The 52,346-nt window shown below is 47.2% G+C and overlaps 2 protein-coding genes across 2 annotated transcripts; one reads left to right on the top strand and one right to left on the bottom strand.

Moving 5' to 3' along the window:
- Nucleotides 1-9,165: 9,165 nt before the first annotated feature.
- MME (membrane metalloendopeptidase) lies at nt 9,166-39,814 on the top strand. The gene is made up of 23 exons (XM_063408509.1): nt 9,166-9,690; nt 12,938-13,107; nt 14,192-14,227; nt 17,842-18,003; nt 18,884-18,964; nt 19,678-19,773; nt 19,875-19,993; nt 20,696-20,761; nt 23,406-23,540; nt 24,887-24,988; nt 26,517-26,653; nt 26,754-26,847; nt 27,471-27,599; nt 28,452-28,550; nt 28,997-29,077; nt 29,726-29,829; nt 30,004-30,062; nt 31,671-31,790; nt 32,025-32,158; nt 33,070-33,135; nt 35,191-35,286; nt 35,677-35,753; nt 38,186-39,814. Exons 2-23 carry the CDS (start codon nt 12,948-12,950, stop codon nt 38,283-38,285), a joined length of 2,253 nt encoding a protein of 750 aa, XP_063264579.1. The 5' UTR covers nt 9,166-9,690; nt 12,938-12,947; the 3' UTR covers nt 38,286-39,814.
- Nucleotides 39,815-41,180: 1,366 nt separating this feature from the next.
- STRIT1 (small transmembrane regulator of ion transport 1) lies at nt 41,181-48,682 on the bottom strand. The gene is made up of 3 exons (XM_063408168.1): nt 45,275-48,682; nt 43,620-43,751; nt 41,181-43,290 (listed from the first exon to the last, which is right to left on the bottom strand). The coding sequence occupies exons 1-2, from the start codon at nt 45,285-45,287 to the stop codon at nt 43,657-43,659; spliced, it is 108 nt and encodes a 35-aa protein (XP_063264238.1). The 5' UTR covers nt 45,288-48,682; the 3' UTR covers nt 41,181-43,290; nt 43,620-43,656.
- Between the last annotated feature and the right edge of the window lie 3,664 nt (nt 48,683-52,346).

The raw sequence follows: 52,346 nt of genomic DNA, 5'->3' as shown, positions 1-52,346 counted from the left end.
TTCAGTGCTTGTCTGACACTACAAGGGTTTTACAGGGAGTACAAGCTCATCAGAAAAAATCCCCAACAATCATATTTCACTCTTGTCTCACACACACTTCCAATTTTAATCTCATCCTACCCAGTCATCTTATGAACAATACACTGCATTTTAATTTATCAGCCCAGCAGTGTTAAAGGCTTCTTAAGAAACCAATATCTGCATCAGACACAATATAAAAAAGCAACATGTGAGATAAAAGGTAAAATACTTTTCCTTTATTGCTACCATATCAACCATGAAGATTATCCAGGATATCTGACATTAAGTTATCCAAGGTGCAGCAAGGTGTTCCAGGAGTGTTTCAGAGCATAGGGTACACAAGACCTGAGAAGATGCAGCAATAAATATTTATAAACACTCTTGTGAATTTTGTTTTAGCTCAGTCATCAGAGCAGAACATTATTTCCATACTAAAAGCAAGCTCCTGTCTGTGAACAAAAACTAATAATCAGGGTGATAATATATGCTGAGGGCAGGGAATTTTTGTCTCAGGTAAAACCAATAAAACTCGTAAACATGAGAGCAGCCAGTCAGTGAAAAAGGAGGAATAGTGTCACACATCACACCCTGAACTGTGCCCAAAACTAAAGAACACTGTAAATGATGCATAAGCAAAGACAGTATTTACCTAAAACTGTCAAGAAAAGATTGAATAAAATATAAGGTCAAAAAAACCTCTCTGTGAAGAAATTGTAAACTGTAAATGGAAAGAGCTGAAATCTCTCAATGTAAGCAGTCAGTTGATGCTACATTTGGAATGTAAAAGGGCACAGGACAGGCTCCCTCAGTGCAGGTACCCCAGGCAAACTCAGCTCCGGGAGCTCAGGTGAGCAGGGGGGGCCGGAGGCACAGATGTGGAAATTCCTCCTCTCACTCACACCAGGAGCTCAGGTGAGCACGGGGAGCTGAAGGCACAGATGTGGAAATTCCTCCTGTCTCACCAGGAGCTCAGGTGAGCACGGGGAGCTGGAGGCACAGATGTGGAAATTCCTCCTGTCTCACCAGGAGCTCAGGTGAGCAGGGGGGGCTGGAGGCACAGATGTGGAAACTCCTCCTCTCACTCACACCAGGAGCTCAGGTGAGCAGGGGGAGCTGGAGGCACAGATGTGGAAATTCCTCCTGTCTCACCAGGAGCTCAGGTGAGCACGGGGAGCTGGAGGCACAGATGTGGAAACTCCTCCTCACTCTCACACTGGGAGCTCAGGTGAGCAGGGGGAGCCGGAGGCACAGATGTGGAAATTCCTCCTGTCTCACCAGGAGCTCAGGTGAGCAGGGGGAGCTGGAGGCACAGATGTGGAAATTCCTCCTCTCACTCTCACACTGGGAGCTCAGGTGAGCACGGGGAGCTGGAGGCACAGATGTGGAAATTCCTCTCACTCACACCAGGAGCTCAGGTGAGCAGGGGGAGCCAGAGGCACAGATGTGGAAATTCCTCCTGTCTCACCAGGAGCTCAGGTGAGCACGGGGAGCTGGAGGCACAGATGTGGAAATTCCTCCTGTCTCACCAGGAGCTCAGGTGAGCAGGGGGAGCTGGATGTTTAAACTACAAATTTGTTTTCCAGAAGCTCTTCAGAGTGATAGTTTTGGTTGTATTTTAAGAGCTCACGGTGTGACACATTGAACTGTGGGCTCCTGCTGCTACTGTCAGTCACAGAAACCCAAACTGCTTTGAGTCAGAGAGCAGGGGTACAAATCCAGTGTAATGCCAAGGAATTCATGGAATTACTCTGCCCACAGGTGACAGAGCTGCTCTGAGGTTGTGTCAGAACAGCAGTAAAAGTTCACTGTAGCTCTTGATGTACATAAACCCAAACTACTAACCCAAGGAGGACTCCAGTACTTGTCTTTTATCCCACTCCTCCCAAGGACAGCATTTTTAGAAGCACATGTTCTTAGTGCTCGGGATACCATCAGTGAAGTTGTGCTGTAATAAGTACAAAACCAGCTGAATTTATAGTCTTGTATTTAAACAAGACTTAAACTCACTGTAATTTCAAAACCATTCACAGGAGCAAATCAATTTGACGTGAACAGTGTCCTTGGATTGCTACAGTCAGGATATGGGTATGGACCCAAACCGCTCTGAGAGATCCTGATATACATTACACTTACAAAAACATCTTAATTTTACTTTAGAGAACAATTTCACAAGTCAAACCCATTGCTGATCCAAAGCCAGACTTGGATAGGTCAAATTTCCAGGAAGTTCTACCCTCCCTTTGCTGCACAGGTAGGCAGAGTAGTTTTTATTGCTGTGGTCTTTTTTTCAGGGTAATTATTGAACAGAAAGAAGAAAGTTAATTACAGTTTGGGTTTCTTTAACCTGGAAGAAAAACAGCAATTTTGTGCTACTATAAGAAAACTGCCCAGTTGTTTTTTTGCCTTTTCTTATCATCCACCTTGGACAAGCTCAAAGCACCGAGACATGGGGTAGGGGGAGGAAGGTATTTTTAGGTTAGATGTAATTTTCCCTTCCTCTCTGGAAAGTAAACAACAGAAGTTTGTGCTTGTCTCAGTTATGAGTAAAAAATAAACCAGGACTTCATAATGAAATCACCTGGCATTTAACAGACACTGATCTCCCCAAAACACACAGAAAATGTGATGCCACAGAACCTTATAAATGGCAAACAGGTAGGATGGAGGAAAGCGACGACTTCATAATTTTTTAAACACAATTACATATTCCAAGATCAGAAAGCAGCAATAGTCACATATACCTACAGTACAATGCATACACAGAGCCTGGCTAATGTGTGTTTTAATATTCATGTCTTATCAAATATGTAAATATAAATTCTCAGAGAAAACACACATCATATGCTCTAAGCCAGGCATGTGTTACCAAGATAATGTTGAACATCATTTATGCCTTTCAAATTATAAAATCTTTGAAACTTGCCCTTGTTCTTTACAAAATAAGTTGTTTTCTTCTTCTCATCCCTCAGTTCTATGAGTATTTTGAGACATCCTAGTTCCTAGTTCCCTGCCAAGATCAGTGGTATCTTTAAAACCTCTTAAGGAATGTAATAGGTCTGGAAACTCTTAGTAGGCTACTAAATCCCCCTGTAAATCCTGGCAAATTCCCAGACTGCCCATTCTCACAGGGATACATGGCCTAATTACAAACCCATTAAACATTGTGAGTTCAAGGGTCTGCTTTAACCCTGCAATTATTTGATCCTCCTCAAGTAAAAGCTTCAGTGAAACAGAGACAGGCAAAATGAGACAGAGCCAAGAGGGGAGGCAGAGGCAGGATCAGAGAGTAGGCAAACTGGAATCATGAGGTGAGTGAATGGCAGAGGAGGACTGAACAGGGAGGGAAATAACCCTCTGGAAAGGGAAAGGCTTTCAGCTCCAGGGGAAGAGACCACTGCTGGCACCGTGTGAGGGCGAGGGGCACGGAGCTGGCAATGCCAGGGCACCTCTCTGGTACCTGGGGAACAGGAGCAGCTCTCTAGGGCTGGCAGGGATCCCTGTGGAGCTGCACCTGGCACAGGCGTGCTCGTGCCTTGGCAGCAGAATGCAGAGCAGGCGTTTGCTTTAATACATGAGCTGAACTGTGGGAATGCTCAGACGTGTGCAGCTGAACACACAGAGCACGAGCACCCACCCAAGGGGGCCCATCTCCCAGGGGACAGCCACGTCCTGCCTCTCGATGTCACTGTGGGGTTTCCAGGAGCTTTGACACAGGCCCACGGGAAGGCAGGACAAGTTCTCACTGAGACAAACAGCAGAGATTTCTTTTCCCAATTTCACATTCACACATACAGCACATTTACCCTTTCATATTCTAGGATAGAAAATCTAATGTGAACCATTAGGAAAACGTCTTAGTTTTCTCTCCCAGCTCTGCTGTCTCAGTGTGGCCTTAGAAGGATGGCTTGGATCAGGACAACTCTCCCAGTGTTCTGACACTCCAGAGTCAGCACTTTTCCCTCCCCATTTTCCATACTGTGCTTGTGCCATACATGCCTTGTGCTTTGTCATTTAAGATTTAAAAAGGCCAGAAACAGACATTTAAGTCATGGACTTGATTCAAATGATCTCATGGACAGGGCTGCGGAGCCAGCTAATCTGTGACATTGAAACACAACCTATTTTTTTTGCTGACTATTTGCTTATGTCATTGGGGTGGTGAAAAGAAACTCTCAACCAGGGTGCCAGCAGCAAGAAAAAACAGAAAAATGAGACTTATTTGTCACTAGGCCAGGCAAGGTGGCACTACCCACAGCTTTGTTTTCCAGTGACCTAGACATTACTAACGATTATTTTTAATCTGTTATCCTAAATTTAAACATTTCTTTCCTCTCTTTTGAATACCTCCTAGCTTTAGCAATCTTCTTGACTGTAACTGTACTGCAGCCTCCTGCAGACACGGCCTGTGGTGCTGAGTGTGTTTATCAGCCTTGCAGTCCATCAGGGGCTCGCTGTTGTACCAGACTATGACACTGAAAATAATCACAGCCCCTGGCAGGGATAACCTGATTAGTGGCTGTACCAGGCTGGACGCTCTTGCAGCCTGCTGAGAAAACACACGCTTGAGGAGCTGTCCTTCAGAGAGTTCCTCTCCCTGCTGTGATGGGATGAGCTGCAGCCCCTGCCCCTCAGCACCCCCTGCCCTGCCAGGGCTCACCCACACAGGCACTGCGGGGTGCAGCGTTCCCAAGGGCGCTGTGGGGGTGCAGCCCTGCAGCCCCTGACAGCCCCTCAGCAGCCCGGTGTTTGTGATCTCAAGCAGCCCGGTGTTCTGGGATCTCAGGCAGCCCGGTGTTTGGGATCTCAGGCAGCCCGGTGTTTGGGATCTCAGGCAGCCCGGTGTTTGGGATCTCAGGCAGCCCGGTGTTTGTGATCCCAGGCAGCCCCTCAGCCCCCCTCAGCAGCCCGGTGTTTGGGATCCCAGGCAGCCCGGTGTTTGGGATCCCAGGCAGCCCGGTGTTTGGGATCCCAGGCAGCCCGGTGTTTGGGATCTCAGGCAGCCCGGTGTTTGGGATCCCAGGCAGCCCGGTGTTTGTGATCCTCAGGCAGCCCGGTGTTTGTGATCCCAGGCAGCCCGGTGTTTGGGATCTCAGGCAGCCCAGTGTTTGGGATCCCAGGCAGCCCGGTGTTTGGGATCTCAGGCAGCCCAGTGTTTGGGATCCCAGGCAGCCCGGTGTTTGGGATCTCAGGCAGCCTGGTGTTTGGGATCCCAGGCAGCCCGGTGTTCTGGGATCTCAGGCAGCCCGGTGTTTGTGATCCCAGCAGCCCGGTGTTTTGGGATCCCAGGCAGCCCGGTGTTCTGAGATCTCAGGCAGCCCGGTGTTCTGAGATCTCAGGCAGCCCGGTGTTTGTGATCCCAGGCAGCCCGGTGTTTGGGATCCCAGCCGAGTTGCATTCCCAGTGCTTTGGAGCCTCTGCTGTGGCTGTGCAGGGTCACAGGGCCCCGGTGCTGTGAGCCCCAGAGCAGACAGTGCCTGGAAACACAGCGGGGTGTTGACTCCTTGGATCCTGCGTGTCCACAGCAGTTCCTGCTCCACTTTTTGCTGGAGAAAAGGCCTCTCTGTGCTTGTGCTCTTGAAAACCAGGAAAGTGTGACTAAGCCTTCCCAACCGTATTAGCACTGCACAGGAAACCTGTGGTTAATGGATCTCAATCCTCTCCTCTCTTTTTCTTCTGTGTTTACACCATTATCAGTTTTCACACCATCTGCATATGGCAATGCAGTTTTACATCCCCTGTATTTATCCACCTCTTCCACAGAATGGCCTGTTATTGTCCCAATAACATTTAACACTGGTTCCTGGTAGGCAGCAGAGATTCGGGACCCCTAAGAGCCTGTTAGCCAGAGCTAGCTGCAGCAGTGTGTGTGGCTCCTAGGCAAGCTCAACACCAGCCAAACCCAAACCAAAAAAAAAAAAAGAAAAAAAAAGAAAAAAGAAAGAAAAAAAACCCCACACACAAAAACAAAAGAAAATACAGCTTTTCAGCCAAATGTTTTATCAGGCTTTCGAACACCTGCAAATGAGTTGCACTGCAAAGCCTGTCGCCGAACAAAGACAAAGCTTTGTAATACAATACAATTAGACCTGAATAATTTACGCACTGACACAAATATTTTGAGACCTAGACTGTTTGCTTTCCTGAATGAGAAATTACCCAGGCTTGGATTCATTACAAACCGACTGAGAAACAAAACCAGAACCAAATGAGGAAACAGAGTGTGGTAAGACTTTACCACCTAAATTCTCACAGTCCAACTGCACTGAACACGCACGGGGCTAAGGAGGGAAGGCAGGAGGTTCCCCATTTTGCTCTCCTCTAGCAGAGGACATGATGGGGAAGGATCAGCAGGGTTGAGGGCGGTGGTCAGACTCACACAGGCAGCATCCACATTGTTTGTTCCTTGAACCCTGGCTTTGCTGCTTTGAAAAGCGAGCTTTTCCAAAAGGAAATAAATGCAAGTATCAATGCAATAATGTTGCATTATTGCAATGCAATGCAATAATGTTGTTTCACAGTAGTGTAAATGAGTCCTAATGTCACCCAGAGGTCATTTTAGGAATGAGGTCTTGCTGTGGCCGTTTAGACCAACAGAACACACTACTGAATGGGTCATTGGCTTTTCTTGACTCCATAGGAATTCCAGTTGAGCTATTGGGATGCAATTTGCTTTTCTGAAGGCTGGACAGTGAATCCATTTTTGTATGTTGTTCTGAACTGCTTATGGGCCCAGATTTTGGAGCAGCTTCCTTCCCTAGCCAGATTTTTAAGGGATACTACTGCTAAATATTGCTATCTCTTCTTAAATCAGCAGTGAGCAGAAATCTTTGTTTTTCAAGGACCTGGATTTAACAACAGTGTGCTCTTCCATATTAACTCCCTTTTTTCATTTGCCGACTCTAAATGGTATTTGAGTGTTATTTGGTTCTATAATTTTACCGTGATTTGTTTCAACCTGGTGGTTGTCCATCAGAAGTCCAGAGAAGTCTGTGAGCAGCAGTGCCAGGCTCCCCCAAACTCGTGGCTAAAGGATGAAGCTGCAGACCCTTCCTCCTGCTCCTTCTCACTGCAAGCAGTAAGATCAAAGCACACACCTCAGCAAGGTGCTAAGGAAAATCCATTTACTCTTATCTCGAGGCTTCCGTTGTTTCTTTCAATTGTAGGGTGAACTTTCTGTTGTTGGTTTGCCTTTTTGTTTCTTATCTTGGTGAAATCCCAGTCCCAGCAGGGGAAGGTGAGTAAAAGGGAAGCAAACACATGGTGTTTAACCGGAACACAAGGGTCACCTGCTCCTTGGCTCATCCTGGCACTGGGGATTTGCCCTCAGGAATCCGCAGGGCATGGCCATTAGCAGAATGAAGCTGTGGGTCTGTCATCCCTAAAATGACAGGGCTGGAAAAGCCCTCTGAGACCACCCATTCCCCCAGCACTGCCAAGGCCACTAACAACCATGTCCCCAAGTGCCACATACATCCAACTTCTAAATCCCGTCAGGTTTGGGGACTCCCCCACTGCCCTGGGCAGCTGTGCCAGGGCTGGGCAACCATTTCTGGGAAGAGATTCTCTCTGATATCCAAACTAAACCTCTCCTGGCAGAATTTGAGGCCATGTCCCCTTGTCCTATCACTCCTTATCTAGGAGAAGAAGAGACCCCACCTCACTATTGTGTCCCACTGCAGGCCTCTCTCCTCCAATTACCCCCAGCAGCACTGATAACATTATTCCTCAGAAGCAGATCACGCTGTTGACTTGCTGGGAGTTTTCCCTAGGAAAGGTCCAAACAGGAATCTCAGTGCTTGACTCACAGATCACACCTCTCCCAGCCTGTGTCACCAGCATCTGCTCTCTCTTTCCAAGCACGAGGCTCTACAGGAGTGGAAACTCTCTCACTGCCTGTCAGGTACGTTACTCCTCTTTGGGCTATTTACGGATTGCCAGACGAGTTTCTTCCTTTTCTCTCTCTTTGTGGTGAATTAGGCAGTTCTACTTTTTTTTGTTCACCTAAAATTTTTGAAACAAGTCCTTTTTTTTGCCATTTCAGTTCAGTCTGTTTGCACATCACCCGGTGCTTCCCAAGCTTTGTTCCAGTGAAGGCTGTGCAATAGGCACCTGCTTACAAAATCACATGTATTTTTAATGCCTCCTCCATTCTTACATTGCTTGGTGAAATTTGCTATTGTTTAAGGCATCAGGTAATGGCAGGAGTGACCCTCAGGAGCACATGGCTTGTCCCAGGAATCAATTGAAACTCTTCAAGAATTACTTCAGGAAAGGGTGAAAACGAGATATTTATAATAAATTGAACACTGATCCTGGGAAGGATATAATCAGCATTTCCCCCACTCGTCACTGTAAGAAAATGCAGTATTTTTGTTCTCTAGACCTTTTGAAATTTTTTCTTGCCCATTTTTACACTTCTATTGCTTTTTTGGTGACTAAAACCTCCTTCTGCAGAGGTTCATTTTGCAAAAGTGCTTCATTTATACAGCTAATGCTCATCTTGCCCTCTTCATTGCATCTGCCCTGCAGATCATTCACTGGGCAGTTCCATAAAGAAGTGGGGATTGAGTTTCCACCTTTCTTGGTAGTTTGAAGTTACCCCTCTCAAGCCGCAGACATTTTAGTGTGTGTAGCTGGTAATAAAAGATTTCAGAAATTCCTGCCATGTCTGCCTCAGAGGTAATAAACCTCTAAAGGAACGCAGCAGAAAGCAGTGTGGTGTCTGGTTTGAGTGAGAGGAATGACGGTAACTTACACTGCTGCTGTTGCTGTTTGTCAGTATCTTAGTAAAAATGAAATTTAAATAAAATGAAACTTTGTAAGAGTGAAACAAATACCTTTTGATACTCAGTTGCCTGAGAAATCTTTTGGCAGAGCTCAGAGCTGCCTCTCCGTGCAAGAAGTCACAGCTATCACCCTCCCGAGGAGAAATCACTCGGTGAATGAGGATGTAAGATCCTGCAGAGCGTATGTGATGCATTAATTTGACAAAGGCGATGAGTGTGCAGGGAAGCAGGCACCGAGCCGCAGACATGCGGCCGCTAACCTTCCCCGTGCTCCCTCCTTCTCCCGAGCCGCCCGGGGAGAAATGAGCGGGCGGGCAGGTGCAGGGGCCGCTCCATCGGACCGGCGCTCCCCGGCCCCGCCCGGCCCCGCCGCTGCCCCGGCGCCGGGGGAGGCTTGGCGAGGTGCAGGGCGCGCTTCGCCGGGGCGGGGGGGTTTGTTTGTTTGTTTCCTGCCCCATCGCATTTTTATGATCGCGAAGAGGAAGAAGCCTTCAGGTCAGCCGGAGAACTGCTGGTCCGGCGGCGGGCGGACAAGGGCTCCTTTGATCGGCGGCGAGCGGCGGGCGCGGGCGGCGGGGAGCGCCCCGGGCTCTGATGTCCCGGCGATGCGGGCGCCCCGCGGCCCCGCCGCTGCCCGCGGGCGCTGAGCCGCGCCGGCGGCTGCCCGGCACGGCCCCGCCAGCCTGAGCCGAGCCCGAGCCCGAGCCCGAGCCTAAGGCTGAGCTCCCGCCCGAGCGTGAGCCCAAGCGCCAGGCTGCGCCGCCTCCCCCCGGGCCCCGCGGGCGCGGACCCGCCGGCTCGGGGCGCCCCCGCCGCCTCCGCCCGGCGCCGCCCGGGGATGTGCGAGGCGGCCCCGCGGCCGGACCCCTGCGAGCGCCAGCGGGTGAGTGCGGGACGGGGCTGCGGGAACGGGCGGGACGGACGGACGGACGGACGGGGCCCCGCGTGGCTGCCCAAGCCGGGAGCTGCCAGCCGGGAGCGGTGCTCCCTGAGCCGGGACGCTGGATCTGGGGCCAGCTCACCCTGGGGGGCCGCAGGCAGGGCTCGGCCGGGGGTCGTACCCCGGGAGCAGGGCCGGCCGGGGCAGCGGCTGCGGCAGAGCCGAGCCCAGCGCCCTCCCCGCCCAGGGCGGCCCGGCCCAATGCGCCTCCCCGGGGGCCGGAGCCGCGTTCGGATGTGCCGGGGATGTGCCCGGGCTCCGAGGCTCTGCCGGGGCTCCGGGGATGTGCCCGGGCTCCGGGGCTGTGCAGGGGCTCCGGGGATATACCCGGGCTCCGGGGCTGTGCCCGGCTCCGGGGATGTACCCGGGCTCCGGGGCTGTGCAGGGGCTCCGGGGATGTACCCGGGCTCCGGGGCTGTGCCCGGCTCCGGGGATGTACCCGGGCTCCGGGGCTGTGCAGGGGCTCCGGGGCTGTGCCCGGGCTCCGGGGCTGTGCCCGGCTCCGGGGATGTACCCGGGCTCCGGGGCTGTGCAGGGGCTCCGGGGCTGTGCCCGGGCTCCGGGGCTCTGCCCGGCTCCGGGGCTGTGCCCGGCTCCGTGCGGCGGAGGAGGTGCAGTCCCCGCAGGCTGCCCCGCGATGCCCCGCGGCACTGCCCGGCCGGCCCGGGAGAGGCTGCACAAGTTAATGAAGAAATAGTAAAGTATTCCTGTGACGTGCTACATTTTCTGTGGTGGCGACGCTGGGAACCAAGTAAGCCACAAACCGATTTTAACAAACCCATCCCGAAACCAAAAGCCAATGCATAAGTTAACTCCCTGTGCCATCTAGATCACGACCAGCTGAAACATCTTCAGCTCTCTGTGGTGTCTTAAGCTTCAGTAGGTAGAGCAGAGGGGATCACATAAGCACCAGGAGAAGTGTAAGAAAACCACAATACCGAGGCTTGCATTTGCTTAAATTATTCCTACAGTTTCGCTGGGCTTGCAGTAGCACACCAAGCAGCTTCTACCTGCTGGTCGTAAATGCAGATGGGCTCAACTCTCTAAATAACTAGAAGTAAAAATTAGTCAGATGCCTTTAGACACGAAGAGCGCTTCTGCAGGAACAGAAAGATTAGCTCGCTTGGAAAAACTTAGATGACTGCAAAGAACATATTTGCACATGAAAGGTGCAGTGTTTCCTGCTGCTCTACGGAACTGTGTTTCAGTGCTCAAAGTCACCACCAGAGTCAGGAGATGAGCATCACTGCTTCAATGAGGCTCCAAGTACTCAGAGGATTCTGAAGACTCGGCAGTATTTAGTCCATATAAATAACATATTGTTTTGCTGCTTAATATGACTGGAAGTGAGAAGGGGATAATAGTTAATTTGCTTTTTTGTTACCTATGAACTTCTAGCTCGTAATTAATGCAGGACAGATTTCTCACTCCTTTGCACATTTCAGTGGGATTTCAGTCCTGTGCCTCAGAGACCACTGGCTCATTTGATCAGAAATCCTGTTTTTCAGAGAAAAGCTCGTGAGGCACTTGGATGTAGTTGTGCTGGTCCCTGTAGGGGCAGACAGAGCTGGGCAGCCCTCAGGATTCCAGCCTGCTGAGCCATGGAAGAGCCGCCGTTCTGGCACTGCCGGTCACCTCCTGCGGCTTGGTGTCCCAGGAGTAGTGACACAAGGGCGGATGAGACACGCAGAAAGAAAATGTCCTCTTGTTCATGTAGAGGAACAGTGTGAGAATGTTGAGTGAGCCACTGAGACAGGTGGTGGTAAACCCATGGAACACAAAATCTCTCTTTACGTCCATCTGTAGTACCAGGTTAGTGGACATCTTTAGTTTATTAATAAACATACACTTTAGGGACTTGTTTTTGCAGCAGAGGAGCCGCATTCTAGGGAAGGGAGACATCAGAGGAAGGAAGAGATTATTGGAAGCTAAGGAATGTGAATCAGGCAGAAAAGGGAGGTCCAGTGGAAAAGCAAAGACTGGAGATCTGAGAGATTGCAGCAGTTTGAGGAGAGTTTGAGTCGGGATGAACACAAGTCAGCAATACAGCTAAGCCAGTTTAAAATAATGAAGTTCTGAGTCTTAAACTTGACTGGATGCAGAGCCTGAGAAGGGTCCCTCACTGACCTATGGAGAGAGGGAGAGGTATAAGGAACGTTGACCTTTGTGTGAGGGTCTGGTGAATGCAATGTTCCCATTATTTATCCCAGTGAAATTCTCATGTTGTTTCCCATTGAATGGAAAAGGTGTGTACCACCTGTGGATGTAAAGAGCCCCAGGGAATGCTGGCAGGGAATTTCATTGTGAAGTACTGAGAAATACATTACTGTGTGTAGGGATTGGAATCTCAGTTGGTGGAGGGAAGTCTGGCCCTGGATAAGTAGGAGCAGGTGAAGGGAAAAGGTGAAGGGAGAGCGCAGAGCTGCCACGAGCAGCACTGCAAAGGTGCCCCAGTTACCTCTGAAGAGCAACAGCAGGAGGATCTCCAACCCCAGCGCAGGAGCAGCACAGCGAGTGTGAGCTGGCTGCCAGCGGCATTGCGTGACTCCCGTTTGCAGTGCTCTAACCTCCAAAGACAGGCCTGCTCAGTTCTTTAAAAATTGCTGTGAAGACTCACTGTCTTCAGTGTGAGTTTGACAGGCTCCCAGCAGAGCCTGATTTTTTTCTATTTTTAGATCCAGCTGTAAAGCTGCAGTCAAGAACTGCTTACATAATATTTTAGAAGTGACAGCGAAGCACAATGGCATATTTTGACCTTTGGCATTAGATAAGTAATTGGCAGGTTAAGTTAATTTTTATTCAAGCAAAGAGACTTGCTTTTTACTGCTTGTGAACTCCTGTACCTTCACACAAGATTAAACCTCATGGGTACATTTTAAAAATAGGTTTTTGGTTTGCTGGCCTTCCTTTTCTGTGTGTGTGAAGGAAGCTCCTCCACGCAAAGAACTCCACTCTTCTGCTCTCCATCCATGACACGACGTGCGTGGTACGTGTGTGGGTGTGTGGGTGTGTGTGTGCACGGGCCTGGCAGAGGGCAGGATTCTTTATTTCCTGACTGACAGCCCAGTGGTATTACAAATAATTGGAAAACTCACCTAGAAAACACCTTTGTTACTGTGCAGTTGAGAAGCTGGTTTCAAGCCTGTGACTCAGGGTAAGTGCCCAGTGAATATTCCCTTTTCCATTCCAGACGCTGGGTTATGGGCAAGTCAGAAAGCCAGATGGATATAACTGAAATGAATGCTCCAAAACCAAAGAAGAGGCTGGGATGGAGTGGCCTGGAGGTCGGGCTGGCGGTGCTGGTGGTGCTGCTGGCCGTGGTGGCCGTCACCATGATCGCCCTGTACGCCACGTACGACGGTGAGTGCGGGGCTGCCTCACGGGCCGGGGGGCTTCGGGAGGGGGCTTCGGTGCAGAGCTGCAGCCACACGTGCCTGGAAAAACTCAGCAACTGCGTCCTCCCAACTGGGACTCCGTAAATTCATTTGTTCATGCAAACTTGTGGTAAACACAAACCATCTGCTTGTTCTGACTTAGGAATACTTCTGTTTGTAATTAATGCTTCAGTAAGCAAAAATCCCAACAAATTAAAACATTGCTGAAGAAAACCAAACTCCAGGGCTTCCCTCGTGTTCCTGTGGATGTATGAAAATCCTATTTTTACCTTTTTCAGGCTGTTGCAGCAAGGACTTTCAGTGAGTGTAGTCATCCTGAGAGGTTTTGTGCTTCAGCAGCCAGAGCAAAATAACTTCATTCAGGGGGAAATAGCTTGATAATTTTTGGAAAAGATAATACAGAAAAGCTAAAATTTCCATCTAGAGCCAAACTAGAATTTTTTCTTATACTGGGAATTAAGTGCTTTGTTTAATTTTGAAGTGCCTAATAGTTTTGCTTAAGCTTTTTATTGAAGTGTAGTTCAATTATGGGATAGAAAAATGCCATTATGAGGAAAAAAAAGTTTTGTTTGCAAAGTCTCAAAAGGAAGTATTTTCATGTTCCTGAATCCTGCATTTTGTTCAGAAAACTTCAGAGTGAATGTCTCAGAATTTTCATATAATTCTTTGAAAATCCTTTTGTCATTGTAAAGTATTGCTAAATTCAAACTGGCTTTGTAATTCTCTCCAGTCCTTGAGCCATTTTTCTCTAAATTGCTTCTTTGCTATAAAAATAGTATTTTGCCCACCTCCAATTGCTAGGACATTTTCCTCTGATGACTACAAAAATTCCACATGATGAGTGACTAGCACTGAATGACCCCAAAGGGTTGAAGATGATGATATTTTTAGAGCCTAATCCTATAAATATTCCCTGAGTGTAAGGTGTCCATTCATATTATCTTACTGTACACTGCAATTAAATTGACTGTCAATGGAAATATTTACAGTAGATTTTATTATATTGACATTGAGTAAAGAATTAAGAATATGATTGTATTCTCTTTTAGATGGGGTTTGCAAGACACCAGACTGTATCAAATCAGGTAAGAATGAAAATACATATGTTTTAAATTGATTTATGTGTTTTTAAACAAAACTTCTACCGCAGAATTCTCCCATCTAACTGCAGACAAGTACAGCACATGGAAGCGTGGGTCTAGGTACCCCCTGTGATTTTCTTAGCATAGCTCTTCTACAAAACTAAATTCTTGTGCTATGATGTTGTCAATCTTACAAAGTCATCTCCACGTCCAAAAGACTCTGCACATTCCAGTCTGACAAGCTCCTTCACCCCTCAGTGACAAGCACAGTTGTTAAGGGGTCCCAGGTGCACCGCATCCCGTGGGAGGCTCCCGAAAGGTTCTGATTTGCAGACACCATTCAGACTGGCAGAGAGGCAGCACAGGGAAGTCAGTGCAGTGCTTTCCTTACCTCCGTGGCACTATTGGTTTCACCAGGTCGTTGCTCACACCTCAGTCATGCTGGAGCCAGGGGAAGCCCCAGGGCAGCCCCCCGTCCCAGCAGATTGTCACCAGCATGGGCCAGACACAAGGCTTATTCCAGGTGCCCAGCACTGTCTTTCCATTCCACTTCCAAGGTGTTCTCCCAGCATGAAAGCTCATGCTATGGTTTGGAAAATGGTTCCATTAATTCTCCAGCAGATTGTTTTTAATCTCTGATGATGCTCATTTTCAGCTAAATACACATTGCTGCAAGGGAGTTCAGACAGACAACGTGATGATGAATGAATTCCAAAAGGAAAAGCAGGAAAAGTTTGGAGGAACAAGGCACAATGTAGCAAGAAGTGCCTAAATAAATTAAACAGAACAATTTTGCTCCTTTATGCTTCTGTTAAATGCTTTAACAGCATTTAACCACTGGAAAGGGATAAAGCGAAGATACTGACGGAATTGATGGTTCATTTGAGAGTAAATAGTGAACAAATGAAGAAGAAAAGATGTAATGAGAATTCACTGGTTATACTCAGGGTAAAATACCAGTAACTGCATGACACTTATCCATGGGTTTGTGAAACCACTGCAGTGTAGCACAGAAAGGTACAATGCAATTTGTACATTTGAGCATTTTTGGGATAAGCTGACACACTCTGATAACTTCCCTGAGCTCAGGCAGCACAGCCTGATGGAACAGGGGATTTTGATCTCTGTTTCTTACCTAGGTAAGCACATTGTTTTGCTCCTGAATCCTCCCCAGGTCACTGGTTGCTTTGCCAGCTTATATTACTTTATTTGTGAGCTATTAAAATAACAACTGACAATCAGGAGTACTACTATAAGATTAATCATTACAAGTAATTGATATGAAGCTCTACATTCTCAGTGGCAGGTGGGAACTGAGTAAACAAGTGACAGCAGGAACAAAGCCAAACACTGGTTTGTCACAGCAACACTGAGCACTAATGAGAGTACACTCTGTATTACCTGTATTTGTATAGGTATAAATTCACCTGGATAAGAGATAAAATAACAAAATATTCATAACATAATCATGTTCCCTTGATTAATATGTATCTGTGGTATCAGCCAAATAATGAATGAATGGTTATCTTGGGGCTCTGGTGTGCAAATAGCACTCTTGAGGAGAGTATTCTGCATGGTCACACCTGATGTACGTACTTCACATGCAGCCCTCAATGAAAGACCACAGTTCCCATGGCTGGGGTCTTTCTGGTACTTTTGCAGTATTTGACTTTAAGTTCTGATAGAAGTTGGATAGCTGATATTGTCTGGCCTGGACCTTGGAGCAGGAGAGTTCTGAGAGATGATTATTTCTGTGTGACACGAGTAGGCACGGAGGGTTACCCAGTGCTGACTGCAAGCACAGCAACCCGACTGCAAGTTCAAGCCAGGTTTGATATTACACTGTTCATGATTTCTCATGAATATTACACTGTTCATGATTTCTCTGATTTAAGCAAGATGAGGATTTCTCCTGGGTTTTGTTGTGAGGTTTTTCCCAGAGTGACAAGCCAGTGGGTGAGGGCCATCTTTTCTTGGTGTCAGGAGATGTTTCTGTCCTACTGTTACTGTCTGGCAGGGCTGTGCAGGGGCCAGCTGGGGTTCCACTCCTGGCTAGGAGCGCCTGTGCTGCTGGACTGACACATGCCAAGGTCATCCAAGGGACAGTGATGCCCTTCAGGTGCTGCCCCAGTCTGGCACAGATTCAGAGGGACACCCTTAAACACGAGATGTTAGGAGGAGCTACAACTTTCCTCTTTCACAGCAAATAGGCAGAGTTGGACAGGAATAAACTGCAGCATTCAAAACACTCCCCTTCCCTTAAATGAAACAAGGCAAAAAAGACAGAAACCAGTACCAGAGCTTCCACAATCCCAGAGGACGTGGGGCTGCAGCAAGTGTCACCCTTTGTAAAAACATGACTGAATTTCCCAATCTCTGGCTGTTGGCATGATCCTGTGTCCCTTCAAATAGAAGTCACCCTGAAGCCGTTGACTTCAGAAGGGAAACCACCAGCTAGGAGGCTTTGCATCTATTTCCACAGTGGGTTTTATGCTGCTGAAGCAGTCTGAGGCTGAAAATGCACCTGTCCATGGCTATTTCCATCTTGCAGGCACTGGAACATTGTAAAATCATCAGATGTTGGCCTAGATTGTAACACTCCTACGCCAACAGAAAAATGGGGGCAGGCAAATCAACACAAACACCACAGACTGTCTCTCCATTTCCACCGGCACGAGAGACATGGAAAATATTGAAAGTACTGGAAAAATAACTATAAATATTTGACTTGCCCATGTGGAGGAATGAATACTTGAAATCACAAGCCTTATAATCTACTAAAAATAATGTCAGAAAAATGGGAAGAATATTCAGTATCCTGGGAAATTCAGAGGTATCCCTGGCTTTTTCCTGACTCCTAAGATCTCTCCTTTCTATGAGAGACTCTGTTCTGCCATACTGGTGGTAGAAGCAGTGTGGGTGGAATAGGAAGAGATATAGGGGAAAGCCCAGAGGGTTTATGGACAGCAGCTGGGAAGCTGTCATCAAGGAATTGGATTTCTCTGAGAATCCCTGTCATGACTGCTCAGTGACTGGCCAGTCTTGGACAAGCCACTCCAGAGGGTCAAAGGGATAGCAAGAGGCAGTATCAGTTCTAGAGTAAAATGTAGAGCAGGTCTAAAAATGAGTGTAGCTTCCAGAAGGCATTAATGGAAAAACCTTTCCTGACAAGAACTGAAATAGTCCAACAAAGTCAGTATTTTATTGAAAGAGACAGGGTTCAGTTGAGTCTAAATCATACTTAATCACCAAAATTACAGAGGATACTTCACCTCTGCTATGTCTTGTGCTTTTAATGTCCCTTTTCAGCACATTTCAGTACAAAGAAGGGTAAGTGAAGGGCAAATGAAATATCCCAGATTTTATTTAGAACTGAGCGACCACTCACAGGGCACAGGAACATCTGTCAGTTCACCACCAGCAAACACAGCCAACTGGAAAGTGTGGAAGTTGTGGCCAGCACAGGAACAGTGATTCCTTGTTCACCCATGAGAACTTGGTTTGGTCTAGAACACTGGAGTAAGCTTGAGCCTATGCTAAATGAAACCCCTTGATGCCTTTCCTCGGGAGAAGCCAGGGTTTTGCAGTGCTGGTGAAGTGTGTCTGTGTGCACGCAGCCGCGCGGATCCTGGAGAACATGGACCCCAGCGCCAGGCCCTGCCACGACTTCTACCAGTACGCCTGCGGGGGGTGGCTCAAGAGGAACGTCATCCCCGAGACCAGCTCCCGTTATAGCAACTTTGACATTTTGAGAGACGAACTAGAAGTTGTTTTAAAAGGTCAGTGGAGTTTGGGGACTAAATAAAGTTTCTTCTTTGCCTTACGTGTTATCCTAAGAAGTTGTGGTTTTCTAGCAAAGCTTAAAATACTAGCAGACATGTCAGGGTTTTGTGTTTGGTTCAGGACAAATGTGCCCCAAACCGTTTGCTTGGAGAAGGCTCTGGGAGTGTGCTGCTGTGTCTGACACTGGAGCAGAGCTGAGCAGACCTGCCCTTGCTGTATCTGCAGATCACAGCAACTGCAGTCCCCACCCTGAGCCTGCTGCAGCGACAGCACCGGGCAGGGGAAGGAGGAGGAGGAGGAGGAGGGGGAGGTCTGTGTGTGGAATCATCATTCCATCAGCTGGAATGTTGAAAGCTGCTCTCTGGCAGCCCATGTCCTGCATATCTTGTTCCATCAGAAGTCCCAAAGAGCAGGCAAGCCATTTGGCTACCTGTCATATCAACAGTATCAAATTGTTCACCATCCCTTTTTTCAGGTGAAAATAAGAGTCCAAGAAATCAGTCTGTACTCATGTAACACTTTCCAACCCACTCTCTCCAGGCTAAATATCCCTTTTATTTTACTTTGCCTATCTCCTGGTTTTGCCAGCTGTGTCTTCACACAGCAGCCTGATTGCTTAAAGCCTGTCCCTGGGAAGGCAGAGCATTTGTCTTTCACCCGGGGTGACCTGCAGAGGATCCACTGCCTCCGTTGTGCTCCACACAGGAGCGCAGACTGCAGCCACTGCAGGGCATTTCACTGCATCCACCTTCCCTCAGTGCTGAAAGGAAAATCCTCCCTGGAGCCGGGATGGGCACGGAGCCCTCCTGGCCAGCCCTGCTCCCAGAACTGCCAGGTCAGGGCAGGGATGACCTTTGCCCACTGTGTGTGTTGCAGATGTCCTCGACACCCCCAGCACCAGCGACATCCCAGCAGTGCAGAAGGCAAAAACTCTCTACAGGTCCTGCATAAATGAAAGTAAGTGTCCCCTGAGTCCCCTGAGTCCCCTGAGTCCCCTGAGACCTCAACAGCACCCAAAGGGCCCCGCCTCAGACAGCCACACTTGTGAATGTGATCCCATTCTGTGCATCATTTCTCAGATATCCTTTGTGAAAACTAAAATGTATCCATTCTACAGAGTCCAGCCAGAATGTCAGCAGGAAAACTGGCATTGTATCTCCTGCTTTACTACCTTAGGTATTTTAGGTAACTCCTCGGTTACTAATGTGCTGCAGATATATAAACTCAAATCCTTTCAGTTAAATGGGATTTAACTTTTGTAGAAATTACCAGGGATGAGGTGAAAGCTACCTGGCACACCAAGCTCTGCCTCTAGAACAAAGGGCAGTAAAACTGTTTGCAGTACTTCCTAAATCATATTTTTATAGTTTCTGTAATAGTATGAATACTTTTCAAAACTATTCTTTCAAGCTATCTGCAGAGAGAAAAGAAAAAAAAAAGGCAGTACTTCAGTGTCATGGTCTCAAGGACCTGCATATGCTGTTTGTGACTGGAAAATTTTTACATTAAATGATAAAGCACAGTCATACATCAGACCAAACTGCTGCTGTGGTGATGGGGGAAACAGTTCTCAGCTTCATTGTTCTGAACTCATTATAATATAGATTATAATATATAACATTTGTGGGGTTTAAAATGTTATGGTAACTCATTTTATTTTTTTCCAAAAGCTGCCATTGATAGGAGAGGTGGAAGGCCTCTAATTAATTTATTGCCAAATGTGTCTGAGTGGCCTGTAGCAACAACTAACTGGGATGCTTCCTATGGTAAGATAACCTGTCCTTATTTCCTTTTAGTTAAAATATCTAAATTATTTAATTTATTGCTTACCAAAAATAGGGACTGACTATACCTTTCATTTGCTTAGGTACTGCTTGGACAGCTGAGGCAGCTATTGCACAGCTCAACTCCAGATATGGAAAAAAGGTCCTTATTAATTTTTTTGTTGGCACAGATGATAAAAATTCCACAGCCCATATCATTCACGTAAGTCTGCCTGGGTGCCATGGCCTTGATGATCATAAAAGTGCAGCAAATAAGTGGAAGCACAGATATAAATGTTAACAAGGAGAAACATCAGTGCTCTGAATTTGACCTGAGTACGTTGTAGATGGATTTGTGAATTAATGTGGTTTCCAGCTGGAACTCTGGGTTTCAGAGTTGCCTGTCTGTTCTCCACGCTGACATCTTTGTTCTGTGCACTCACACACTGTCACTGTCAGTGAGATGGCACTGACAGAGACAGAAAGGTCATCTCTGAAACCTGAACACACAGGCAGGGCAGGGGAAGGTCTGGTGACAGCTGGGATGCACAGCTAGAGGAGCACAGGGCCAGTCTCTGCTGTCAGCGGGTGCATGCAGCCGTGAGCACTTCACGTGCAGGGATTTCAGGGATGCAGGAGCTGCCTAGCCTGTCCCTGGGCTATTTTGTCATCTGCAGTTCACCTGTTCTCACACTGGCTGCCAGTGCCTTGCAGTGTTCAGCAACAGGAGGAAAAAAGATTGAAAACAGAAAGTTTAACAAGAATAAAAATAGTTAAAGATGGGCAACAGGATGAGAGAGAAACGCCCCTGTGGCCAGAAAATAATTTGGCCAGTGAAGCATCAGCACCTGTAGTTACCAAAAGAACAGTGCAATGCTCTGCCATTTTCCCTTAAGCACTTGCCAGTTTTTATTTGCATTTACAGATTGATCAGCCTGGGCTGGGCCTGCCTTCTCGGGACTACTACGAGTGCACTGGTGCATACCAAGAGGTGAGGGGGAGCTGAGGCACCACTGTTGACAGTTCTCGTGTTTTAGCCTGTATTTTCAAGGCAGCTACTTGACTTTTTAAGACCTTTTGGAAGGAGATAAACACAAAACAATTTAGCTTTGTTATGGAGCCTCTGCCAGGCTTCACAGCTGGATCAAGAGCTATCCCCTGACTGTCAGAGTTGTATTTAGACAGAATACAAGTGGTCATGATCAGCCCTGTTCTGTCACTGTAAAAAGGAGGCCACTTCTGAGCTGTGACCGACTGGCAGCAACTGGCAAACGCTGCAGGTGAACTACCAGGAATAGGCTTGGAGAGAAAAACAGAACATTCAGAACCAAAGAGACACTTTGCTGCATGAAAGACCTGAAAAGATCACAGTCTCCTACATCGCTGCTGAACACAAACACAGCAGCACAAGGATGTGATACCATAGAAATGGCTCTGATACCTGAAACCTCGTATGGTCTCCTTTAATTCTTGTTTACTCATTACTTCTACGGGTCTCATTAACCTGTTAGCACTGACACTGTATCTCTGTTGCTAATCTTGGATGTGCTTTAAGTCCTTGAGAGCTCATGGGTGTCTGTGCTGAAGTCATGGAGCTGAAACTGCTACCACAGTGACCTTTAATTAACCACATTCCTTCTGTGTAATTAAATGCAGAAGCAATGAGAAAGTGTACAGGCCATTTGGGGTACGTAGGTATTTTGCTATGTGCCAACAGTTAATAGTGATTACGTTTAATTACAGGTCACATGCTCATTAAGACAACCATTGCCATCTGAACTGCTCAGTTCCATGTGAGATGGCCTTTAGGAGCTGACTCACATTGCACAATCTGCTCCTTCCATGTGCTGTGTTACCTGCAGCACTGAGAGACAATTCCTGTCCTCTGACCTACCTGAGTATCAGCTCTGCACTGCTGGAAAGCAGAGGAGGAAGTATTATTGAAAAACAGCTTTATTGGGGCAGGCAGGTTCCCAGTGTCCTTCCAAGCACCCGTGCTCCAAGCAGGAGCTGTTCCCTCCCACCCCTCTCTGAACACAGCCTGCTCTTGGCTCTGGCTGTGCTGTTGCACTCCAGGAGCTGCACACAGCAAACATCACCTCTGCCCCTGCTCCTTCCAGGCTCTGCCTCCAGCAGGAGAGCTACAGGTGCAACCTGCCAATAAGATCATTTTAAAGTATTTTTCTCTTGCAAGATACAGGATGGCTCTGCTCAGACAGGAGTGATTCCGATGTCTTAAGTTTCCACTGAAATTGCTGAGACTATTTATACAGTCCAGATGAAATTGGCTGACTTAGTTCTTTGCTACCTGACTTGAGAGCTGCACTTAGGAGACAAATAAAGCCACTGACTGGTACCTAAAAATCTCTGTTAGCTTACTGGTTTGAGGTAATAGCTATATTGAATGTTATGATGATGTTTACAGTGCTGATATGCGCTGTCTTTTGTGACTTGTTGCAGTTGACAGTGGTTTCATGGGCTTTTCTCTTTCTGAAATGATCTCTCTTGCTTGTAACTGGCACTGGGAGTTCAGCCCTGTGGGCTGCTGTGAGCCCTGTCCCTGCCCCTGTCCCTGTCCCTGTCCCTGCCCCTGTCCCTGCCCCTGTCCCTGCCCCTGTCCCTGCCCCTGTCCCTGTCCCTGTCCCTGTCCCTGCTGGCAGCTCTGTGCCCAGCCCCAGGTGGGCACAGCCTGGCCCTGCTGGCAGGGAGGGATGCCAGGAGGGGACAGGGAATGGCTGCACATGGAGTGTTCATTACACAGGAGTGTCCTCTGCCCTAGGAGCTGAACAGACCTAAATACTTCTATTAATAAAGCTGAGGACATGCACACCTTATTAATCCTAGGTTTAATCACTGGTTTGGGAGATTGCACAAACCAGATTTATTATTTGATAGCTGATCCAGAACTATGTATGTTTTTATTTGCATTGAAAAGGATTATTGAAAACAGCATTTCTGTTGATAGAAAAATGAGTGTGACTTACCAATGAGGAATTAGAATTACAAATAATAATGGAATTACAATAAAACCAAGGTTCCATAAAATATAATGACACCTTAAGATATTTGGTAGTGACAGTTCAGAGAATTTACTGCTGTATTTGCATTCTTATCATTAGTGAACTCTTTAATGTTAAATTTCACATATATTGTCTATAGTATACCTAACTTTGCATAGCATCATGAGTTCTAACTGCTCCAAGAAGTACTGGAGGAGGTTCACAGCTTCTGGGAGTGCCTTTCCCACAAAGCCAATTCCCTTGTTTTCTGTTCTGGGAACACAGCTCTTTGGAAATGGTATTTTTGGAAGTTGTAATTAAAGTGAGCTAGAAAAAACATGGGTGATGGTTTAAATAAGGACATACAAATGTCTCATTCTAAATAATGAAAACAGAGCAGTTGTTGGGAGTGCTCAGCTTTGAACAGTGCTCCAGATACCCAGCAGTGCTCCACCAGGGAATGTTCACAGTTAATTTCCAGTTGTGATCTAACAGTATTTCTGATAAAACTGACCTGTTTAAATAAGGTATGAAGAACTGTAGTTCATAAAAATGAAGACGAAATCTTGAAGATGATCAAGGTATGCTCTACTTTGAAGAGTTTTGTCTTTAAACTGTTCCTTTATTTTCCTGCAGGCATGCTCTGCTTATGTTGATTTCATGATTTCTGTAGCTAAACTAATCCTACAAGAAAGAAATATTTCTTTCAATGAGAATGAGATTTCTTCACAAATGAGAAGAGTTATGGACCTGGAGAAAGAGATTGCCAATGTAAGAAAAACATCTTTGACCTATCCTTTAAATATCTTTTTTCGTAATACCTAAGAGAGCTGACTGTAAAGTGGGTGGCTAACTTCCTTCTGAGGCTGTTTTGTGGGAGTAGAAATGCACGGAGCCTGTTACACCTGAAGGAACAGACAGCAATACAGCTGTGTCCTGGGGGAGCAAGGGAAAGTACTTGAGGCAGCTGTTCCCCAAGCAACAAAATGTTTTATCCTGGTCTGTTCACAGAAGCCCTGCAAGAGCAGAGAGGGACAGGCTTGGTTTTAGAGTGTGAGTTTTGGGAGATGCCTTGGGGCCTCTCCTCCCTCTGTCCTGTTTCCCTGTGGGCTGTTTGGATCCCAGAGCAGCAGATTCCCAGCCCTTGGCCTGCTGTGAACACAAAGTCATGTTTGTGCTGCACAAGCTGCTCCACAATGCTGATTGTTCCACAGGCATTTTTAACAAACATTGTTCTCCCTTAAAAGAAAAGGACAAAGGAAAAATAATATCATGAATTTGGCTTTGGAGCAATAGCAAGAGTTTGAATGTGCATGGAGAAAACCAAAGGCATTCATGAGCAAACCATGGTTTATTATCGTTAACCATTGCAGCAGGACCTGAAGCTGAGGATGACCATGAAACAGGCTGAATACATATTTTATAGCTTCAGCTATTTTTGAAGTTACATTGATAGTAAGGTCACATACTTGGGAAAACCATTTATATAAATTAAAACTATCTGATTTTGATTTTCTTCATTTTCGTGAGAAACACACCTTTGAGCTTGGATCAGAGATGGGCAGTTATTATTGAAAAGGGAATTCACTGAAGAAATGTCTTAAAGAGGAGTATGAAAGGAACCCACACCTCAGTGTCCCTGCAGCAGTTGCTGCTGGTGAAGTCCAGCGGGTGCTGGGGAAGCTGCCACTGCCTGGGACTTTAACCCTTCATCCAAAACTCAGAATCAGCCTGAATGTGACTGAAGAGAGCTGGCATTGTGCTCCTGGGAATTTGTTAAAAAAACCACAGAAAAAACCCACTGAATGTACAATAGAATAGGAAAGAGGAAGCGGAAGAGAGGGACAGAGATAAAAGGAGGCTTGGCATAACTGATTTTTCAAAGCACTCTAAAAGGGTAAAGCCTGCTGTTGTGGATGCAGAACTGAGCAGTGCAAACTGCCAGTGCCCAGAGCAGCACAGAGCTGTGTGAGCTGGGGGTTCCTGGGGGTTGTGCCTCCCCAGCAGGACCGTGGGGCATAAAGAACTGACAGGGCACAAGTGCACCCTCATCACAACTGAAACTCTGGGAACTGACTCAATATACTCAGTAATTTTCTCCTGATTAACTCTGACAGGCAACAACAAAATCTGAAGACAGAAATGATCCACTTCTGATGTACAATAAAATGACCTTGGCACAACTCCAAAACAACTTCTCACTGGAAATCAATCAGAAGGTGAGTGATCAATAACCTGGTATTTTAACCTCTAATTTATCACTGATGGGATTAAACAATGAGGCCTGAATTTTTTTCTGTTAAAGACATGACATACTTGCAATTGAACAGGATCCCTGATGTGCACAGTCTTACCTGCTCTTCTGATGACACTGAACTGTATGCACATTCTGTACCCACTGCTTCTCCTAACCTGAAGGCACATCTTCCCATCTGCCTCAACATAAAGAGATGGAAAAGCACAAAAGAAAAAAAACTATCCAGTGGACGGTGTCTCTGCCCTTGGCAGGGCGTTGGAAATAGATGGTCTGTAGGATCCCTTCCAGACCAAAGCATTCTGTGATCCTGTGATCCTGTTCCTTATCCTCATGGGTTCAGGGCCCAGGACAAAAGTCCAGCCTGTGGCCACCAGCTGGTTCAGGGATGTTCAGTGGGCTACTTAGCCCCACGCTGTTTATCCAGAGCTGCAGATTCAAGAACAAAATCCAGTTTGTCCAACATGGCCTGTGTCAGTACTGCTCCCCAGGCAAGCAGGAAGGAGCCCAGGCTGTCAGAACGGGACAATTCCCACATCCCTGCACTGCAGCTCCCGGGGACATGCCAGCTCTGCTGTCACCCTGAGCCATGAGCTGTTTGTGCAGGGCAGCCTTTACCTGTGGCACAGAGCTGAAAACAGCCCAAACTCTGCTAACACAGCTGTGTCCTCAGGAACAGGGTCCTACTGAACATGGGCACTTTTTATTCTCATGACTTTTATTGAGGTTTCTGAGGCCAGTAAGGTGCAATGAAACACTGTTATTCCTGGCACTTTTTCATATTCACTGCAGTGTTATTGATTTTAATTCTCTGACAGTTCCCTCCTGCCTGGCTTAATTGGTTTCATAATTCTCCGTCTCCCACAGGTGCAGTTGGTTACATTACAGTCATCCTGTCAGAAAACAGCTCCTGTCACAGAGTGGCATTGCCCCGGTTATTATTAGTTCCTGGGGGGTGCTGCAGATCAGCACTAATTTAAAGTTATTCCAGAATGCTCAAAAGACACTTGATGGGAGTTGGTAGCGTTGTAATGTCTAAGGATAGAACAGCAATTATTCCCAAGATTAGCCTGAAGTTTGCTGCTTCTCTCTCAGACCTGCAATGACTGTTCCTGGAAGCTTCTCTGCTCTCCTCAGCTACTTCCATTTGTCTGATGGAGACATTACCTCTTCCAATAAACCTTTCCAAAGTTACAGGCAGGGAAAAATTGCCAACACTTTTTAAAGTTATAGGCAGAACAGAAACTTTAAAAATTAATCAAAAATTGTGTTAGTTTGAAGTCAAAGGAATTTCTCTACCCTTCCTGCCAAATACCCCCTATGTTAACAACATTTTTAGAGCTATAAATGATCTCAGGCCAGTTCTTATTACAATGATCCCATTTATAAGTAGTGCAAATATTAGGGAAACTAAAAGTAAAGCATTTGAGTCATGCAAACATATTTAAACTGTTTAAGATCGAACCATAGCCTAATGCACATTGATTTTCCAGGCGTTCAACTGGTCAAAATTCATAAATGCTATCATGTCCACTGTCCAAATCAACGTTGACAACACGGAACATGTCATTGTTTATGACCCTGACTACCTTCTCAAGCTCAGGTCTATTCTCGTAAAATACTCTTCCAGGTAGGCGTGTATAATTATTCTTGGTATTTGCATTTTCTTTCCAGAAAATGTAAAAAGCCTCAAAACATCATCAGCTTATTATTGTTGTTTTGTTAAACAGAGACCTTCAGAATTACATGACCTGGCGTTTTGTGATGGATCTTGTCAACAGCCTCAGCCGTGACTACAAGGACACGAGGAATGCTTTCCGTAAGGTGCAGAAATTCATCTCTCCCTAAGTTTTAATGATGGCTTTTGTGAGCCACAAAAGATCGTTTTTAATGTAGGTGTAGTTTATAAATATTTAATGTATTTTGGATTTTGCACACAAAAGCCAGATGTGTTTGCTGAGCCTGTGCTGGAGTGTATCTATAATTTATGGGATTTATGCCTGATAGCTGAGTGGATTTGAAAGCACTGCTCTGGTACTTGTTCTCTTGTTCTTCTGACTCTAAATTAATCCCCATTTTGGTATCAGAACAGTCCCATTTATTTGCAGGGAATTACAGTTCTGACTGACTTGTTAGACACTCTGCATCATCCAAAGGAATATATTCCAAGGCAAACATTATGGCCCTGATATCTTGATTTTCAGTCATTCGATCCTGCTGATAGCTCAGTGCTTTTAAGGAAATGCTGAGCAGTTTCAGCAACCCAAAAGTTTTGTATTTCCACAGCAGAACCTCTTCCCCTGTAAGAATTTTCCTAACAGTCCTCCCGCTGCAGAGTGAGTGCAGCTGTGTGCCCTGGGCGCAGGGGCTGTGTGGCAGCCCTGTGCCCTGCTGTGTGTCCCACAGGCGCTGTATGGCAGCCCTGTCCCCTGCTGTGTGTCCCACAGGCGCTGTATGGCACCACGTCCGAGAGTGCCGCGTGGCGCCGCTGCGCCAACTACGTCAACGGGAACATGGAGAGCGCCGTGGGCCGGCTCTACGTGCAGGAGGCCTTTGCTGGGGACAGCAAGCTCGTGGTAAAGCCCCCAGCCCGAGTGCCACCAAAGGGACACCTCACTGCCACCACAGGGGCACCTCACCGCCACCAAAGGGGCACCTCACTGCCACCAAAGGGACACCTCACTGCCACCACAGGGGCACCTCACCCCCACCACAGGGGCACCTCACCGCCACCAAAGGGGCACCTCACCGCCACCAAAGGGGCACCTCACTGCCACCACAGGGGCACCTCACTGCCACCAAAGGGACACCTCACTGCCACCACAGGGACACCTCACTGCCACCAAAGGGGCACCTCACCACCCCTGCACTTCCTGGCACAGCTTGGACTGCGCTGCTTATTTCAGTGCAATCAAACTGCGTTTGAGTTTAGAGTTTTTATTAAAGTGCTAATAACGGTTATTACAAAGGTGTAAAAATGCAAGTTTTTGTTAGGGTACAGTGTGAAATGTGAGGATGGCAGGTGCACAGGGAGAGAGGCACCTGCCCATTCTCTGGGCCAGGCCCATGGGCGGGCTGTGCCCGAGCCAACCCTCACATCCCAGGAGCAGCCACTGCTGCTCTTTGAGACTGACACTAGTTCACATCCTGCCACCACCGGGCACAGGGACAACTGGTTATTTCTGTTTGCCTTCAGCCACACAGAAAGGTCCTGAAAATGGACATGAAGTGAAGCCCTAGTTGACTGTGATCACCACTGGAATCCTGATGTGAAACAACCCATTTTTGGGGTTGGTACAAACATCTGATTCCATCAGATGCACGACATCCAGCGGGGCAATGTCTACCAGGATTTGGTAACCTGAATGACTGAACTGCATTGCCCACCATCTTGCTCTGGGTTTGTAACATTCTGATGTTTTTTCCAGGTTGAAGAAATGATTGCAGATATACGTGATGTTTTTATAAAAACCTTAGATGAACTTCCCTGGATGGACGCAGAGACCAAAAAGAGAGCAGAACAAAAAGTAAGTTCTGTCTAAAATATTGGTAATGTGTAGTTCTATAAAAATGGGTATTTCAATTGTTTGTCCTGACAAAAAATAAGCAGTAACTTCTATCACTATATAATAATACAAACACTTTTACAGTTGTGCTTATACAGGCACAGCAGTTTAGTATTCCATGGCAAGGGGCCTCCAGAGACAGGCACACAAAATAGGAAAAATCTATATACAAGATCAAGATCTTTCAGGCAAATCAGTGATTAAGGAGCTAGATAATTAATATCTACAGGAGGAAGAGGATAAACCCCATAACTTGTACTTTTAATGAATAAAAAATGTAAACAAAACCTATATATAATTAACATCCTGCAGTTTCTGCAGTGGCTTCCATCTTGCCTTTCTTATATAATTTATTATTTAAAACCGTGGCTGGGTTTGCTATGGATATCAAATTCCCTTGTCCCCAGGCGACAGCAATTAGAGAGAGGATTGGTTATCCCGATGAGATCGTGACAGACGACAACAAGCTCAACAGTGAGTACCAGGAGGTAAGTTTGCACAATAGGCAGGAGAATTAGCAAAGGGTCTTCAGGGAAGAAAATGTGCGTTTGCTTCCCTTGCCCGGCGAGCCTCGTGCACAGAACAGCCCCTGGTGCCCGGCTGCAGGGACGGGAGGAGGTGTGAGCAGGCAGGCTGCAGGGCTGAGCCCGGGTCTGCTGGCATTCCAGGGACATGTCTGCATTCTGGAGGGATTATGTGAGCACAGGCAGGGTGCTCAGTGCAGCGTTCCATCTGGCACTGACTGGCCCCGCTCCGGGTGCAGGGATGGAGCTGACTCCAGTGTTTTGTCTGAGGTGGAACTGCTGCTTTCCAAACTGGCAGCTACTGGTTTGCAGCAGGCAGCTCCAGAGGTTGAGGTCAACACCAGCAATTGCTGAACTCCACTCAAAATAAGTATAGAAAGAGAAAAGTAAGAGCTCTGGAAAAAATACCCAGCTGCTAACACAGATCCAGCTACAATATCAACTCTGTGATGTAGCAGAGCTCTGCAAACCAAGGGCTAACTGCAGATCAAAAAATACTCCCAGAAATGTGATGCTTAGCTCATCATGCTTAAGACTAGATTTTCCTGATCCATGTGTCTTTTATCCCAAATCAGTAGCACCAGCACTAACTCCTCTTCCCCTTCTTTTTAGCTGAACTACAAAGAAGAAGAATACTTCGAAAACATTATTCAAAATTTAGTGTTTACCCAGAAGAAAAGGTTGAAAAAGCTTAGAGAAAAAGTGGACAAAGAGGAGTAAGTAGTTAATAATACTATGTCTGGTGTTTTATCCAGTTTGCACAGGAGAAGGTACCTTCCAACTTCAAATATTCTGTGATTCTGTTACACGGTTTCTAGGCTTATTCTAGCAGTCATTAACTTTGCCATTAGCAATTGAAATACTAACATTTATTCTTCTGGTGTTACCAGGTGGATAAGTGGAGCTGCTGTTGTCAATGCTTTTTACTCAGCAAGTAGGAATCAGATAGGTAAGATTTACCAATTTATTGATGCCCAAAATATCTATATTTTATATATGTATGTATGTACTTTTACAATTAGGAAGAGAAACGATCTTGGCATTACAAATTTGAGTACTACAAAGATTCCTAATGTCAGCCTACCCAAAACCATCCATGGAAATAGAAAACCCCGTCCATTCTGGCTAAAGATGAGAAACACATGGAGGCCCCAAGGCTTCTCATTTTGTGAAACCTCCCAGCTCCTTCACAGCGCTGCAAGGCTCGCAAGAGTCACGACACATTTCACAACATTAATTATGCTTCTCGATATTTGTCGCGTCCATTCTGCAAATAGTGTTTGAATTTTAGTCATCCAAATGTCACAGACTGCAGTGTCCTTTCTAGGCCATCAGTGAGTTACTGTAACCCACCTGTAACTCCTGAAAACAAATTTAAAAAAAAGAAAAACCTTGTCCTGCAGGGCTCTGCACAGAAACTAAACAAGATTATTTCTTGATGTGAGCATTTAGCTCTTTACTGAACAGTTAAAACAAAAACTTCCAGAAGGCTTTGTTTAAAATAGCTTTGTTCAGTAATTTGTAGGAAAGGAATCATGATGTGGAAGACTGAAACTAGTGACTGGCAGTTAATGTGAGTCATAAATTCTTACCTCATCCTTTAACTATGGCATGCACAGGATAATTAAAGCAGTCTGATCTTTAGAGTGATGTCTGAATTAGCTTAGAACTAGACTTTACCCCCCCTCTGAAGAGCAGCTCTGTGCATGATGTGCAGGGCACGTGGAGCTCTGTTACCCCACCTGGGCAGGCCATGCTCTTTCTCATCCTGAAAGAAAGCCCTAGAACTGAGCTGCATTTATACTGAAATGCAAGAAGTACAAATCTTCTTTCTTTTGCTGTGTGAGAACTGCCACCCAATTCCTTCTGTCTGTCTAAGTTCACCTCCCCCCCAGGGAGAATTAATGCTCATATTGTGGTGGCAGCAGGGAGACAGGAAAAGGCCTTCATGAGATACTAAGTGGAATGGAATAGTTGATAATACTTTTATTACTCTTAATTTATAAAATGATCAGAATTGCAACACAGTTTCTTTTTAAATGAACTGTTTTGTAGAAGCCTAGAAAAATGAGCAGAGTAGTGGGTAAAAGGAACTGCTTTGTTCCAGTTCTTTTATTGACAGCTTGGCCTATTTTTATTGATTCTAGTGGGAGTTACTTGTATTTTCAAGGGAAGAATAAATTCCTGTCACTGAGATTGATTTGTGATGGAATGATCAAATAATTTATTCTTCTTGGGGGACACCCTCCCACTTCTCACAATGTTGTGAGGTTTGTTTAATGATGAGACAGAAGTCTGTGAATGCTAAGTGATGTGAATTGGAGCAAACTGCTTTTTCCCGCAGAGTAAAATAGTAACAAAGCAAAGGCTGGTCATGATTTAGGAAGTGTCTGAGGAGGGGAGAGGTCCTGCTCCTGTAGCATTCCCATGTGTCAGCCACTTGCTGCTGTTGAGGGCACAGGGTGGTTTTGGCTGAAGCCCATAAAAGCTGTCTGGCCCCACCATACCTGCAGGATAAGGAGGCAGGGCCTTAACTGTGCTGTGGCTTTCTTTTCAGTCTTCCCTGCGGGCATTTTGCAGCCCCCTTTCTTCAGTGCCTCCCAGCCCAAATCCCTGAATTACGGCGGCATAGGGATGGTCATCGGGCACGAGATCACGCACGGCTTTGACGACAACGGTGAGGCACGGAGCTGCTGGGGACAGAACACTCGGGACACAGGGTGCTTCACGTGCTTTAGTGCTTAACCCATCAGAGGGACGTGAATGTCCATATGTAAGATCAACTCTGGATTTCTGAGGCTTTACAGCATTGCTCTCCCAAAAGCACAATCCAAACTCCTACTCGCTGCCCTCCTCACTCACCAAACCCTCTTCTCCTGTATAAATAACTCTGTTTAACGTCCTGTTACAGGCAGGAATTTTAATGAGAACGGAGACCTTGTGGACTGGTGGACTGAAGAATCAGCACGGAATTTCAAGGAGCTGTCCCAGTGCATGGTGTACCAGTATGGGAACTTCTCGTGGGACCTGGCAGGTGGACAGAACGTAGGTCCTGTTTGATGAGACAACACATGGAAGGCACAGGAAGTTCTCTCTTTCAATTCCACTGGCTGGCTTTTCACAGCCTGACAATATATTCCATCACACAGGATAGGGAAAAGATAAAACTCCCGGCCCTGAGGTTTTCCCAAAACATGTGTTGGGAGTGTGGGAATTCAGAGAGAGGCCAGTGAAAAAAGAGAAGAAAATTTCAACTTATTTTTCTGCCCTTTTACTCACACATTAAATTCAATCAAAGGATGACTCTAGATTTTGCAGCTTGGACTATCATAAATCAATATGTTGGACTAAAGGTTAAAATATGTTTTTTTAAAAATAAAAGTAGAGATTTCCCATTATGAAAGCTTCATCCTCTTTGGTGATATTTGACTTAGGAAGAGCTGCTAAATAAGATCTTCTATGTATCTGGCTAGCAGGAAGCTACTGAACTCTCCTACTATACAGACAAATACCTTCCAGCAGGTGTGCTGATGTCTGTTACCAGACAATTTCAGCAATTTGGAGTTTGAATTTTAACTTGTTCTACAGACTAGAGATTCTGTCCACTTCCTCTAACTGGAACTGTGATAAGAAACTGAGGGTTAAAGAGAAGGAGAAAAGAGGAAGAATAAATGAGCAATGACTAAGTAGCAGAAAATCTGGGTAAGCAATGCAGGGCCTAGAAAGTTGCTTGGAAGGGAAGGAAGAGGATTAGAAAAACAATAGTATCTCAAAACATGGATTTTGAGACAAGGGACATAAAGACTTCACAGAGACTTTAACATAATCTCCTGCTAAACGTTCAGATTTTAAGGTAATTCTTGCCTTTAGAAACTGGAAAATGTACAAAGTTTGGTGTTTTAGGTCCTGGATGAGGTTTTTTTCAGAAACCAATACTTCTTCTTTCTATTTTACAGCTGAGTGGAATCAACACACTAGGAGAAAACATTGCTGATAATGGGGGTGTGAGACAAGCATACAAGGTAAGAAGGATCCCTTTTTCTGTTTTAGCTGAAACTGTCAGAGATTTAGAAAATCACTTTCAGAGCCTTGGAAGAAGAAACACAATTTCTGTGTTAGGGACAGGACCAGACCATCCAGGCCTGGATTAAAGCTACTGGCCAGCTGTGGTATTTCTCTCATCCTGTTAATCATGTCAGGCTACAGATTACCTGTTCCTAGGCAGCTCGTTTTCAATTTTTTTTTCCTTTGTAAATAAGGAATGTGTGGAATGGAAACATTCACTGGCTCACACTTGGACCATGACCTAAAGAAAGTGCTGAGAGCAGCAGCTCTCTGCCTCTGGCTGTCCTCACCAGCTTTTTCATGCCAGAAGGAGGTGCAGAATGACTTTCTTCTGACCCATAAACATAAACACTTTACTTTTCATATTGTACAGGCAACTTGGGCCCTCTGTACACCAGTACAGACCCCAAGATGTCAGAGCCACTGGACTCCCTGCACTAAGCCTGCCATGGGAGCTGGATGCTTTTTGGCTTTGCTTTCCTTCTCTTCCCCAAGCAGCTGCTGGACTCCCCACATTGGCCACTGTTGAGACTGGCAGAGAGACACAGGTTCTTTTTGTGAACGTGGTCTGGAAGAGGGTATTGAGTCAGCTTCTCTGTCAGCTTTTCTTGTTTTTCACAAATCTGATGGCTGCAAGCCTCAACAATGTGCTCCTCCTTCTCCTTCCCTGAACACCTTCTGTGGCAAAATACTCAACACTTGACAACCCCGGGCTGTCACTGCTGAACAAAGAGCCTCTGGGACGCATGGGCCAACGCACGCTTCTCCAAGTTCTCACTGGAAATGGACATGTTCGAGGGCAAAGACAATTATTAATGAGAGTTTAAGGAATGATTTGGAAGCCTAAAAGAGGCATCAGGCTTATTAGATTAGGCTGATCTTCAGTGACTGGAATATTTGTGCAAAGTACAAAGCCATGAAAGGGGATATGCTTTCTGAAAGGAGTGGAGTAGCCAGAAAAATTAGGTCAGAAGTATTAAAAATTATTATGACATCATATAAACAGTAAGAAGGTCCAAAAGGAATCTTGAGAGGTCGATATTCCAGCCCCCTCTCCATGCAGGTGGGATCAACCCCCTCTGCATCCTTCCAGCCTCCCACTGGAGCACTCCCGCTGCCTCCCGTGGCGCTCCCGGTGCCACCGGCTGCCCCATCAGTGCAAACACAACAACTGCTCCTTTCTCTCCTGTGACCTTTCACATATTTGAAGACTTACATGCTTCAAGGCCCAGACTCCTCTCCTTTAGACTAAACAAACCCAATTCTTTCAATCTTTCCTCATAGGTCATGTTTGCTGGACCTCTGCTCCTTCTTGCTGCTTTCTTCTGGACTCTCTCCAGTTGTCCACGTCTTTTTTGAAGGGCAGTGCCCAAAACTGGACAGAGCGCTCCAGCTGAGCCCTGGCCAGCGCCAAGTGGAGTGGAAGGATTACTTCATGTATTTCATATAAGCCACTCCTGTTTACACATCCCCACACTTGCCTTTTTTGCAGCACTGTGGCACTGTTGGCTCTCATTCAGCTCTCATCCACGGAACCTTCCAGAGCCTTTTCCATGGACCTGCTATCTGCTCATCCCTCAGCTTGGGCAGCTGACTGCCTTTACTGCTCTGTGCCTTGGCACTGACTTCAGGCTGAACATTTCTCCAGCATCTTTCATCAGTGATGATACACTAACAACATCTTGTTTGACACATGTCTCCTTAAGAAACATGAAAGCAGCTGTTCTTGCTATGGCAAGGCTCTAAAGTCTTCTGCAATTCACATTAAAAACAAACCCCAAAAAACCTACAGTGGAAAAAATCTCTTTCATAATGCAGCACTAGATAATTGATAGCACAGTACTAAGAAATGGCCCTGTTGTCTTCTGCTTCAAGGAGGCCCATGTGGGATGGATGGCCAAAGGAGGCAATGATTAATTATGTCAAATAATCTGTGTTCCTCCTTGTCATCATTTCATTTTGACTGGAAAAATGCTGGAAGTGGTAACATCTCTACCCATTTCATTCTACAGGCTTATGAAAACTTTGTGAGAAAACACGGAAAAGAAAAACTTCTTCCTGGTCTCGACCTGAACCACAAACAGCTGTTTTTTCTGAACTTTGCACAGGTATCCTTTACTTCTTGCCCGAGGGCTTTGAAAACCACTCGACATTACAGTTTAACACAAGTCAGAACAGGCTGACTCCCATGGGCTAAGAGCTGGCAGAGCTGAGCAATGTTCACTGCAAAGCAGTGAAAATAAAGTCTTGTTAGGTGATTTTTATCTTTCTTAAAGAAATTAATTCAGCCATGCATAAGCCTGGTAGGACGTGCCTTGTTCCCAAGTGCCTTTGTCTGAGGACAATGATGTACTTTTTTAAACAAAATACACCCTTTTTTCTCTGTGTTCTAATGTGGTATTTATTCCCATGAACACTAGGTGTTTCACAGTTAAATGACAGCAGGTGTCTTCCTGTAAATCTTAGGCTAACGGTGCTTTTCTTTGTAACCCGTGCAGGTGTGGTGTGGAACGTACAGACCAGAGTATGCCGTGAACTCCATCAAGACAGACGTGCACAGCCCGGGCAAATTCAGGTCAGCAGAGCCAGCAGCCCACAGCGCAGTCCCCAGGGGTAACAGCTCTGCAACACGGCTGTTTGTGGTGGAGCAGAGCTGGCCCTGCCCTCCCCAGGGAGGTTTAACACACGCACATCCACAGGCAGAGCACACTGGGGCTGCTGAGGAGCAGGCAGATGGGCTGGGCTGTCCCTGTCCCTTCCAGCCAAGCACTGCCCGGACAGGCAAAGCCCTTCCCAGGCAGCTCAGGAAGGATGTGGGATAGTTGTGCATCCTTGACAAGATCCAACTGAATTCTGTCCACACTGTGGAGCAGCTCTGAACAGTGTCCACCACAGGACACACACAGCGTCACCTGGCTGTCACTGTGTGACTGTCACTGCAGAGTCCCAGTGACTGTGTCTGGAATCCAGGGCTCATCCACAAGTCCCTGGCTCCTCCCAGAGCTCCTGATAGGGCTCTTGCACACCAGCAGCACAGATGAGCTTTAGTCCTCTGCTGAACTCACAGGTAGAATCAGGGGAGATCCCTGCCCCTCACCCTTAACAAACCCGTGTGCTGTGGTACAACAGCAGACGTGCATTTTGTGTCTGCTGTGCTCAGCCAGCCTTCCCAAGATCAGCTGGGCTCAGCTCAGTAGGGCCGTGCAGGAAATGTGGCTGCTCAGGGTGCAAGCCTTTCAGCCAGACTAGGATCTTTTCTTTTTATCTGAAGTCAGAGCAGCCTATTCATCAGCAGTGTAACAATGTGCTCTAATAAACCTGTTTGGTCCAAAGCCATGATATCAATGGCAGTGCAGCCATCACAGCATCTGCTGGCTCTGGAAGGCTGAGTCATCTCCAGGCTCCATGTCCACAATAGCTAACTTCTCTGCTGATACAATCCACTACATTAATTCCAGTATCTTTCTTTCAACGGCTTTTCACCAAATCTTGTTTATCCCACACACTCAAATATTTCGTGAAAGCAGCGACTGTTCCTGCCCGGTTTCATTGTGGGTGGGTTGTGCTATCTGGGATCTCTCCCACAGGCGGTCTGTGCACCAGCTCCTACAGTCATTCCTGTCTGGTCTCAGTGCTAATGAGGCTCCAGAGGCTGCTCAGAACCTCGGCACATCTGATTTGGATGAGGCACAAGGCCTTTGAAGTTGGCTAGTTCAGCATCTCGGTGTAACAAGCTGTGCTTGGGTGTACCCTGGATACGTTACATCGTGCTGTGCTGTCTGTACCTCGCTAGGACAGGCTATAAACTTGATATGCAATGAGACAAGTGTTCATGAGAAACCAGACAACATTCTTAGAATGGGCAGTCATTTACAGGATGAGGCCCCCTAGGGGCTCCAGAATAGAATAGAAAATATTTCATGAGACATACCCACAAAATTAACACCTAGTAACATTCTACACCAGTGTCACAAAGGCTCCCAACGTGCTTTTTTCAATCATTATTTGGGGAGTGTGATGAGCCTTTGCAACACCTGCTACACTTGATTGCGGGCTGTTTCTCCTTACAAGTAGGACAGGCAGCTCTTCATAAAAATTGTTAATTGCAGAGTGTCCCATTTTAGCAGTTCTAGCTCACTGGAGCAGTGAAGCACAGCTAGATCTCCAAAATGCAGGGGGTTTTTGATAACCCTTTTTCTGTGCCAGCTCCTGTTCCACTGCTGGCTCCCAAGACCAGGGAGTCCCTTTGGCCCTGTGGAACAGTTGAAGTGTTGCAGGCATCCCTGCTGAACTTCACCTCAGCTTCTGCGGGCACACCCTGGTTCTAAAGATGAACACAATTCTCAGAATAATCATGAAGTACTCAAAGAAACAAGTGACGTCCTGAAGGAACAAGTGACTTCTAGCAGGTCTATTCACACGTGTTCACAATTAGACATATAAAATCAGCCTTAGCTGGAATGGCCTCATACTCACTTCCCATGCGGAGCTGAAAGCCATTGTTTGTGAGTCTTTTTGCCAGGAAACTCGTTCACTGGAAAATCTGTGCAGAGCGCCCAGAGGAGTAGCATGATCTCAGTTTAAACTTGGTTGGTGTAAAAATGTAAATGAGCATTCACTGATGAGTTACCACCACAGCCCTTGACCTCAGGGTCTTGTTTTACCTTCACCAAGAAACTCATCAGCAAAACGTAGCGGAACAAATCCTCAGTGAAAACTATTGAAATGCAGGAAATCTGTTCTAGGTGAAAGAACTGGCTTGTGAGAGCCAGCCATGAGGAAGGGACAGGTCCTGTGTTTTTGGGGTTGCAACAGGGACAAGATGAACTGAAGAAGAAAACACAGGCAGCCCTTGAGGTGAAATGAAGCAACAGTCAGAGCTCAGCAACAGGGCGTTCCCTCCACCACAGCGAGGTGACACAACAAAACATGTTACAAAATACGGGGCCTGTTGTTTGTTTCAAAGCAAGGCCAGCAGCAATGACAGCACACTGCTTTGTTTTAAAGGGTCCTGGGATCACTGCAGAACTCCCCCGAGTTTTCAGAAGCCTTTTCATGCACCACGAGAGACAACATGGATCCTGCCAAGAAGTGCCGCGTTTGGTGACAGACTGCAAACCTCACATCTCCAGGAGCTTTCCAGGAAAAAGGCCTATTCCAGTCGATTTTGAGAAGGGAGGAGGGAAGAGAACTGGGGGGAGTGTGCTAGAGAGATGGCTGTAATCCTTGGTGAAAGTGAACATGCAAACCCAAATCATTCCCCATCATGAAGAAGGACTGAGGCAGCGCCTGGCTGCTCCTCCCTAGCGCCCCGCAGGCCCTGACTCACCTGGCAGTGCACAGCCACACTGCAGTGCAGCTCTGGCAGTGCACAGCCACACTGCACTGCAGCTCTAACCCTGCCCCTGACTCACGTGGCAGTGCACAGCCACACTGCACTGCAGCTCTAACCCTGCCCCTGACTCACCTGGCAGTGCACAGCCACACTCCAGGGCAGCTCTGGCAGTGCACAGCCACACTGCACTGCAGCTCTAACCCTGCCCCAGGCCCTGACTCACCTGGCAGTGCACAGCCACACTGCAGTGCAGCTCTGGCAGTGCACACTCCATTGCAGTTCTAGCCCTGCCCCGCAGCCAGGGGCTCCTGGATTCTGGGTTTCAAATGGCAAAGTCTGACACATGACCTCTGCCTGGTCGGTGAAGGCAGGTCTCAGATCAGGGAGGAAGGAAGTTCACAGTAACACACATTTTAGCCATCATAACACCGGAGAGATGACAGTTTATACCCCAGTGTCAGACTTTGTACCCTCTGCTCTTACGGCAAATCTGTTCTACCAAATGTTTTCATTTTTACTTGAAACCGTTTATAAAAGAGAAGTCCAAAGATGGCTGTACTTAAGTAATTTCTCACTAATTACTGCAGTGTGTATTACCTGAAGTCCTTATTTACAACAGTTAATTTACAGCTTTCTGGCCCAAGTGAAATAGTAGGTAATTTATTAATTTCTGTACCTATAATCTGTAAGATTGTGATCAAAGACCCTTTCACCATTTTCTAAGCTTTTTCTTGCTTTCTCTAAAGTTGCTCTTTTTTAAAGTTTCTAGTAATGTATAAATCATAGTTTTTATATTTAAATCTTGAGCTACACTTTTGACTTGAAGTATTGTAACATATTTTCTCAGTGGCTATGTAGAACTGGGCAGTTGGAGTAAAGCATGGTATCGGGCAATAAGACAAAGCCTACAAAAGCGAGTTCTCCAATGGAGGGCACAAACATTGGAGTTTTCAGACTGACTCTGTCAGTGCTGCGGCTCCGATCCTGCACATAACTTGTACCTGTTCTGATCAATGTCAATCCTCACATCGGGAAAGCTGCACAGCTGATTGCAAGAGTCTGAAGGAGCTTTAAGAGGGTAAAAGGCTTTAAATCTGCAATAATATGTATTAAACATCCTCATGCAGATTGCAAAGAAACTTACTGCTTTGTTTATCAAAGCAAAGACATTTTCAAATCAAGTACCAGATACCTCAGATGACTGCTACAATAGGTCTATTTAAAAACCTATGTCCTTTTAGCTTTCTGAGTTTGTCATCTGATCAAAACATTTTGATAATAAACTGAAATTATGAGCCAAATGCAGTGCGTGTTCTTCATAGGAATAATGAAAATACAAAAGGAAAATTCTCTGCAAATAAACGTCTGCGCTTTCCCCTGAGCCCCTCTGCTCGGAGAACGCAGACCACAACAACCAAATCCCTCTCAATTCCAGGGATCGGCTTTGCGCAGGAGAGGGCAAACCCGGAGCCCTCTCTTTTCTCACAGGAACCAACATTCCGCACAGCTTTGCGCAGAACAAGCACACAACACAAGCCTCCAGCGCTCGGAGGGGCTGGAGCGGGGCCGCAGCCTGAGGGAGAGCAGCGCCCCCAGCGCTGAGGGCGCGGCCGCGCTCTGAGGGCGCTCCCGGCGGGGCGGCGGCTCCCGGCCCGCACAGCCCGGCCCGCCGCGGCTCCTACCTGAGCCGTGCTCCAGGGCCTCTCGCTCCGCCGTTCGGGGCTCCAGGTCCTCTCGGTCCGCGGTTCGGGGCTCCCACCGGGGCTGCAGGGCCCCCCGATCCGCCGTTCGGGCCTCACACGGGGGCTGCAGGGCCCCGGGGCTCCTGAGGGCAGGGGCAGGTGAGGCAGCGCCCCCCGCGGAGCGCGCCTGCGGCCCCCGCCCCAGCGAGACCGCCACCGGGACTGGGAACGGCACCGGGAATGGGAACGGCACCGGGAATGGGAACAGCACCGGGACCGGCGCGGGAATGGGAACAGGACTGGGAACGGCACCGGGAACGGCACCGGGAATGGGAACAGGACTGGGAACGGCACCGGGAACGGCACCGGGAATGGCACCGGGAACGGCACCGGGAATGGGAACAGGACTGGGAACGGCACCGGGAACGGCACCGGGAATGGCACTGGGAACGGCACCAGGACTGGGAACAGGACTGGGAACGGCACCGGCACCGGGACAGGTGTGTGGGGCGCTGCGGGGCTGGCAGCCAGGAGCAGCTCAACCTCTTCCCTGGGTGCCAGCCTCTGGGCCAGGAGAGACACAGCAGGTGGGCAAAGCACCCTGGAGCCACTGTCCTCGGCAGGGGACTGGGAACGGCCCACACCAAACTCTGGTTCAGTCACAGGTGTTATCCCTGTCCCACAGAACTCTGGTTCACACTCAGGTGTTATCCCTGTCCCACCAAACTCTGGTTCAGTCACAGGTGTTATCCCTGTCCCACCAAACTCTGGTTCAGACACAGGTGTTATCCCTGTCCCACCAAACTCTGGTTCACACTCAGGTGTTATCCCTGTCCCACAGAACTCTGGTTCACACTCAGGTGTTATCCCTGTCCCACAGAACTCTGGTTCACACTCAGGTGTTATCCCCAGGCTCTACTCTGCACCAGTCGTGCTCTGTGTACACCAATACCCTGAAATGGGATTACGAGCATTGAAAGAATATAAACGTGAGCCTGGAAGTTTCCAGGATGCCACATGCAGCATCCCAAAACAGGGGGACAGACACTCCTCCCTACTCCAAGAGCTGTTCAGGGGAAACAGGGAAAGCCAGGCAGAGGCCGTGGGCACGCTTGGCATCATGCTGTAGAGGCCTGGCCCTGAAGTTATCACCTCGCTTTGATAGTGTAGCACCAGCATTTCGCAAGAAATCTGAATGCGCATGGGTTTTTTCCCCCTCAGTCACCAGCACCTCTCTGAGAGAAAAGGACCTGGCTCTCAAACACTCGTTTTATTTTTCAGGAATGAAAAGCCCCAAACCTTTTGCTACCCCTTTCACCCCTGCATGTAAGGAGAGCTTCACGCCGTGCAGCTCTGCCAGGAGCAGACACCCGAGTGGGTTGTCTGAAGGTGGTTCCAAAAGGTCACTGCAGAGTGCTCCGTGATCTTCCAACAGCGTGGGGGATGCATTTTTTTCTTGGAATAATCCTCTCTTTATTACCCCATAAAACTGGCAGAAACCCCTGCTTTGTACACAGCAACTCAGCTCGACAATATTGACGCCAGCCTAGAAAGTTATTTTGGTTTGCTCTGCCAAATCAGATCTCAAAAATCAGGTAAAGCTAAACCAGATTGTAGTGTTTACATTTTGTCTCTGTAACATTTTAATTGGAAACATTCGATTTCCAGCGTTGTGGGACACCCAAAGAGCTGTTTGGGCCAGCGGGACCTTTCAGAACTCTTTCCCTCTGTGCCTGGTAAATGGAGTGAGTTGTAAAAACACAGCTGTGGTCACAGCGGGATCAGTCTGGGAGGGCTCAGACACCGAGGAATTGAAAGTGAGACCCTGAGTGCCTGCTCAGGGTGGGCTCTGGGCACAGCCAGCCCCTTGCAGGGAGGGAGCAGGGAGGGACGGGGATGTTCCACTGCAGGGGCTCCCTGGTGCTGCTCAGTGCTCACAGCACGCAGCAGCCGTGCAGGAATCTCCAGGGTTTAGCCCCTCTCTTTCAGGACATCTGATGAGGCTGGATCCTCCCTCTGCCCTCAGTTCGCTCACAGGTGAAGAAACCTGGTGTTGAGACAATTCCCACAGGGAATGTCACACTTGGGTGCTCCTGCTGACTGCTGGAGCGGCCCAGGAATGCTCGGGGCTGCACCACGGTCAAATCTATTTGTGTTTCCATTCCTGAAGCTCAACAGACAGTGCCCACAGATGGAGTCAGGATGTCTGACTGATGTGCCTTCCTCACATTCTCAAAATTATGCAAATTGTGTGAGCAGGAGTGAAAGAAAGAGTTTCTTTCTCTATTTAACCCCATCAGGGGTCATTAAGAGTTTTTTCACATTCCCTTAAACATACATCTTGCTGGGATCTTCCAGACATGCCTCTCACAATCAATTCTCTGCTTTAACTGGGGACTGAATTATTAATGATTTCATCTTCTCAGAACTGCAGTTCTTCAGCTGAAAAATCTTCATGTTCAAAAGCCCAAAGCTGTCAGTGAAAATGCAGTGATCTGATGCTCAGTTGTGATTTAAATGGCAAAGTCGCTGGAAGTTCACATGGCTTATTATTAACTGGGGGAATATAATTATCTCCAATTATAATTAAAAGGCAAACGCCCCAGTACAAGACACTGAGGGCCCCGGCGAGCCTGAGATTCAGACACACTCAGCTGTACAACCCTGCCAGCCCTGAATAAGCCTGAGGTTCTCTTTTCGAAGGACATGTGATGTTTCTGTTTCATAACAAAATCAAGAGATTTTCCCCATAGTAAGGCTAAAAGTACTTGCCCAGGCCCCATGAGAAATTAACCCTTCCCTGTTTCTAGCAAGCTTGAAGCTCCTTAGCTGGTAGTAGCTATTTTAAAAGTTTGCTGTTCAGCAAGCAGGCAGGTATCTGACCGAACACAAGATTCCAAAAACCACTCCCTCAATTGCAAATAATCTGAGAACAGGGAAATTCGTTTGGTGATTCTTTCTAATGAATAAAATGTGTGCACAACATTTACATTGTTGATATTAAAAAGAACTCATTTTTTACGTATTTTAGTCATTAGAAATCCAAACAGAAGTTCTGTGTTCTTCTCATCAGCATCACTGTAGGTTCTTCTGACCTGTAAGACACAGAAAATTCCCTTTAAAGGGGTGGCAGTGCCGAGTAGGGCAGGGGAGGCTGGTGTGTGACACCTGCAGGGCAGTGTGTGACACTGCCACCACTACAGGGCTGTGTGTGACACCTGCAGGGCAGTGTGTGACACTGCCATCCCCACAGGGCTGTGTGTGGCACTGTCACTTACCACAGGGCAGGGTGTGGCACTGTCACTTACCGCAGGGCAGTGTGTGACACTGTCACTTACTGCAGGGCAGCGTGTGGCACTGTCACTTACCGCAGGGCAGTGTGTGACACTGTCACTGCAGGGCAGCGTGTGGCACTGTCACTTACCGCAGGGCAGCGTGTGGCACTGCCATCCCCTCCTGCCTCAGGAGAAGACGATGTAGACCATGAGGGCACAGCCCAGGATCCAGCCGAGCGCCAGCAGCACGGGCACGAGCAGGCGGGACAGCGGGGCCTGGGCTGGCACAGGAGCAGCGTCAGGGACACGGACAGGGCACTCTGAAGGAGCCCCACCAAAGCCAGGACTGGTTTTGGTTTGGTCTAGCAGGGCTGAGCCATGCCCAGGCTGCTCAGCAGGCCTGGACCGGGCTCAGAGGAGCCCGTGCAGGCCAAGGTGCCCCGTGCAGCACGGGGGAAGCAGGACGGGCTTTACACAAACACAGCTCCACAGAACAGCAGGATTTGAAAGAGCCTCCTACCAGTGTCCTGCTAACAGCACGCTCTTGGCAGAAAGCAGAATAACAACCTTTGAGATCCTATTACTTACCAAAATATTAGAACCTCATACACCACATCTTTACACAGTTAATAGAATTACAGGTTTTTGAAGGGATTAATGAATTATGTAAAACTATTCACAACACCTTGCACAGTTTAGATTATGCAGGCAGACTCGGAGGGATGCTTAATAATGTAAGGATTCCACATTGTTCTTCTGGAGCTCTGCACAGCAAACCTGTCTCACCATGACCCTGCACAGAGGGACAGAAGAGCTGCATGTGCTGCCATGAAAACACTAAACACAACCACACAGCAACACATCCTGCCCTAAACTGGGTGTCCTTTTGCTCCAGGGAGTCCCTACCTGTGTCCTGTCATTTCCCTGCTCTGACACCATGCCAGTGAAGCTGCTGGTGATGGTTACCTGTACCTGCCATTTCCCTGGATCTCACTCCCAGGGCTGGACCCTGCTGGGGCACAGGGGTTTGTCAGGGCTCTGCTGATGCTGCTGACTGGGGGCCTTTGTTACAGGAGCTCCAGTTAAACCAGTATCAGGGTAATCTCTGGGACTGTCAATGAAAACTCAAATAAACAGTGTTCTGTGTCCTTTTGTACCTTAGCAGAAATTCACTCTCCTTAGATACCAGAGTCAGTGGTGCAAAAAACACAGGAGATAAGTCTTTAAAAACTTTGAATGCAGCTATGAAGATGTATTAAAGAGTTCTCTCTACAAGTGTTACCTGAGTAACTGTGCAGGCAGCTACAGTTGTAAATTTAAGCGAAATAAATTAAAAATTATAATGGATATAAAATGCATTTTTATAAACTGCCTTTTCTCCTTAGAGAGAGTGAAGTGTGCTTACAATGGAAAGGTCATTACTAAAATTTCATTTTGCTCTGCCACTTGAGCTTTGTTGGGTTAAAATCTAAATTGTTCTGTGTTCACTTGGCACTACACCTGGAGCTCAGCTACACACAGTATTGCTGTCAAACATAACTCATTTTACACACTGCCCTATTGTGTCAGCTAACTCGGAATGGCAGCTACAAAAAATAAAACAGAACTGTAGGATTCAAAAATACAGGAGGAACCCAAGCTGTTAATAGAATTAGCTTTTAAAGTGATTACACTTTCTTACTGAAAAGTAAATAAAAATAGTGTATCAGACAAGAACACAGACAGCTGAGTATATTCACACTGCATTGCTCAGATCCATTAATTTCAGTATATTATTGCATTCACATTTAATTGTGCCTCTTACCTGGTTCTGCCATTCCCCCTCTGCTGGTTTAATGGCAGGTTAAGCTTTGCCTCTGCAGTTGCTCCCAGAGCCCTGGGATGCTTTAAATAGAGCAGTATTTGGAACGTGCTGCAGCTGCCTGCCTCACCGGTGCCAGGGTTGGCTATAAGCATTCAATTGTCTAAAAAGGCAGGAATCCAGGGGTTCAAGGTTACCTCTCCTGTTCCTCCAACTGCACCTCTGTTTCAGAGCAGTCTGACTAAAAGGGGTCAGTTTGTTGAAGAGGGAGGGAAATGGGTGAAAATTGCTTTATGGACTCTTTTAGCCACGAAGCCCCCCATGGTAAATGCAGATAACTCTCCTGACCACCCCTGCATGTCCAGCCTGACAGGGATTGGGGTGTTCTGAGTGCCCTCTGCCCTCTCACCCCTCCCTGTGGGGATTCCAGCCCAGCCCTGCTCAGCACTCCTGTGCAGGTGTCCCTCAGCCAGCAGAGCACCCGCAGCTCTCTCCTGCCTGCAGAAGTGCAGTCCCAAGGAGGGGCTGCTCTGCAGGGATCCCTGTACAGGGCAGAGCAGGGGCAGAACCTGCCCAACATCACAGCCAGAACACAGCTGGGAGGGACAGCCTTTCCCAGGCACCCCCTAGGGAAGGGGATTTCATTCCTGCTTCCCCAAAATGGGAGCAATCTTACAATAAACCCCGGGGCTGTGTAACACTTTATTATGCCATGCACAGTTCAGCCTTTCACAACATTTTGAGACACAAGAATAAACAATGAGCTTTACTTTCTTTGTCTGGCTTTGCTATAAAGCAAATCCTTTTGGGATAAGATCCAAATTGCTGTGAAAAGAAATATGAATCTGTGTTAAATATTTATTGAAAAAAAAAGAAGAAATCTCTGATACAATAGCTTCATTGCCTGCACAGCTGTTCCTGTAACAATCCTGTCTAGCTGGGTTCTGCTAATTATATCTATCCATCTGATCTCGTGGAAATAATTTCCAGCAGGAATCATGTATTCCTGACAGGAGCATCTGACCTTCAGGGACTGGGCTCCTTCCAGCCCGGTGGCCACAGGGAGGGCAGAGTCACTGCTGCTCACACCGGGGTGGGGCTGCCCCCCAGGGCTGCCCTGCACGTCCACAGCTGCTCTTGAGGGAGACAAAGGTTGTAACTGCAGCAGAGAATACAGCAACAATATCGACACTATTTTAACAACACATCTTCTGTTGGGCACTGAGGAATGAACTCCAGACATCAATTCTACAATAGACCTCAGTCCAACAACCAGAAAAAAAAAAAAGCAGAGGGAGAGTTTCAAAATATAAAAACAAGGAGAGGACACAAGGCTTCAGAAAATACTCAGAATTATCTGTGGCAGAATGCATCTACTGCTTTGCTGCTGAAGAACAATACACAAGAACAACAATTCCCTCATTTCTCTTTGTGCTCCCAACTACGTGGTCCTGTTTTCTGTTTTTCCCTCTCTGTGCTGGGACACTGAGATGTTCAATACCCAGAGCTGCACTTGGATGGGCAGTTGGGCTCAGAAATGAGATTCCTTTTCTGCTCCAGCTCACTGAGGTGCTCACACAGGTTTGTCTCAGGGCAACCTTTGGGGCAGCCCCTGGGACTTCATTCCCATTAACTGCTCAAAGCTGGGAATCCCTTCCAATGCTTTAGATGTCTACAGAGCTTCAAGGGAATTGGGGCCAAAATTAGGAGGAGGAACAGGGTAAGGCAGCAGGGCTGCAGGGCTTTCTGTGAGAAAAGCGATTTTAAGGGGAATAATCCTTTTAGTGCCTGGTGTTTGGGCAGGAACTGTCTGAACCTCACTGACCTCCCCCTCTCTGCAAAGGAAATTGGCCATTTTTGATGGTACAATACCCCATATATTTAGAGCACTTCCTAATCTTCATCACTGCACCAGTAGCCAGAGATCAAATATTGGAATGACACATTTCTGTCTTGGTTACTGTACTTGTAACCCCTGGGAATCTGCACCCACATGCAGGAGGCTGGCAAAGAAATGCTTTGTTTTACAAATTCTATATGATCCCTATAAATAACTGCAGCCTACTCTGCTTTAGAGGAGATTAGAAGGACAGACCAACTCATCTTTGCAAAGGGAATGCTCCAAGTAATAAAATCTTTATAGCTTTGTGATACTGGCATTAATTTTTAAATCATATTTGTTCCAATTGATCTTTTTCCTTTAAGGAAAAACCCTGATTTACTAGCATATCAAAAGCCAAGTTAATATGCCTTGAATTATTTTATGACTTTCCCATACTCTCTTGTGACCTACAGACTAACATATGAGACTATCAGATTATTGCATTCACAAAATAGGTTTATGTGTGGAAAATTTGTCTCATGAAATGCATTTTATTAGTCCCACCAATCTTAGCATTTGAAAAGACACCCCAAGGTGTCGCAGCAGTTCCTGTGAGTGCCAGGGAGCTCCCCACACCCCAGGCTCACCCCGGGGATGCCAGCTGGGTCCCTGGATCTCACACTGGCACTGTGCTCCTGGAGGGGCTGCCTCCTTTCCACTCATCCCGCAGACAACCAGCCAGGTCACCTCCTCTTTCCTTTTCCAGGTGATTCTGGCATCAGCTTCTCTGATTACACATCCCCATGGAGATGTTCCCTCCTTTAGCAGTCCATCTCCTGAAGGAGAACACGAGAGGGATCCTTGTCCTTGCTTTTCCTATAGCTGATATCTTCCTTTTTAAATGATCCCTCTGTGTTGGGGGAAAATGCACTTTTAAATTTACCATGGCAAAACAGGTAATTAAAAAAAGCTTTGCAAGCCTTAAAAAGCCATGAAGATACTTGGTAAAACCAAGTTTTACCTGACCAGAAATAAGTTCTCAAAAGCAACAAAAATGGGCAATTTCATGCACAATCTAAAAGATAATTGTATTTGTAAGGAGAGAGCAGTTTTAGGAGGAAGTTGACTGCAACCACCGAGTCCTTAGAGAAAAGATGTGTGAAGAGAAGCAGCTCCAAACTGGTGCTGCAGTTCCCTCTTGTGACAGCCAGAGCAAATTCCTGCTTGCAGGAACTGGGAGGTTCAGCCAGCAAAGTCCCTGCAGCTCTGTGCACACAAAGGTCTGGGCTGGGGATTCTAAACAAACCAAACCTGCTGGTTTTGAAACATTCCTCAGGATTGTATTCTTTGTTTTGGGGCTTTGGAAAAGGAGTTTCCCACTGGGGTGCCTTTGCTCCTGTTCACGTTAATCCCACAACAGTCACAGAAAATGAAGCACCTGAACCCCCCTCCTCAGCCTGGGGTTCCTCTGGCACAGGCCAGGGATGCTCCAAGGTGAGGCAGGGGCAGCCTGGCTGCTGTTCAGATGATCACCTGAGTGACCAAGAGCAGGATTTACAGGCAGAAACAGAGTCTGCTGCTGTTTGACATGAATTCTCCCTGCCCTTCTCATGCCTCTAGGTTCTTCACTGTATTTTGCCTTAAACTAAGCTCTCAGGATTGACTGGGTTTAGCTTTTAGAAGCCAGCTTTTGGGTTGGGTTGGGTTGGGAGGGACCATAAACCCTTTTTTATTCCACCCCCTGCAGTGGGCTGGGACACCTCCCACAGAACAGGATGCTCCAAGCCCCATCCAACCCTTTAACATTTGCAGGGAGTGTCCCTGAGCCCCAGCTCTGTCCCCCAGCCCCAGCTCTGTCGCCGAGCCCCAGCTCTGTCCCCCAGCCCCAGCTCTGTCCCTGCTCACAGTGCCAGCAGTGCCCTCTGGTTAAACACCTGCAGGGAGTGTCCCTGAGCCCCAGCTCTGTCCCTGAGCCCCAGCTCTGTCCCCCAGCCCCAGCTCTGTCCCTGAGCCCCAGCAGTGTCCCTGAGCCCCAGCTCTGTCCCTGCTCACAGTGCCAGCAGTGCCCTCTGGTTAAACACCTGCAGGGAGTGTCCCTGAGCCCCAGCAGTGTCCCTGAGCCCCAGCTCTGTCCCCCAGCCCCAGCTCTGTCCCTGAGCCCCAGCTCTGTCCCTGAGCCCCAGCTCTGTCCCTGCTCACAGTGCCAGCAGTGCCCTCTGGTTAAACACCTGCAGGGAGTGTCCCTGAGCCCCAGCTCTGCCCCCCAGCCCCAGTTCTGTCCCCCAGCCCCAGCTCTGTCCCCCAGCCCCAGCTCTGTCCCTGCTCAGTGCCAGCAGTGCCCTCTGGCTGCTGGCACACTCTGGGTAACCCCAGCCCCTGCCCCTTGCATCACTGGCACACGGGACCCTTGGTCAGGCCCAGCTCAGAGGGACTCGCGGGAGTCCCTCAGCTCCCCCAGCTCCTCCAGTTCCCGATTCCAGGGAATCTCTCCTGGAGTCTCTGCTGCTCCAGGCAGGGCTGGCTGCCAGCAGATGGCAATCCCTGCCCGCAGTGCCCGCAGCCAGGCCAGCCCCTGTCAGCGCCTGGGGAAAATTCTTCTGAAGGATTAAAAAATGAAAAATAATGAAATATTTCTAGAATTAATTCCATTACATAATGCTTACATAGGAGAAATATTATTTTATCTTGGATTTCTCGAGGCAAACCCTTCTCTTGGGACACAGAACCTCCAGATAGAAAGCAGTGAGGCAGCTCTCCCTTCTCCCTCACCTGTCTTTCCTCAAAGCTCAGCGTGTTCTGCAATTCTCCTCAAATGACAAAAGAGGTCACAAGTGAAATTTGCCCAAATTGGTGTTATATTTTGAAGAATAATGGGTTTATAAAATCGTCCTTCAAAAGATAAAGGGCCAATGGTCCCCTTTCCAGGCCCTTCCCTGCACACAGAAATTTACCACTTTAATTACTCCACTTTTATGTTAATTGCTGCAAAAACACAGAAATTCTTGGTTCAGTAAAAGGCTTTCCTCGGAGTCAGTTTATTCTGGGTTCATTTAAATTAATCTGAAATAAGCTATCTTTAAACCTCATCAAGAGCATGTTATCTTTTGTAAGGGCTTAAGAGCTTTATGATCATGCTGCCAGTAAAAGGACAGGCAGGAAAGCCTGAAGGCTGGGAGAGAAAAGAGAGTTTTGAAGATTTTAATAGGGGCAAAATCTCTAAAAATAGTCTTTTGATAAGTTATCTTGAAGTTTGGATTTAAAGTAAAAATGAAGGAAAACCACCCTCCTGGGGGTGTGATAACCTCTGCTGGATTATTTTAGCAGCAGATAGCAAGACCAGCATGGTTTCTAAATGCGTCTCAGAATTTTTCATGGATTTTTACCTGAGCACCAGCCTTTGCCACTTCAGCAGGTGCCATGAACGCCATTGAGTTTTCTAGGCTACAAAAATCTTCCAAAATACTGAAGTCAAAATATTCCATGTGTTACATGAACAGTTACCATCATCATCAGCCAGCGGCAATGGTTGAGAATATACAAAAAGCCCAAAGGAATCAGAAAAATCACTTCTCCTCTCCAGAGAAACGGATGCTGCAGGTAACTGATACAAATGCATTCAGTGAATATTACTGTTATTATTATCTGCCACATTCCTTCATGCAAATCGAGGATTCTAAAGCCCCAGGGCTTATTTTTGTTTGAGCAGACACATGGGAAGGAAAGTAAAGCAACTGTTTAATTTCCAAATAGTTTGGGATTTTTCAGACATCCCCTAAGTGACTTTTTCCCTTGGGAGTTATTTCTGAACAAGCAACATAAAGTTTAAATGCTGTCAAATGCCAAAGGATGTTTTCTTCCAAGAGAATGCTAATTAAATTAGTAGCAAAGGTAATTACATTGACCTTAAATTCTGGATGTATTAAGTGACATTCAAATGGAGACCATTAATATTCAGTGTCATGTCTTTGTGTACTGATACATTACCATTTAATTCTTAGTGGTGAGCATTGTTAAATGGGGGCTCTGTAATGCACTGAGCACGTCCTTGCTCTGTCTGTGCTCCTTGGGTCACTGACTGTGACACTGCCAGTGCCAGGCGCCCTCATCCCATGGGTGACACGGGACAGGTTTGCAGGTCACTGCAGGACTTGGTGCCACAGCTCTGTCTCTCTGGAATAAGCTCAGGTGAGTTAGAAGTGACCCCAGAGAAGTTCATTTAAAACAGTGCCCTTCACACAGCTTACAGGACCCTTTGTCATCCCTTCTGTGACTCCTTCCAGGAGAAAGGAACTGTCACAGGGATGCCACCCTTGTCCTTCCAACAACCCCAGCAGAACTCGGGACAGGACAGCAGGAACCTGGGAAAGAACATCAGGAGCTGGAGGGACAGGACACGGGGAATGGCTTCCCACTGCCAGAGCCTGGCTTAGGTGGGATATTGGGAAGGAATTGTTCCCTGTTCTCCCTGGGGGAAGAACAAGGGCAGCACAAACCTCGACATTCAGGTTTAGTCAAATCGTCACAACCTCCAACGTGCCAACGCTCACGGCAATGACAGCATTAAAACCCTACTGAAAATGGAGTAAAACAGTCTTCAAAGGGCATTCTTTGGCCTTTGTCCTGTGCCTGACACTGTCCCCTGCCAGCTAGAGAGGGGGGTTTGTGACACCGGCTCCTCCCAAAGCAGCCCCGTGCCCTCATGTGGAAACAAACCCCACACGCTGTGGCAGGGCTGCACTTGGGGCAGCAGCAGCTGAGCAGTGCTGCTCCCTTCCCTCACTGCCAGGGGCTCCTCTGGGGACTGACGACTGCCAGCGTGTCCAGTGCCAAGTTTGTTGATGCACAGTCTATTTTGAGTTGATTTATTTTTAACTGCTGCAGGATGCCTGGACTGCACCTCCCAGTGCAGTGCTCACCCCTGTCCCACTGCACCCTGACCCCAGTCACTGCAGAAGCATGAAGTTAGGCATATATTCTATATTCTGTATTCTATATTCTATATTCTGTATTCTATATTCTATATTCTGTATTCTATATTCTATATTCTATATTCTATTGGGGTACATACCAGTCACTAAGATCACAGCTTTGGTCTCTTTGTGCTCTGCCCTAGGGTCTGACACTGGAATGATGACATAAAAACCCTGCACAACTGAGATATTTCAAAGTACAATCCTCTAGCCTCCCCAAAGTAGTAAATATGCTTTAAAATGTCAATAAGTTTATTTTCTCCTACTAAAATTAAGGTTTGGA

Source organism: Prinia subflava, chromosome 11 (assembly GCF_021018805.1).
Source record: "Prinia subflava isolate CZ2003 ecotype Zambia chromosome 11, Cam_Psub_1.2, whole genome shotgun sequence".
Lineage (NCBI taxonomy): Eukaryota > Metazoa > Chordata > Aves > Passeriformes > Cisticolidae > Prinia > Prinia subflava.
The sequence above is the reverse complement of the archived record's forward strand: the minus strand, read 5'-3'. Positions and strand labels throughout refer to the sequence as shown.

What these genes read in the sequence shown, in the direction of transcription:
- MME (XM_063408509.1), top strand. Translation starts at nt 12,948, where the DNA reads ATGGGCAAGTCAGAAAGCCAGATGGATATAACTGAAATGAATGCTCCA. An exon ending in CTCGTAAAATACTCTTCCAG is followed by an intron (nt 26,654 to 26,753) that starts GTAGGCGTGTAT and finishes TTTGTTAAACAG; the next exon opens with AGACCTTCAGAATTACATGA. An exon ending in TTTTTCTGAACTTTGCACAG is followed by an intron (nt 35,287 to 35,676) that starts GTATCCTTTACT and finishes TAACCCGTGCAG; the next exon opens with GTGTGGTGTGGAACGTACAG.